Source organism: Amblyomma mixtum, chromosome 2, assembly GCF_055824585.1.
Source record: "Amblyomma mixtum isolate Tamu chromosome 2, ASM5582458v1, whole genome shotgun sequence".
Taxonomy (NCBI): Eukaryota; Metazoa; Arthropoda; class Arachnida; order Ixodida; family Ixodidae; genus Amblyomma; species Amblyomma mixtum.
This window is the reverse complement of record NC_143013.1, coordinates 111,652,630-111,724,718: the sequence shown is the minus strand read 5'-3', so window position 1 is coordinate 111,724,718 and position 72,089 is coordinate 111,652,630. Positions and strand designations below refer to the sequence as shown.

Sequence of the window (72,089 nt, the reverse complement as noted above, 5' to 3'; positions counted from 1 at the left end):
CTGTCAGCGTTCACATCATCGCAGCTTTCCCGAAGCCGACAGCTGCAAAATAAGTTCGCAGTTTCATTCGGCTGTGTTTTTAATTCCTTCGCTTCACACGGAATTTCACGTCCATCTCTGAGCCTTGAGCAGATTTCTGAACACTATTACCGCGATTTTTGATCGTAGTTTCATGTGCGACAAAGCCTTCGCCACCCTTCGAGCTATAATTTTGTTTTTTCGTCAAAGGCTGAGGGTATGGGCATTATATGAGGGATGGGCATGACAGTTATAAGTTGATGGCTTCGATCTTCTTTTTTAATTAAATGAAGTTGATAAGGTGCAGGGCTTCCAATGGTAGACCACGAAAGCCGCGAAGTCATTTGACAAAAAAAAATGGAAATTAGCTGTGATGAGTAGAAGGTGGAGAGCTGAAGGTCTTGTCGTCAATTCGGCTTCAAAGGCGATGTACTGATGATATGATTTATGCTAATAAAGATGAATGAAAAATATTACGGAAGAGGCATAATCCGATTAATTTTCTTCGCGCTTAACGAACAGGTAAGGAGGTTCTGAATTTTAAAGAAGGCATCTCTCATCCCATACTGCGCTAATTTAACTACAATGCTCCGACTGAGTTGGACAGATACGGCATGTGGTATCGGCCTCGGCGCAGTGCTCGCCCAACGTAAGGCCGGTGTTGATTAATACGTCGTTGCATACACCAGTCGAACCCTCACACCAGCGGTGACCACCTACACAGTCACCGAAAAAGAGTCCCTATCGTCTGGGCACTTTAGAGCTGCCGGCCTCCGCGGCTCGTGAAGTGGCGCCATTCATTATGCGCTACCTCGTCTTACGTCAACGCGCGCTACGGGAACTTCGGGGCTGCAGAGGGCAAGTCTTCCCTTTCGGACGTGTTGAATCACTGCTCAAAAGCTGTCAGATCATCCTCTGCGGCACCACTGCATTCCGTCCGCTATCTACCGAACGTCTCAAGCGCACGCTTGAAGACGTGTTAGCTAAGTTAATTGCATCTGACACCCAAAGTGGGACGGTGTCCTTCTCTTCGTTACTTCGCCTACAACACAGCCACGCATGCCATGTACGGCATTTTCTCTGTTTTTTTTTCTGTTACGTGCACGTCAGCGTCGTCTACATTGGATACATGGCTTCCATACCGCCCTGATTGTTCTAAATATGCCCAAGGCTCACAAGCCACCAAACACGCTGAAGAATGCCGCCATATTGTTCGATTGCTCACAATGGAACACTCATTTCGTCACGCCCTTTCAACCCAGCTCACTCGATTGGCTGTGGGTTCCTGCAACGCATCCTGCAACGCATACGCATTTGTCCCAGAAGCTGCTAAGTAGGTACCAAAGCCCGTACCCTGTGATCGAGCAAACGTCTCCTGTTAAATACCTCGTCGTCATGCCTTCTACCGATCTTCGCAGAGGGGGCGTGAGCCTGTTCATGTTCAGCGCCTGAAGTCGCATTCCATCTGGTCCTCCGCTTGAGTCGCCAGAATAGCTTCTTCTTTGCTCTGGGGAGATCGTAGTAATGGAAACGATTTCGTCGCAGCCTTAAGGGACAAGTAGCCAAAGACTAGGATGAGGCAGAAAATGCGGGCCTTGGTTCGGGGCACAGAGCGCAGGTTACGTGCCCATATTTGTTCCCCGGCCCTGGAAATAAACCGCTTGTTATGTACTCTTAGAAGCAGCATCGCAACAAGCATTAGTTAACCTTCCGATATGCACCTGACCGTTTTGCGAGGACTTTATACCAGTACATTTTCAAATAATTATTTCATCTGGCCGCAATAAGGTACGAGCGTTTCTCTGAACCACGGCACCAGAAATACCCTTCTTTTTCCAAAGCCCCACATACATACTGGTGAATTTTTTCTCTTGACAGTTTTACTTTCTATGAGAAGATTACATTCTTTCTGTTTAATACTGCTGTGACTCCATATACATTGCATACGTGTGGGCGGTGCCAGTTATATAAGTAATAACATGAACGAACTGAAAGCATTAATAATAATAATAATAATAATATCTTTTATTCACTTCAATTCGCAAGTACATGCTCCAGCCCGCGTAAGCGTTATCGCTTGTGTGCGTGGCTGGGCAGCCGGAGTGTGAAGTACATGATCAGCGGTGAATAAAACACACACACACACAAAAAAAAAAAAAAGAGCTCGAACAAGACAGACTCAGAAATTGCTTCCGCAATGCAATAAAACATAAAAACACTAAAGAGCTGAAACCAGACAGACTCAGATACTGCTCCCGCGGTGCAAGGCGAATACATGAACAAAAAACATCGAATACAAGAAAGCATCCACCGTTTTCATGCACGAAATGACAACGCTGAGAACATGGAAAGAAAAAAAAAAAATAGATTAAAAATTTATCACTCAGTATTACTATTCAACCACGATCGAAGAAACTTATTAAGTTGTTTTAATCCATTAATGCTCGGGGTTGTTTGTATCTTATTGAAGTAATAAGGAACATAATGACTGCGGGTTTTTTTCCCATAGTTGGTGTAAATCCGTGGTATGACGTATTTTTCCGACTGACGGAGAGGCCGTGCTTTAATGTTGTCGGTTTTAAAGACGCTGTGGAAGAAATTTTTGCGCAATATTTCAAAGATAAATTGCTTGTGTACAGGTAGCATCTCAAAATGTTCCATACTAGCTTTTACCGCTTTATCATGACAGCTAGTTCCGTAGGCGAGATTAGATGCAATTCTGTACAGTATGCGGCTTAGTATGTTTAGTTTATACAGTGATGCAGTTCCGTAAATGGTTATTCCATATCGCAATATGGATTCTCCTAAACCTTTATAAACCATTTTTCTAACCGACACATCGCAAATAGATCGCAGGGCATACATATAAACACACACCAAGCGCAAACGTTTGGCTAGCTCCTGAATATGAATGTTCCATGACAGAGTTTCGTCAAATGTCATGCCAAGATACTTGAAACTAGATTTAAGTTCCAACGGCGTGCATGAACAGCTTGTACAATTCTTATCATGAAGATATATATTAGAGCATGTACGAAGTTGTTTGTATGGACTATGAAAACAAAGAAGGCAGGTTTTTGAGATATTAGTATAAATCTGATTAGCGTTGAGCCATTCTATCAAAAAATGAACATCCTGTTGCATCCTGCCGCATGCTTCTTCATAAGTTTCACTTGGTACCACCAGAGCAGTGTCATCGGCATATAAAAAAATCTGAGAGCTTAACGGAAGATTGGTCACGTCATTGACGTAAATATTGAATAATAAGGGTCCTAACACAGAGCCCTGAGGAACACCAGTGTGAACATGTAACATTGTGCTGAACGATTCGCCTATTCGAACACATTGTTCTCGATCAGCAAAATAGCTCTTAAAAAACGACATGTAAGGACCTCTGAAACCAAAATGGTCGAGTTTAGCTAATAGTAAATTGTGATTAATAGTATCAAACGCTTTTTGTAAATCAATAAAAAGTGTAAGGACAATGTTATTTTTATCTATTTCTTTACATATTAAATCATGAAAATCTTCCAGTAGGCTTAAGGTACTTTTACCTTTGCGGAACCCATACTGGGCGGCATTTAATAGATGGTACTTATCACAAAAGGACGTCATATAGGCATGTACAATTTTCTCCATGATACAAGCGATGGCGGACAAGATTGCAATTGGCCTGTAATTATTAAAATCTCTTTTAGAGCCTTTTTTGTGCAAAGGTCTTATTAAACTTATTTTCATGTACCTATGAATATGTCCGGTTGTGAAAGTTCCATTAATAATACAAAGTAATATGGTTTTAAATCTGTCAAAATGCACTATGAGATCCCTCATCCTAACACCATCATACCCTGGCGATTTTGTGATTGACATTGTTTTCAATACATCCCGTAGTTCTAGCTCAGTAACAGTAGGCATGTAAGCTGAATGGATGTTCGAAATAGCAGCAGTAGTTTTCCTTATCGACGTTCCCGGTTTACACAAGGCGGAAACAGAATCTACAAAACGCTTATTGAATTCGGTAGCCAAGTCTTCACTGTTTTCGTCTGGAAATGCTTGTTCGAAGACGTTATCAATGCTTTTCTTGTGTGGTTTTCCTATAGTGCTCTGTACTAAGTTCCAAGTTTTTTTTACATCCTTGCTGCATGCCGAAAATTGATTTAGTTGGTACAGTTTTTTCGCCAGTCGTATTTTCGCTGTGATTTTGTTCCTCAGCTGCCTGAATTCTTCTCTTAGTCCCATGTCATGTGGGTGGTCATTGCACCTTCTTAAAAGTTTACTTTTAATATAGGATAATTCAATGATTTCTTTGTTTACCCAAGGACTTGCCTTATTTCTACGTGTCATCCGGACCTTCGTTTTTGAGGCGTTGTAAATTGATTTTAAACGTTCAACAAGGAGTTCGTAAGCATCTAAGTGATTGTGCTGTAAGAGCGAATTCCAGTCGAACGACTTGATTAGTTTATCTACTTTGCCATTATTAATTACAAGCCTTTCCGCAGGTTGCTCCTGTGCCTCTATTTTACTCTCTTTTAGCACCGTAAGAGAAACAAAATAATGATCAGCAACTTTTTCTTTGATAATACAGCCCCACGTCTCCTGTTCCATCACGGTTGTACTGATATGGTCAATGCACGTCTGTGTTAATCTGTTGCCAAGGAATTCTTCTCGCGTGTAGCCTTGAATTTTATTTTCCAAACCAAAACTAGCCAACAACGTTAGGTATTCGCTTACGCCTGCTTTGTCAGTTATTGAAATGTCAATATTGAAATCTCCAGTAAGAATCACACGTTTGTTTACTCCATATCTTTTAAGGAAACTACCCAGCTCCTCTAAAAAAACTATAATATTTTTGTTAGGAGGTCTGTAGATAGCACAAACTAACAATTCCTCATCACCGTTTGTGAGATTAAGAGCTATAACTTCTGCTTCATCGAAATCAACTTTCAAGCGTTCACAAAACCAAGAGTTTTTAACAAAAACTAACACTCCACCACCACGTTTGTCCTCCCTGCACAATGCACATGATTGATAGTTCGGTATATTGTAAAGAGATGATTCAAAATCCCTGATATTGATCTCAGTAAATGCTATGACATCCAGAACAGCTAAATAATTCTCAAGGTACATTTGTAACATGTTCCAATGTTTGCGAAGGCTTCTCACATTTGCATGGATGACATCAAAACTTATGCAGGGTTGAGCCGATACAAATTCCCGGCGCATCTCCATCCATTCACAAAATGAACGTACACTCGCAGTCATCACGTTATCTTGCACAAATCCGCTTCGTTTTCAACAGTAATAACAGGGGAACCTTCAATTTTCCTTACAAATATACGACCGTTTCGCACCCAAACATATTTGTACAGTTTATCAGTCGCAAGACGCTTTGCCATCCATCGAAGCTTCTTAGTTAGCATTGTTAGATTTTCATTAATGTAAATGTTCTCATCCTTGAGTGTGGTTCGTTTCGCAAGCCACTTTTCTCTTGTTTCCCTCCTGGAGAAACGTACTAATATGGGAGTTTCAGCATCGGCTTTGCCTTTCATCCTGTGCACTGTTTCGATTTCCTCATTGCTGGGAATGGGGAGTTCAAGTCTACCTGCAATTGAACTTATTATTGCCTTCAAGTCTTCGTTCTTGTTGTACTTGACACCGTGTATCTCCAAATTATTAAGCCTTGAATAGGATTCCAATCTATTCACCTCCATTTCCAGCTGAGAAAGCCTAGTGTCCTTTACAAGCAGTTGCGCCTCCAGATCAGTAGTTTTTTTCTTTAGCTCTTTTACGTCTTGCTTCTGTGATTCAAAATTTTCAAGCACTTCATCGTACTTAGCAGACAGTAAATCGAGCGATTCTTCCATGCACTGTATCGTTACTGCTTGCTTTTGCAGGCTTTCATTGGTGGTATCATGTTTAGCCAGTTGTTCCTCCTGTTTTTTTTCAAGTTCATCTAAACGGCGTAGGACAATGTCTAACTTTGACATGACGTCATTCAAAGAAGGTTGATCACAATCTGCCGTCGAGCTCCCACGGTTAGAGCCAGGCTCGCTTTCAGTGTTCGTCACACGTGTTTCACGTTTAGCGCACGTGGGACACAGCCAACTACATATGGCTTCTGCTGACATGCTTTTCAAGATAGTCTTTGTGACACCTGAACAGTTGTGACACCTGAACAGTTAACAGTTGCTCTTAGAGAAGTGTGAAGTGATACTAAAAGGAAGTTTTGTGCTGTCGAGCAAGGTTACCTCGCCGAGTCGGCCCCTATTTATACCGGATGTTTCATCTATGATGATCTGCAATTTTTATAGAATATGGTTTTTGAGCTAAATGAGCGCTTTTTAAGCGTTGTCAGCTGTGTGCAGCATAATAATGCGGCTAATATGTGCAAACCAATAGGCTGCTTAACTAATACTGAGCGGTTAACTTTTTAACTCTCATTGTTTGTCTCCTTATTTATTGAGAGAAGTATAGCCGACCGTCAGTAATATCCCTATCAGCTTTAGAATTTCGAGAACGCAGTTCGCGCGGTGCTGTGATCCAACAAATTTCGGCATGTCGAGGCAAGCCAGGAACGCTTTCGACAAGCTGGCACAGAAAGATGCGGACAAACTAGTGGAAATAGCGATATTTTGGGGGGGCACAGAGCCAAAGGTAACTGCGTTTTTGAAACATCAAAAGTTAATACGAAGCTAAGCATTCCCTATGGTGGGCTACACACTCCTTGAATAATAAGGACACTAACAGTAAGAGCTAACAGTTAAGAAGTTGAATATTCATCATTAGAAGCCAGCCTAGTAGGTAGCAAGTCTTAGCTTAGCTCTGATGCACTACTCCACTGACCGCGCTATGCCCGGCAAGCGCTCTTGTAACTTAAAAGTCTATTTTTATAAACTGCAGAACGTCTTAGGTGAAACACCCGGTATTTTGCTGCTGTGCCTGGCTCCTAAAAGGGAAATCCTGTTCGAGCACTAAAGAAATCTATAAAAAAATGCGTGAAAACTTCGGAGGCATTTGAGTTACCAGGGGCAGTGAGTTCAAGCAAACGCCAAGCAGCGTATGCAGCCCTTTGCAGCAAACAGGCGCTGAGAGCAGAGATGCCTGTCTAATCTGAGGGGCTGGTGAGATGGACAGCCGCTAAGAGCTTTGATTATCGATTAACTCCGCTGGTATCTTTGTTTTTACTGGTCAAATGTGACGTGAGCCTTTTCGCCAGCTTTGTACTTCTGTGCAAGGTACGCGTCAAAGAGCTTTCATCGATCAATCTGTGCTTTTCCTAACGGTGCTTTAAAAGCACTTTCCTGTTCTGCCCTCGCAATATATGTGGTAATGCAACAGTTCAGTAATTTTTTTGCTTTGTTTTTTCTTTAAAATCACCGAGGAGGTGAACTTTTCAGGACCATGCCCTTATTATATGCATAAAACAAGTCGCAATTGCTGAAAGGAAACATTAATTGTATTATCCCTGAAGTTACCATTTGCACCTGAGAACACACTGCACCGCGAGAGAAGTGTAACTCTAAAAAATCTTTTCTCAGTTGGCATCCCTTTGACACCTATCAGCCATGTAGGTAGTGAAGAAAAAAAATGATGATAGTATTCTGCGCTTCGTGAGTCGTTCGGGTTTCGTGAGCGCTTTTTTTCTTTTAGTTCCTATAGTTTGAATTTTCAAGAACATAAATACCAGTTGAATTTCATGAAAGGAAAGTTACACAAAATACCGGCTGAGGCAAGTTAAGGTCTTCGTACAAAAGCTTGGAAAGCGGGATGATAATAGATAAACTGCTCGCTCTAAGTGCTTTTTCGTTCTTTTGGAAGTAACGGTAGCCACTAGTCACCGGAGAGGAAGTCTGGTCAATGAAGAGAGTACCTGCCCGAATAACAAAGCTGGTGGGCACAACATTGGAAATATAATGGCAAAGGACGTTACTACAAAGAATCGGGGTGAAACCATCCGTTTCGAAAATTCCAACCATGTGCATAATTTAAGGACTTCAAGGGAGCAAAGTTGTGAATAAAGGGAAAAAAACACCATTTTTAGTCACTGCTCTCCTGCTCTGCTGAGCCGCAAGTCACAAACATGAATGGCAAGTTCGCTGCTTATGACATTGTCGCCTGTTGCAAGCTATGTCCGAAAGATTACTAAAAAGTGAAGAAAAGGAATGCAGTAAGGTTGTTTATGAGCAGCGGCACTGCAGCTATTCTTGCCATTCTCAAGACTGCTTCTAGAAAGATATAGTGGTACTGGAGTTCTCGGCAAAGGAAAATGAGGCGATATGTATACAATTCCTTTCGAAGCGTGTGTGGCGGTGAGTTACGTGATGGCTGCAAATGATGTACGAAATTCCATTTATTTGGCACACGTATAATGTTTAAAGATGTCGGCAAGCGAAACACTGCTCTAATGGGGCAAACCGCTGAAGGTTATCGCTGCAACGTGTTCCGGAACGCTGCCAAGCGCAGTATGGCCGCACTCGGCATAAACAAGCTCGAGACCATATACTAGCAGCGCGGCAAGCAATGGCCACGTTCTGGTGTCCATGTGGTGGTTCTCGGACAATAGCTGAGGGAACTGGGCTTTCCGTGCGCTGTTCAAGCCTTGAGGCAAGACAGTCAGTTTTCTCAAGCTATCTCCGTTTGTTTCAGAAGCAGAAGTGATTTTTCGTAACAGGCTTCATAGCCCCTTTAGAGGAAGAGAGGAAGATGAGAAGAGGATCAGCATGAACATACGTTCTCATGTAAAGTAAGAACTGAACATCAGCACGGCTGCTTGCAAAGGGTCTGACGTAGTCATCCTTTAAACTAGACTGTTGGCGACAGTAGCGCCATAGAACTAACACTGGAGTTTCCAGGGAGCATAATGATCCTCAGGCTTCAAGATCGGCGCGGATGCGCTTTTTTATCATCATCATGCAGGGCGAATTCCACTAACATGTCTGTACACTTAACCCCGTCTTATTCAAGCTGCGGCCACCGCATCTCCACAAACTACTTGATCTGATCCGCCCACCTAAATTTCGTCCGCCTCCTGCTCCGCTTGCCTTCTCTTCGAATCCACTCAGTTGCACTTAAGGACAACCGGTTATCCTGCCTTTGCAGAAGACCGCTTCTTCGTCTTGATTTTGACTAGGAGGTCATTAACCCGTATTTGTTTCCTCATCCATGATGCCCGCTTCCGAACTCTTAACGTTACACCTATCATTTTTCTTTCCATAGCTCACTCCGTTGTCCTTAACTTAAGCTGAACCCTCCTTGTTAGCTCCACGTTTCTGGCCCATGGGTGAGTACCGGTAAGATACAGCTGCTGCATACATATCTCTTGAGGGATATAGGTAAGTTCCCATTCATAACCCCAGAGAACCTGCCAAATGCGGTCCATCCCATTCTTATTCTAGTTATTTCGCTCTCATGATTCTGATCTGCAGTCACTAGCTGTACTAAGTAGGTGAAGTTCCCCACCAATTCTAGCATTTCTATTGTTTGTAAACTGCTATTCTCTTCCGAGAGTGTCGAAGATTGATTTCGTTTTCTTCATATTAATTTTCAAACCCTCAGTACTACTATGCCTGTCTAACTGATTCATCATGCATTGCAGTACATCTCCTGACTAACCTAACAATGCAATGTTATCAACAAATCGCAGATTACCAAGGTATTCTTCATTAACTCTTATCCCGAACTGTCTTCCAATCTAGGCCTCGGAATACCTCCTCTGAACAAGCAATGAATAGCATTGGCAAGATCACAGATCTTTGCCAGACTCTCACTTATTGGACTTTTATTGCTGACTTTATGGAGGACTGCGGTAGGTGTGGAGCTGGTATAGATATCTTCCTGTATGTTCTCGTAAGAGTGTTCCACGCCCTGATTCCGCATTGCCTGCATGACTGCGGAGGTTTCAACTTAGTCAAAGTTTTGTCGTAGCCAATGATGACTATCTATAGGCGTTGATTATATTCTGCGTCTTTCTCTATCACCAGATTGATAGCGTGGTAAAGGTTTATCGTCGAGTATCCTTTACGAAAGCTTCCTTATCACTTGGTTGCTTAAAGTGTACGCTTCTCTTTACTCTATTAGCAATTACGTCAGTAAATAGCTTATAAGAAACGGACAGTAAGCTGATCGGCCTGTGGTTTTTCAATTCCTTGACGTGTCATTCCTTATGAATTAACATAATTGTTAGCGCTGTTTATTGTTAGCTGTGAAAACGGATTCGTGGCGGGCATGCACGGCAGGCGTAATTCTTACGCGCTCACTTCTGCCCTGTGGGACATCTCGGTTCGCTAGTGCGCACCACGGGAAAGGCCGCACTTAACTGACTTGCCCCTCCGCCCTCTGGTAGCAGCGTACGAGCTTCCTTCAAATCCGGAGAAGGTGTCCCGACCGTAACAACGCAGGTACTGCGACTGCAGGCACCGAGTGAACAATGCCATCAAGGGCACGTTCAGCTCATTTTTTGCATGAAGGCCACCCTTATAAGCACCTCGTTTTGTCTGAAGGATTATTGAAGACTACTTCTGGTATCTATGACAAAGGCCACATTGCAATACTGCTAGCAATAAGTCTGATAAATGGTGACTGGGCCACACTTACCTCTTCTATGCTTCTTATAAACTTTGAAATGAGAACAATACGCAGAAAAAAAAAGTACAGGTGATATGGTGGTCAGCGCCCGGCTCCCAACCATCGACAGAACGGTTCGGCTTCCATTGCGGTAGCGCAATTGTTTTCTTCTTTTATCGTTGCTCTCTTTAGATGAATGGTTGCACCCCTGCGTTGCTCGCGTCGGATGAGCAGTTGCGCCGGAAGGGGTGATTCCTTGCGGGTTATGGGTTATCCTCGCCCCGTTTAGCATCGGTAATGACTAATCATTTCGGCAATGCGGTGTGTCTTCTAAAGAACCATTTCTCGTCCAAAAGAACGAAAACTTGGTTACAGTGTTGGTTCGGTGTCGCCAGAGAAGCCATCAGATGGCGTCTAGTTCGCCCTGCTTGGCTCCCACTTCACGCATTAGCCCAAAACCTTAACACCAATGGAAATTCTCATGATTTCCCAATAATAAAAGAAGGCGCTTTATGTAGATGATCAATGAATTTTGAAAATGTTATGTGCTCGGTGAGGGATGGTGTTTAAGCCGGAGAGATTGTCAAGTAGCGAAGAACATAGGCCCACAACACTGAGGGAAAAGAGGAAAAAAAGCGTTGCTCGCATTGCAGACGACAAGCTAGTTCTGGCCAAACAAGAAAGCCGTTATTTCGATTTCCAACAGCCACCTGCACCATTGTAAACGCTGCATCGCCAGCTCCTGAGCTGCCAGATAGGGCGTTGTTGCCGCCAAAGGTTGCGTTAAAAGGGGAATGATGGTTGCAATGTTCGGAATAAAACACTGAAATTAGAAATAAAACCAATAAAACAGTCAGTTTGGGGAACGAAGTAACAGCCCTGAGCTTAGCAGGGTCTGAAAGGGCGCCACCATCTGAAGCAGAGTGGCCAACAGTAGTGAACTGGCGGGAGGTGAATTCACCCTTTTGTGACTGAGCGGCAGGTACGCGTCGGTGAACTATTGTAAGACTGTCTCAACACGACAAGCCGCGAAATCGGAGAAGCACACCCCGATGTCAGTTACATAGTTACTTGCTCGGAAGGTTTCAGTACAAGCCGACAGCTATCTAAAGAATGAGTACGGAGTGAGGAGTCCCTGAATTTATCTGTGACAATAATTAGCCCTGTCCTCATACCTGGAGCGCTTAGCTCATTTATTCAGCAATACATGGCCATCGCTTCGCCTGATTGAAAATTGCAGCCTTTTCCGCCTTTGCACGCAGTGTCTCATCGAAACTGCAACAGCGCGTCACAAAGGCACCATTTCTAGTTCTACTTCTGTAAGATAAATGATTATAGAAATGTTCTTCCTGCTTTCTGCTGCGTTCGTTTTTGTAACGCGAGCTACATTGACCGTATTCTCGCCGTTTCGCTGTAGCTGGTGGCCACACCGCGAGCTGAGCCGTTGCCTAGCAACAGCCGAGGCTGGCAGCACCGCTCGCCGCGCCATCTGGCATGACGTGAGAGGAGGAGCTGGTGAAACCGCATTGGAACAACAGAGGAGGAGCCGGCGTTGCATCGTATATATGAAAGGGGCGGCTCGGTGGGATTCGTCGGCAGGTATGGAAAGTTGGTCGGAGAGACTGAAAAAAGCCAGGCATCGTCGTCGGAACGAAACCAAGAGGAGGCAGTGAGCCGAGGAGACCGAGGAAGAACGAGCAAACAAACGTAAACAAGAACAAGAACAAACAAGAACAAACAAAGGAAACAAGTACCAACCTTGGCCTCAAAGTGCTATGTCGGAGCCATTGAGACGGCTGCTTGCTACTTCACCGACCATCGGGCCGTCTTTTTGGGAATTGATAAACAAGATGAAGGCTTTGACAATAAATGCGTTACACTTTAAAAATGTATAGTTTTAATGTAACCATAACTTAACGATAGGTAACAACAAAACCTAAACACTGAGACGTACCAAGCTAAACGATAAAGATGTAACTGCAGAAAAAACCAAGATAAGCAATAAGATTAACCGTAGCTCTTGCTACGCGCATCCAGGCATAACTGAGTAAAGCCACAGCCATTTTTTTTCTCCGGGTATTCGCGCCACGCCCGCCAGTGGTTTCTTCTTTGTGGCAGTTACTCCATATCGTTGTAAGCAGTGGTCGCCCTCCATTTCTTAACCTGTTTCAGCCTGTTTGTCAGCTACCCAAAGGAGGGCAGGCCTGCGATTCTATGATTGTACCTGAAAGTACCAACCTGATTCTCTCGCAATGTGCTCAACTGAGAGCAGAGCATCAACGGGTAGCTGGGAAAATAGGTTCAGGAAATAGGGGCTGTTAACAATAATTTAAATTGCGATATAGTCCAATTAAAGGACCAATGTCTTCACTCCTTTCTCGTGTGCTTCATTAGGTAAAAGAGTTTGCAGCAGATTCCACGTGCTTAAGTGATGATGTCATACATAATTCGGTCGAAAATTGCGCAGTTTACGGATAGGCAAGTCTCCTTCGCGAGTGTTTGCAGCTTTTAGGAAGGCACGGCAAGCTTGAGGCACCCATGTTTACATCGAGAAAGCGCTGAAAAAGACAAGGACACGCAGTGCATTTAGTTCCCCCTGATTTAATTTTTTTTTTCAGTCGAAAGAAGCGCACTGCTCGCCCGTCTCTTTCTTTGTCCTTGTTGTTTGAGCGCTTTCACCATGGTTAACCAAATTTGTCACACGCTTTCGCTTGTGAAGAATTGGGTTAAAATACGACGAGTGTGGTTTATAATGCACAGTTGTAGTCATAAACATACCGATCTTTATAAGTGGCCTTCAGTGGCTCATAAGTCTGAAGAGGCAATTCCTGTATTTAGCAGTGGTTGCTCGAAAAATGGATGTTGCAGAAAATACAACGGGCATCCAGAGCTCTTAGATAGTGGGTGTTCTGGCTCGTTGCCAACCCCCCCCCCCCCCCCCCCCGCTGTTTTTTTTTGTTTGCATACAACAGCGACGCACGTAAGCCGCTAGGAATTCTCGATATCAATTTCAGTCGTAGGCATTATAAACTAACGCCATTTTGCTTCCCAGGATCATTTTTAGCCGCAGAGTATCCTTCTGAAAATTGCATATTCGGGCGTCTAGACCCCGAGATCGTCCAACACTGCTACGAGGCATAAGAGCCGCAGTTGCCATATTGCTTTACAAGTTCTTTGTCTGTACGGCACACGCAAGTCACTTTCTTGAAATAAAATGAGTTCTCTGAAATGAACAACGCTTCTAATGAAGCCACCTGAACCAACGGCCTCCTGGTAGTCGCCAGACAAGCCCAGCTGTCGCTTTGCAAACCACGGTGCGCAGCAAAGTGCGTGTCCCATACATTTCAACTTTGGCAAACAACTCTGAAAAAGCTGTCATAAAAAAAATTACCAGACTCATACTTCCAGCAGGTGCGCAAAGTACGTCTTAATCGAAACGTTTTTGCGCTACAACGTCGGCTCTGCTTGGTGTGCACAGATGTAATCGCATAAGCAGCGCTCCATACATGTTTCTAAAAACTGTTCTGCCTTTATTCGAGTGGAAAATTTCACCCGCTTTGCTGCCTCTCGCCGACGCTTTCTGCTTCAGATGGAAAAAAGGAAGTCATTATTTTATGTTTATAAACTTAAAAACACCGCGTAGAACTCGTTGAATATGTCTTCAAGCCAGAATGAAACCGGATAACGCATATGTGAAACTAAAATTTTTTGTTTATTTCGTGTTTATTTATTTCGTGTACCCTCAGGGCCAGAGGCATTATAGAGGGGAGTGGTTACACAAATTTCAGAAAAAAAATGTACACTGCAGCAAACTAATTAGTAATACAAAAATGATTGCTCCTAGTTATACATTATTAGCTGTTGGGTTCTTGGTGTGCTGGTTAATAGTATATAATACACAAAATACAGCGCAGCAATACAGTGAAAAACAAACAAACAAAACGCTCGTACAAAAAACAACAAGAATATAGAATTAAAAAAAAAGATGATGCTCCTACCTATACAAAGTTTTCTAATGCTGTTTTGAAGCGTTGGTTGTCAGTAATGGTAGCGGCAGATGCAGGAAGGTGATTCCACTCAGCAGCTGTGCGCGGAAGAAATGACTGAAACATGGCATTGGTTTTGCAAAATGGAATTCCGACTTTGTTATTGTGATCTAGCCTTGATGAAATGTATTGGGGAGGGGAGATCAGTTCGTGGCGAAGTGAAGGATGATAAAATATCTTGTGAAAAAGTGAGAGTCTAAGGGCTTTACGGCGAGATGCTAAAGATGGCAGGCTGAGATTTAATTTCATTGCAGAGATGCTGGCAGTTCGGTTATAATTACATACAATAAAACGAGCAGAATTACTCTGGACCATTTCTAATGAGTGAATTAGGTTTTGTTGAAAGGGATCCCACACTGCTGCAGCATACTCTAGCTTTGAGCGGACCAGTGTCTTATATAGAAGTAGTTTTAGGGAAGAAGGTGCCTTAGAGAAATTACGTTTTAGATATCCCAGCATGCGATTAGCATTATTAATTACGCAAGAAGTGTGAATGGACCAAGTGAGGTTGCTAGTAATATGGATACCAAGATATTTGTAAGAAGAAACAGGATCTAGAGCGACATTATTAAGGTGATAGGAAGGTAGCTGGCCGGAAGTTCTTGACACACGCAGAAATTTACATTTTTTGATGTTTAATTCCATTGACCATGATTGGCACCAAATACAGATAGCGTTAAGGTCTGCTTGAAGAGAAGATATGTCATCGTCGCAAATTATTTCCCTGTAGATGACGCAATCATCTGCGAATAAATGAATGTTAGAGGAAACACAAGAGGGTAGATCATTAATGTAAATTAAAAAAAGTAGAGGACCAAGTACTGGTACTTTACAGTTAAATATTCCTTTATCACCAATTTTAATAAAATATGCGCAGTTTTACATGCGCATATTTCAGAACACGCGGTTATAGGATATATACAAGCAGTTTCTGAGCCGTTGGTCCAGTAGAGGACGAACGATTGCTCCAAACTTGTTCATGCCTAAAGGATATAACCTCTCATTCCCTTTTAGTCCTTTTTACTATAAAGTGTGAACTCTGCCTTAGTCATGTTTTTCCGCGGCAATACAAATTGTACATCCGGACTTATACGTGCATTCTGCTCCTCGAGTTATGGTCCTGAGAATGCTCGTACTGAGAATTGAAAACTAGGGAGAATACCTACAACATACGAGTCAGTGCGAAAGCGCTGATCTGTGCTGCGTAGAAGACGACGATGAGCAGGCACTGCCGCAGGACGGAGTGCTCGCGCTAGGCCAGCTACGAACAGACAAGGGAACAGAGAACGGGTGATTTCGGTCTGGGTTGGTGCCCATCAGATTAGTACTTACGCAATAATATCAAGATGCCTAAAATAATGTTGAGCACTCTGACCACCAGAATGGCACCGAAGCGCTCGAGTTCGTATGAGAATACACTTAGGGCAGGTAGCGGCCGCTGATCCTGACCAGGAGAATGAAATCATTAAGACAATAAAAACGAAGTAGAGTGCCCTTGGCAGGCTCGCTCAGGTTATCAATAGCACTTCACTAGTTTTCGTGAAAAGGAAATTATACGATCGCTTTATCATAGCGGTACTAATTCTACGCAGAAAAATGTTGTGGCTAACGGTGGGGGTTGAACTTAAAGTAAGGACAGCACAACGAGCTGTGGAAAGGAAAATGATGGGCACAACTTTAAGATACAGAGGCGGAGCAGACTAGGTCAGGAAACAAATGTGAAAATTAAGGATACCCTAGAAGAAATCAAGACGCAGAAATCGCTTGGGCAGGGAGTGTAATTGGAAGGCGATGCAACCGATGGTGTCTTAATGTGGCGAAGCACATTCCAAGAAAGAGCAAGCGTAGCAGGGCTACCAAAGGGTTAGGTGGGCGGATGAGATTAATAAGTTTGCGCGGATAACTTGGCCTAACAGGTAAAGCACAGGGTTAATTGGAGGGAACTGGGGAAGAATTTGTAGGGCAGGGGAAGCATTAAGGCTTATGATGATGATTAGGAGGAGTATAGAGAAGACTGTTGAAGAAATCTTTATTCCGCATAGCATATTATGACCAAGTATTGCTGATCACTAAGAGCTTGTCCCAGTTTTCTTCCATGATATAACTCTTGAAAGAAACGCTTTGGGAATGAAGATAGTGCTTCTTCAGTACTGTCCAACACGAAGAGTAGGAGAGGCCAGAAATCTCGTCGGTGCATCTGGGTCGGTGCGTCGGAAGGATTCTTGAAACTATGATCTTGAAGATTTGAGTGAAGTGTATCTACCTGTTTGTGCCTTTTTTCGAATACCTAAGAGAACATGTGATCGTACACACCTCACAAAGGTTTGTGTGGGAACCGCGCGCCGGAATTTAGTAAATAGGGTGCCTAGAGGCGTTGAGTCGGGAGCCAAAAAAGCGTCGCCTTGAGTTTATCATTCAGGGAAAACTTTTCTCGCTTTAGATTGTGGGGTCACCCTTCGCAACTATCTGGCCATTTCAGTGCAACGTGAGGAATCAGTTCGAGCACATTTCTCTTATCCATCGTTTGTCGCGATAGACGCATTGAAGTCACGAACAAGAAGCGGTTTTCTTTTTTCGCAGCTGACTAACTTCTTCACGGCAAGCACTGAGCTTTTCTCAAGCCACACCTTGAGTTACAATCAGCTGTTCACTGGCTTCAGTACCGGGCTTGTCTGCTCTGATGGCATATTAAGCTTTCTTGCGAGCGCCTTTCTTCCCTCACGTTCATTCGCGTGCAGCGCATCTCAGAGAAGCGCCCGAATACGGCCCGTATCTCGCAGTAACAGGCGTTTTGAGAAGCGCTGGATACAATTCCTAGTTCCTAGGTGGTGCTGAATAACATAAATAAGCAATCCCTTACCGCAACGCATCAAGCTCATTTTCGGCGAATACTGCTGAGCATGTGAACATATGTAGAAACTAAAGGTATCTACTAAATCGCCCAAACATTGCAAGGCATCTAAGGAAGCAAGGTTCTTGCGCCCGCTCCGAACATCCATGCAAAATTCCACCATGAGAAAGCAATATAACGTTATTCCAGCGGTTACAACTAAGTGTTCAACAGAGGAACGCATTCACCACACTGGCGACCATACTGAGCGCTGCCTTTTTTGGTGCGTGAGGCGTCTAGTTCAATTTTTTTTTAATGTAAGCTCTTTGCATTGGAAAAATGTGAAAGAAACAGTATCCTCTTTACTCCGAGTCTCCGAGCACCTTCCATTTTATGTGAAACTAAGGTGGAGGAAAGGGTTCCGATCGAAATTGCCTATCTCGAGAAGGCAGCGAAGGAAATAAAATAAAAGACTTTTGACCCACCCTGGCCAGGAATGGGACGGCAAAGCAGAACACAAGACAGTTTGGGGGTGGGGAGGGGGCCAGTGGCAAATTTCTAGCCCCAGAAACGCCAAAGAAATTACAATAATACTTCGCTGCCCCTGCCTTGCTAATCGCCCTTGTCCTGCCTGTGACCTGTACGCAGAATGACGACATCGTCAAAATACGCAGCTGTGGGTTCTGCCAGCAAGAAAATTGCATGCAAGCTCCAACTGGGTTAGTGCAAAGCGCGATCCTTTGTTTGCATGCTCCGAGTTCAATGATTACTTTTTTATTTGGTGTCACGAATGCGTCAGGAACCTTCTGACCACTGCACAAAAAATTTATGCCGTAATGACCCTCCCCGTACAGGAAAGCAGCCAAAGGCAATGAGAATGCGCCAGTGCCTCAGTAAGACCTTTTTATTTTTGCAATTTTATGTTTTACAGGGAAAATGTTCCTGATAGACGTTACTTCTCATTGGCCCCCTTGCATTAACGACCACGAAAGCGACTCTCTCTGCAACTGTTACCAGCCTGAAAACCACGTTCAGCCGCAGTCAGCCGACAGCGTAGAGATATGTACTAGCTAGTCAATTAGGTACGTGGTACTACTAGTTAATATTTTACCATGAAAAACGTTTATACTTAAACAATGCCCGTTTCATGGAAAAATGCTCTTTGAGTTGCTTGTATAAACTTTACTCGAACTGCACTTGAAGGTCGTCATATACTTCAAGCTATAAGGCGTAATTACTTTGATGCGTTCATGTTTTCTTTCAGAAGGAGCCTCCTATGACAACGCACCATGTAACCAGCGATAGAAAAACGTGTTTGTATGTTGAAAGCAAAGCTTTCCAAGGTGCCCTTCTGGCTTGCAAGGGTGGTGCCTGTATTTTAATTCCTTTGAGCATTTTGAAATCGAATAACCAATCAAGGCACTCCTATTTTCGACAGATGCCAAGGCGTTGGTCCCCTGAAAAACTCGAAGGCTAGCTGCCACATATTTGGCTCGAATGTTTTGTATCTTATAAAAACACTGTTTGAAATCAGTCACTGTCTTTTAATTGACGCATTCATTCTTGGACACAAAACGCTAAAATGAGGCTTCCAAAGGAGTACTTTTATTTCCAAAGGGCTCTCTCATGAAGTGAAATAATATCTTCTACGCATGCGAAGTGCCGTTTTTTGTGAAGCAAATAGCCTCAAACATTTCTTGTAAAATTTTCTTAAAAGCAACAGACACATATTCCTGAAACGTACTAAAAATTATACGATTTCCACTGTTTGCTCTGCTAGCTGCAGTGTGATGTGCAGCACATTCTACTAAACAAACTTTTATGTAGACGGTGGCCACACTTTACTCCTTAGTAAGGTGCGTTTGCGGGCTAGTTTGTGATCCATAGTACACGTAATGTGCGGTAAACACACGGACGTAACAAAAATGAGCGCTTGTCCGTCCTCTTCCTTTCGTCCCTGTGTTTGCTCCTGCTAACACTCTTTGAATAGCACTTCAAAGATTAGACGAGGTACTCTTTTCTGAAAAATATCTGACCTCTTATCCGGGTGTTTTTCTGTTTACCGTGCAGCGAGGCCGCGCGGTAACTGGTGTCAGAAAGAACACGCAGACTAGGGAACCAGCGCCAATTGCAAATCATTTTATTACGGAAACAGCATGCTTTTTGTCCGACAACACATCTGTATGACATATACAACAAAACTAAAAAAATAATATACCGAAACCTTTTGCAATCACTACTGACGCAGTAAATCGCATCAGCAAGCTGAATACCACAAGCGATGTACAGGAAGGATTTCACTGAACACTTTTTTAACCTGGCCATCCAGGAGCAACGAAAACAAAACAGGGCAAAGAGATTACGCTACACGAGCAGAAAAAAATGTACATGCTCGAGGTACACCAAAAAGAAACCTTCAGAGCCAGTCACTTATAACAGGAAACACCGTGAAAAGTCACAGCCGGAGACGAACGATGATCCGAAAAATTCCAGCGGAGCAGGTAAGTAAGCTCAGGTAATGTGAAATCATCTGTTTTACTCCTGCCGATTATTTAGCTGCATGCTCGTTTTTTAGGCATTTGGCGTTTCTTTGCTGTTTCTAAGTCGTGTTCTGCTGTAACTTCGGTTCTACCACATCTGACGACGTGGGTCCTTTTGCTAAAGCGTATAGTAAGCACAGTAAAGTGCTAATTATTTAGAAAAGTTAATTGTTAACAATTTAATAGTAAAAAGAATCAATTAAATAATTAAACTAAGCATTAACTGATTCGGTAGCTAAGTAATCACTAAGTTATTTATTTAGCAAATTGATGAATAATTTTGACGAACTAATTCAATGTTCAAATAAATTACCAATTAATTTGTGAAGTAACTGACCAATTCACTAAATGTTACTTCGTGGAACTAATTATTTAACCATGTAATTAATCATTTTGGTGACTTATAAGTTCACTCATGATAATTACATTACTATTTATTCAACTACTCTATTAATTTCCCTTATAATGGATGACTAGCAGATCGTGTGACACTGTCGTCCTGTACACGCCACTCATAAGACAAAAAATATTTCCGATTTAAGAAGACAAAAGATTAAGTCTGATTACCGGGTCTTGCGTAAAAGAGCTTAACAAGGCAAAAACAACAAAAGGTAACCACGTGTAAAAAATGAAGACTATGAGCAACAAGAACGAAGAAAAAGTGAGAAAGGAGTCCAGGTAATGGTGTTTAGTGCAAAAGGGCAAAAAACGCGAAAATAATTTCTGTAAGAACAACCTCCACAGTGCGTAAAAATTAAAGAATTGCCACTAAAACAACTAAAGCCAGACCAAAAAAATTAATACGAAACCAAGAACTACGGGAACCCTTCTAAAAGCGGTCTCCGCGTTACTACGCGTAATGGATGCCATACAAACGCATTTTCTGCCTGCTTTCTTCAGAAAATAGGCTTCAACAATCCCACCCTAAATTCTTTCTTCTACTCTTTTCGAAAATTTGGCCTTTTCGAGTTCCATGCTCAAATTAGTGCAATTTTTTCACTGACCAACTAGGAAGCTCCCTTCATTGTTGCGTTTATTTGGGCAATGTTCGCTTTCGCGCTCTTTGAAACACCGACCTGTTTCCAGAATGTAATTGAGACCACTGCTTAGGATAATCTGATAAACAACCTGCGTCCTACAATTACTCCTTGGGTTTTATTGCACAAGCCGGTCATTTACCTATGTTGCTTATAACACAATGTTTCGACAGCTTTCAAGGCACCGAGAATACGACTTGAACTTCTTGTCTGCTCGCTGCTTTCTTAGTTTTATGTGACACCTTGTGAATATACGCTACTGCCACCACAAAGTTGTGCGATATGGGTTCCCATTGGGCAAAAGGAAGATATCGCAAAAGGCAGGCTACAGATGAGCCGATGCAGAACCCTTTCTGTTGAACTATGTGGTAGAGAGCCAGCTTCCTAGAACACTACGTCAGCCTCTACCACTGTCTTACAGATCACCATTAGAGACGCATTCACACGCATTTCGGCACCTCACTTCTTACTCTGCAGAGATTTCGGCTCTCTTTGGACCACCAGCAGGGCCAGGTGGTCCTCGTGCGGCAAGCCCACTAGCAGCTCAGCGGCTAATAAACAAGCCTAGCAATAAATGGTATTCACTCTCTATGCAGTCAGTACACTGTGCGTCGGATGAACCTCAGCTTTGTCTCTGAGAGTTCCACAGATGGTCCCAGTGGCGCAATGTGGATCGTCTCGCCTTCCTGAGGAAGTATGCGAAACCGATGAAGAAGCGTCGTCAAGAACAAAAACATCTGGACCATCGCCATTCCTCCTTCCGGACACATCCTTTTTCCTGCAACATGAAATAATTACAACCTGCTTAGGTATTTTATGTAGTATGAAAGATTATGAGTACCTGACGTTGCATCGATATTGATAAGAACTGACTAACAGAAGCTCTCATGATGCAGTAGCGCAAACGTCGTTTTTTAACTCTAGAATGCCGTGCGGACAGTGCTGACTGTAAACTATTCATCGCCATTGGCACCAGTGATGTCTATTCAAGGAAAGAGGCCAGGGCTTGAAACTCGCTGCCTTCGCTACCGAGGACATCAATTCGCAGCAGATTTCATAATCACCTCACCCCATCTTCTCCCTGCTACCTTCCGTGGAGTTTCGCTTGCTTTGGAATGCATTCTAGTGCTCAAAACGCATCTATTCTCTTTCATCAATCCTGTACAGAAAAGTCCTAGTGTTGGCATTCTTGTCTTGCTGATTTTTCATGAATGTTTCTATACCTGCTGCTTATGTGACGAGGAAGGGAGTCACACCTTTGCCATGCGTACTTAAATTATGATCAGGTATTTTGATCCTTACAAGCAGCGCTGTTATAATTGAACAGGTACAAAGTTATATCGAGATTCTTAAAATTTGGTTTTCTGGTTTGTCATTACGAAAGTTACAAAGCAGGAAAAGGCGGATCCGTAATTTATGTGCAGCTTGCATGAATAAAGTTGTACTCCCCACATTTTGCTGAAAAGTGGAGTCCTTCAAATCAGTTCTCAGAACTGCAATTTGTAGTATGTAATGTATTAGCGAGTAGATGATGTATTTCTAAGAAAACTGTCATATTCTGTGCTACTAATTGCGATGTATCGTGATACAAAAAGACATTACCATTCAATATATTCAAGGTACACAGCGTGAGCTGTGCACTGTGATTCAGGCAGCATAGCGCAAGCGATGTGCATTTTTATGCATGGATCTCTTTCAACTCTTTTTCTCGGAAAAAGCTGCCTAATCTGATCGACACACTGCTGGAAACCAGGGGCCGAACTTGATGGAAACTTACTAAACAATGCCGCGAATGATTTATTTATTTATTCACGTTGCCTCACAGGCTCCAAGCGTGGAGTATTGTGTGAGGGAGGATTACATAAATAGGGGTAACAACAGGAGCATGAATGACATGATTATACAATGCTGATTGACTGTTAGTACTCATTAAACAGTAAGAAGAACATTAAACAGTAAGTAAGAACATCATTACACAATGCCAACTGACTGTTAGTACTCACCATAAAACAATAAGAACATCATTGTACCATAGTTATTGCCGCGTCAGTAATTAGAAAACATGGCTGTTATTTCGGTCCTAAAAGAAGCTGGATCACGAATATTGACAATGTGTTACGGAAGACCATTCCAGTGAACAATAGCCTGCGGCAAAGCGGATGAATTGAATGCAACGGTTTTACCTGAGAGACGTTGGAAGCTGAGATGGTTGTTTAAACGGCGCGAGGTGTGGTGGGGTTGCGCAAGAGGGAGAGTCGAATGATTAGTGCTATAGACTATCTTGTGTGTGGGGACGCTTTCGTCCCCTGCGTTCGCTTTCCCTCAGCGCACTAGTTTCCTGTAGTTAGCTCCTCCGCAACGCACCCTTCTCTGTTTGGTTACTCTAGCTAACAGGGGAGGGCGCTCGCGTCGCAGCGACAGCAGCGCCACGGATGGCGTGTTTTGCCGCTCGCGCGTGGGGGAAAGGCTAGGTCTCTTCTCCCTGGGACAGGGAAGCACGCGGACGTTTCCGCGCGCCGGTCCGCTCTTCGCCGCGGGCGTCTTGTGGTTGGAACTTGCTCCCGCCACCCCGTCCCGTCGGGCCTAGGATCTTCCCTTTGCCCTAAAGTGGGCGAACGTTCGCTCGTAGCCGTGCTGGTGAGTCGGACATCCTAGATTCCTCAGTGTATTTTGTTGCTAGCTGGCGTTATTGTTGTTATAGCAATAAATGCCTTGTTTGTGTCAGCCAGTGTGTCGTTCCTTTGTTCCCGTAGAGCACGTCCCGCCGTGGTCGGCGTGCGCTCAGTAGCGTACGCGACCACGGGGTGGGGTCCGCGCGGTTTTGAACTGGCTCAGCCGCGGTTAAACGGGGAGAACGTGTTTATCTCCCCCTTTTAAACCCCACATGTGAAATAAGCAGACTAGGGCAATTAATCTTCGTGATTGCAAGGTACAAAGAGAGAGCGATAATTTAATGTTTGTGAAGCTTGAGTGACGGATTGGAATGCTATCTAAGAGAATCAGACCATTTCCAAGCGCGACTGTTAACAAAGCTGGCGTGAAAAGGACACCTTGGATTTTTGAAGCGAAAGCTTCACTATGCTATGTAAAGCTAACGTCGCGAACCGGAGGACTATGACCTTCAAGTGAGCCACAGATCAAACCATGTAGCCGTGGTAAAAGTATGGTGTTCTACCACGTAGTACCAAGGTCAAGGTTAAAGGTCAAGGTCAAAGAAAAGGAACGAAAAAGGAAAGAAAAGGAAAAGGAAGAAGACGAGGGGATGATTGTGTGTCGATTCGAATGATGACGTAGCCGATGACGTGTCGACAAACCCCCTGGTGACAGAGCTGAAACTAACACGTGGCTTGTGACGTCAACAGCTGTAAAAATAAAAGTGGACGCTGCCGCGTCTAGAGGAGCGCGGCTGCTTCGAAAGCAAAGGAAAAGCAAAGCGCATGACTGGCCCACTGGAACAGTGGGCAATATAGTCGCGCTTTAAGCTACAAAACCAGCGAAGAGCGGGGGCTTCGAAAGGAAAGGAAAGGCGCATAACTGGCCCCCTGGGTCAGTGCAAACCTCAGTCGTGCTTTATGCTACGTGGTGGTAGTGACAGATCTGCGCTGCACGTGTTGTCATTGACAACGTTGTGGAAGAAACGCGGCACTGAAGCCACGTGCTGTCAGCGTTTATTGCGGTCTTTAGAGATGACAATGTTTTAGACTCCGAAGATTTTATAGAAAAAAAGTGCCCATAACCGGCTCCCTGGGTGAGTGGACGCTTGAATAGCTCTTTGAGGCTAGGGGGGGGGGGAGGTTGAGATAGAGGTGTGGGTTGCGTGTGTTAGTGCTGACAACGTTGTGGTGGTGGTGAAAAACTCGAAAAGACTTTGGTGGTCAAAATACCTCGCTAAATGGTCGGTATCCTTAGTCCGGGACACCGCACGACGAAGCTCCGTCTCGCGCCCGGTTTACTGGTGGCTTTTGGGACTCCAGTTTAGAGCTGTTCAGGAGGGCAGTCTCCAATGCTCCTTGGAGTGGGGGGGAGAGATTCTGAGTACATGCCAACACCATGGGAAAGATGTCGCAGAACTCTCCACCGCAGTTCCTGTCTGCAGGCGTCGCACAGTTCGCTCCTCCGCATTACTCAGCCCCTTGGCAGACGCCGGTAGAGGCAGTGGCTGTCGCAGTAATGAATTAAGACTTCGCGGAACAGCAGAAGCGGTTTATCAGCCTCTGTGCTAGGAGAGGTCGGAGGAGGAGGCCGGCGTAAGCGCTTGGGCGGCCGCATCAGCAGACTTATTGCCTCGTAGACCCTGTTGGCCTGGAGCGCAGATTACCTTTGCGCGAGTTGGATCGGCGGAAGCCCGTCTTAGAATTTGGGAGGCAAGAGGTAATATTTCACAGGAAAGATAGTGTTCACAAGCCCAGTGAGAGTCTGTGACAACCGTTCTTGATTTTGGATAGGCGGCAGCGAGAGCTATTGCAACTCCCTCCGCTCGCGTTGAATTTGGGGCCCGAAAAGATAGCCCATCGACATCCATTCCTCGGTGGACTACGGCAGCCGTGTGGAATCGCGCGGGCGACGGTCCTGATATGTTCACGTAGTAGATGCCCTGTTTAGATCCATATTGCCTCTCAAGCGTGCGAACCCGCGCTTGTCGTCTGCCTTCATGTAAAGTCACGTACATGTTACACGGGAGCGGAGCGACCCAGAGCATATGGCGCCAGAGCACCGGATTGTTTTCCGTCCCCTCTGGTATGCATATGTGTTGGATGTGTAAGCGAATTAGCAGGCGGCGCCCACCAGCCGTTTGCGAGAGCCGCGTATATTTTTTGACGAGGGGAGCCTCCCGCCACTCCTGATAGGAGTTTACCACCCCCAAGCCTTCAATTTGGCGTTGGAGGTAGCCACCGAGGGGTCCAGTGCTCGCTTTGTTGCCTTCCTGATGATGGCGTCAATGCGCTCGTCTTGTTGTTTGGTGGTGCGTTGGTACGGCGTTGCTTAGAGGATCCGGCTGGTCATGAAGGCATAGGCGACAGGGCGAGCCGTAACGCGTCCGTGCCCCGCAGAGCACCCCGCTTGTTGGCAATGCGGTGTAACATGCGCCCTACCTGTTCGCCTGTGCGCTTGAGTTTCGCAATAGAGTCCGGCCTAAGCCTGTTATTGATGAACAGACCCAGGATCCGGAGCTCTGCCTCTTCTCTGAGGGGACCGCCCGACACAGATATGTGCACAGACGTGTTGTCCTTGTGTTTTGCTCTAACATGTGGAATCCCTGATGGGACGGGAGCACATTGGAGACCACGGCAGGGAGCATATTCATCGACTATGGAGGCGGCCTGCTGAAAGCGGTCCTCCATATCCCCAAGGCCCCCCTTGGTTGTCCAGATTGTAATATCGTCTCCGTAGAGCGCGTGTTTTATGCCATCCACCTGAGCTAGTTGGCCGTGGAGATGCATCATGGTGATGTTGAAAACGAGCGGCGATAGCACCGCCCCTGTCGTGCACCCCGTGTACCCACAGCGTACGGGCCGAATTCCTCGTTCTCTATCCGGAGGAGTTCCTGGCGCGCAGAGATAAAGCCAGAGAGAGAGAGAAGGGCAGAGAAACATTTGGCGAAGACCTCCGCCTCGCAATTAGTGGTGTTCAAGTTAGACAGTATGCTAGAATGTTTTACGTTATCAAACGCCCTCTTAAGATCGAGGGCGAGAATGGCCTTGTTGTTTTGTTGCATCGCTGTGGCTCGTATTATGTCCCTGTGTAGTTGGAGTACGACATCCTGTGCAGACGTGTGAGTGCGGAACCCGAACATAGTGTCTGCAAAGAGGCCCTTACCCTCAATGTATGGAGAGAGGCGATCCCGTACCACCGTCTTCATGAGCTTCCCCATACGCGAGATCAATGAGATGGGTCTCAAGTTGTCCGTGGTCACAGCTTTACTGGCTTTGGGGCGTTGTGGTGTAGTGGTTGTGGTGAATTTATTTTTATTGCCCAATGAGAGCTCCTGGGTCAGAAGACCCCGCTGCATGGTCGGTATCCTTGGATATGCGGCACTGCTGTAACAGGCCACAGCGTTCATTGGGTGAGCAAACTCTCACGATCAACTATTCACTGCCTCCTATCAGGCTGGTAGTGTGGGCGCGCTGCCTGTCCAGTGTCCGGAAGGCACTCAACGTTACAGACGTACAGACGCGTATGGTTGCCAGATATGCCATAACCGCCTTTAACCGCCTCTAAACAAGGATCAGCAGTGGTTAAGTCGCTACTAATTTTTCTTCGCTTTAGACAGGTGAGCCATTGCACAGCCGCACACGCCACAGGTTCTAATTAGTACCAGTTCTTCTTACTTCGTAAAAATACATAACAGTTTGTCTAATTGGTTGTCAGACATTAAAAACCTATTTTAGGGCCGAGGCTAAAGATAAAAAAAAAAGACAACACGGGCGCTTGCATGTTTTGTCTTTCTTTTATGTATTCCTAACACTAATATCCATTTATAATGTTCTCATTTCGTTTTCCTGGAGTTTTGATCTTTCATAAATTTGGCGGCAGTAGAATACCGGCAGAGAGAACACAATAGATTCGATAAGTCAGAAGATCGAAAGACTTTCTTACGTCGTCAGTGGCAGCTTTATGTAGCTTATCACGACAATGAGAAGATGGCTCTGGTGTCCTAAAATGTCGCTAAGCCTGAAGAGGAATGGGCGATAGTTAGTAGCATCAAGGCGCTGAAACTGCGAGGAGCGCTGAGCGAGCTTCCTAGCACACACAATGGTCGTTTTATATGCGCTGTTCCTGGTGATTGGCGTGTCGTCGTGTTGAGCGCTGGCACAAGCATTTTTTTTTGTACACCAGAGGGCGAGGCTGTGCACACTCAGACTAATCATATTCTTGGAAAGCCCGCTGTGTATGGCAGGTACCTTTTCGAGCGCTCTACATTTAAATGAGGCAGCCGAGCAAATAGTGGAGTCTCCTGAATCATTGTGCTGTTGTGGTTTATTGCCATTTCACAGCAAAGCGTCATCAATCAATATCCAAATAATGAGGCTAGTCTCATAATCAATATTTTAACGACAATCAACATGAAATAGGGTATATTAGTGGCTACGTGGTCGATTATGGGGCGGAAATTGGGCACTGTATTGATGAGTATTCATCAAACAATTGATATCTCAACGCTGTGTAATACGAAAGCCTCCTATTAACAGTCCCCTCCAGAAAAGAAAAGGAGAAATGTTTGTTCTTCAGTACTCTCCCGGGATCTATGTCTACTCACATTTTGTGGGGGCACAGTTTTATCGTGAAGAACTGCATTCGTTTTGAAGCTGTTGATTTTGGTTATTGAACGTTTTTTTCTGCGCGTAAAAGAGGAAATGGCTCTTCCATAGAAAAATTATGACATTTTCTGAAGTGTATTCGAAGGCACATGCGATAGTGTCGGCTATCTTCGTGTTTCCTTCTTTTCTTGCCTCACACGCAAACGATTCGTTCAGCTAGGATTGTCTTTAACTTGATTTAGGTTTCGGTCCTATTTTTCTTTTCTTTCAATGTATTCTTGCTTTAGGTTCGCAGATTATCTTTGCGACTTTCACAAGCCTACCGATTCGAGCAATCAACTAATATACAATGCCTTTGGCTCATAAAAAAATGGTTCGTTGTTTGTATCTTGGGGCTGATGCTCTCACGAGCAGCGTCACTCAGTAAAATATTCCGCTTCACCTACAGAAAGCAATTTCTTATCGATTTTTTGACCAATTTTTAGTCACAAATGCATTGGATGAAGAGAAATTGCTTTCGCTTCAGGCTCCAAGATGCATTTCCAAATCATCAATGTTTGAGGGTGATAGCCTGCAGCACTTAGCTGAGTGGAAAACAGGCTGTATGCTAACAAGATCTTTTATAAAAATGCATATCTGGCCTTCCCACACATGTCAGCCAGCTTTCCCTGAGCGCTACAAGTGTGGAAAAGAAGTCGAAGGTTAAAAAAAGGTACTTCCTTTCATTGATACGGCTTGCGCTTAAACCCTACCTCATATCATTCCGGAACACAAGGTGCCAGGACAGGTTCCCAATTGAGGCGAACGGACCCTCATCAAGCCATCAAACTGAAAACGACCAGCAGCGTCACCATCTCGCGAGATGCCGATGAAAGTTCACCTTATTTTTAAAGCTATCTAGCACTGATTTCGAAGCTCCACAACAATAGAAGTTTATCAAGAAGAAAAATCGGGGAATCTCGCCTTTATGCTTCGGATAGATCAAAGCACCCACCATATTTTACACTCATTTGACAGTTAAAAGAATATACAGGCGATAAGCCAGGCCACTCGAACAAAAATTAGCTGCCGTTCAACTACTGCTGAATGTGGTTAGAGAGCGAAAGCTATCGGGTATCGGGCTGCTATAATAGGCAGTGCAACAGCACTAGCAGGTGGCAGTTAATGGTTGATCCCGACAGTTTTCTCACGGAATGAACGCTGCGGCCTATTGCAGCAGTGCCGTGTGTATGCCTCAACGTTGTCAGCGCTAACGCGTGGAGCCCACATCTCTCTCATCACGCCACTTAACTATAAGCACAATACAGGCGTCCACTGACCCAGGGAGCCAGTTGTGCGCACTTCTTTCCTTAATATCATCGGAGTGTAAAACGTTGTCAATGCCAACGCCAATTAACACAATGAACGCCGATGGTCTATGGCTTCAGTGCCGCATTTGTGTCACAACGTTGTGCATACCAATGCATGCAGAGCACATCTGTCACGACCGCCACGTAACCTAAATCACTGCTGAGGTGTCCACTGTTCCAAGAGGGCAGTTATGCGCCTTTCCTTTGCTTTCCAAGCTCCCGCGCTCTATTGGCTTCGTAGCTTAAAGCGCCACTAAGGTGTCCAAGGTCCCAGGAGGTCAGTTTGTGCCTTTCCTTTCCTTTCGAACATCAAGGTCATTTAAAGGTACAAACTAGGCACACGGCGATCGAAGCATGAGGTCCTGTAGTGAAGCTTTTGATGGAAATGTTCTGAGAGTGCTGTGGATCCGTCGGAAGCGATGAGTTCACGCTGATCTCTCCGAGCGAGTGAAGTAAGGCTGCTTGAAGTGAAAAAATGATTTGCGTCACCATCTCGCAAGATTCCGATGAAAGTTCAGCTTATTTTTAAAGCTCTCTAGCTCTAATTCCGAAGCTGTATAACAATAGAACTTTCTCAAGAATAGAAATCGGCTAGACCACGTTAAACGCCTTATGACTGAGCTTGGTTAAGAAAAATAGCTCACCAACTGAGAAAGTAAGCATGCCCTCTGGTTTCGTCGTCTGGGCTTTCCCATCAGGCTTCAAGAAGCGCGAAGGATCGAATGTGTCCGGATCCTTCCAGAACTTCGGGTCCCTGTGCAGTGCGAGTAGGTTCGGGAGTACCATGGTGCCTTCGACAACCAGGTACTCTCCGATCTTGGTGTCTCGTTGAACTCTGAAAATAACATATCAAAGTTTCAGCTGTTCCCACTAGTCATACGCTTTGCTCGTCAATCCATTTAAGGCCATGGTATGGAAAATCTGTTAGTGGAAATGGCGGCGTCGCTTGGATGAAAGATAGGAGTGCGAACTGCTTCCGAGCTGGTCACGGTTGAGCGTGTGAGAGCAGTCAAGACGAATTTCTGCTCATGGTGCGGTCACTAACAAAACAGGATGAGATTTTTGATGACTGATTTTCAACTGTGAATTAATGTTTTCACTTTCTCCAGTGCCTAGACATTTTAATGGCACAAGAAAGTCTTTCGGCAGAACAAAGTTTTTTGCTGCTGTTGTCGTTGTCTTTTCATTAGCAAGGTTTCAAATCTTGGATTTCGCAGCTTCTTCCACTTGATTACAATTTTTTCAAAAGATAGGCCTCAGTGTGAATTAATTGCCAACTTGCACAATGATTCATCGGTAACATTAGCAGTAACCCTCCAAGCTGCTCTATTAAGCCCTTTGTTATTCGGCATACATGTTAACGGCCTTGGGATGCGGCCCTGCTGTTCCGCCTCTCTGCATACAAATCCTACATCCTTCGCAAATTTGAATTTAATGTTCCTTCCCCATTCCTCTTACACGAATTACCCGTCCCTTTATACAAACTTAGAGCACTTTTTTTCTATCCGGTCCCTGTTCAATCCCTTTATTACTTCAACTTTATCGGCGCGCGACGTGAATCAGTGGTTATGATGCTCGACTGCTGACCCGAAAGACGCGGGTTTGATCTCGGCCACGGCGGTCGAATCTCAATGCAGGCGAAATTCAAGAAGCCTCTGTACTGTGGGATATCAGTGCATGTTAAGAACCTCAAGGGGCTGAATTTTCCGGAGCACTTCACTACGGCCTCCCTCATAATCTGAGTCGCTTTGTGAGGCTAAACCCTGATAAACTCTAAACCAAACATCCAGTTTAACTCTGCTTCTGCAGTGCCTGGCTGAAGTTATGCGCACCGGATGATGAACTTCCCCGTCTCCGTCAAGCCGCGGATAAGCGGGGCGCTTAATTAGCTGGCTAAATTAAGTGCAGTACTGCGACAATAGACCTTATTCACGCTATCAATTAGGCGATCGAGAAATGCGCAGAATGTAACCAGCCTCCACATGTAGCCTTCATTTTACGAGAAAGCATTGGACTCAGCGGAAACCTCAGCTGTCATGCAGGCATTGCATAATCAAGGTGTTGAAGTGTGTTATGTGAAAATATTCGAAGATATTTATAACGGTTGCACAGCTACCGTAGTCCTCCATAAAGTCAGCAATAAAATTCCAATAACGAAAGGTGTCAGGCAGGGAGACACGATCTCGCCAATACTATTCACCGCCTGCTTACAGGAGGTATTCCGGGGCCTAAAATGACAGCAGTTGTGGATAAGAGTTAATGTTAAATACCTAAGTAAGTTGCGATTTGCTGATGACATTGCCTTGCTAAGTAATTGAGGACATGAACTGCAAAGCATGATCAATGAGCTAGGCAGGCAGACCGGAACGGTGGGGTCAGAAATTAACATGCAGAAAACCAAAGTAATGTTCAACAGTCTAGCAAGGGAACAGCAGTTCGCAATTGGTAGCGAGTTGCTTCAATTACTAAAAGAAAATGTCTACTTAGGGCAGGTAGAGACCGCTGATCCGGATCATGAGAGGGAAATAATTAGAAGAATAAGAATGGATTGGAGCGCATATGGAAGGTTCTCTCACATGATGAATGGCAGTTTGCCAATATCCCCCAAGAGAAAAGTCTACAGCAGCTGTATCTTACCAGTACTCACCTGTGGGGCGGAAACGTGCAGGCTAACAAAGAAGGTTCAGCTTAAGTTAAGGACAATGCGGCGAGCTAGCTATGGAAAGAAAAATGATAGGTGTTGCGTTAAGAGATCGGAAGCGGGCGGGGTGTGTCAGGGAACAAACGCGGGTTAATGACATCCTAGTCAAAATCTAGAGTAAGAAATAGGCTTGGGCACGGCATGTAATGCGAAGACACGACAACCGGTTGTCCTCAAGGGTAACGGAGTGGGTTTCAAGAAAAGGCAAACGTAGCAGGAGGCGGCAGAAAGGTAGGCGGGCGGATGAGATTAAGAAGTTTGCAGGCATATGGTTGCTGCAACTGGTAAAGGACAGAGTTAATTGGAAAAACAAGCGAGAGGACTTTGCCCTGCAGTGTGAGCAGTTAGGCTGATGATGATTATGATGATGATGCTATAACCCCCACAAAATGTGCGCGTGTCAATTTTCAGTTTGCTCAAGCATAATGACAAAGCATAATGGCAACCATACCCCAGTACATACTGCAGCGATTAAACCTTCATACTTCTATTGACCGAACCTAAGGACTGTTAGCACATCTGAAACACATTGTCTTCGTACAGTTCTGAAAGAATGCAGCTTGAATGCAGTTCTGAAAGAATGCAGTTGTCTTTTGCATTTTATACATCATAGCAATATACGCCAGGAATAAAATATATTGGCAAATGTATAGCCTGCGAAATTTCTCGAAATTCGCAGCTTGCTTTTGTACGTCAAGACGTCGCACTATGTGATGTGTACAAAAAAATACCAGATATCCTACGCACTTTTCCAATCGTAAGTACGTCCATTGTCATCAGCGTGACTACGACCACTGCAGGGCAAAGGCTTACAAACTTCTTAATCTTTTCCGCCCCCCTAACTTTCTATTGTAAACTAACATTGATGACCCCAAACAACCTGCCTACAGAGGGCGCTATCAGAACTTTAAAGGTTACTAGGTTGCGCTTGTCATCTTGTGGCAGTCCTTGTGTAATATAGTCAGCGCCCCCCTGCGCTAAGCAGTACGTTATACGTGTTTTATCCGCGTAAGAGAACTTCTTGCGGGGCTAGTTGGTAATGCATTGTAAAGACGCCAAAACCACACACACACAAGGTGCTCTGTCCCGTTCTCCTCTCTTGTGTGTGTGTGGTTTTTGGCGCGTTTACTTTACAGTGTTTTATCCGGTAGTGTGCTTCGATAAGGCAGTAGAATATATGCTTACTGTACAGTGCGTTGACAGCACAGAATGAATTCACTTCTGCGATCATTTTTGAAATCATGGACATACAATTTGCTTGCCCTGCCCTGACCTGCCCTGCATTGCCTTGCCCTGCCCTGCCATGCCCTGCACTGCCCTGCCTGCCCTGCCCTTCTGCCCTGCCCTGCCCTGCCTTGCCCTGCCTTGCCCTGCCCTGCCCTGCCCTTCTGCCCTTCTGCCCTTCTGCCCTTCTGCCCTTCTGCCCTTCTGCCCTTCTGCCCTTCTGCCCTGCCCTGCCCTGCCCTGCCCTGCCTTGCCCTGCCTTGCCCTGCCTTACCCTGCCTGCCCTGCCCTTCTGCCCTGCCCTGCCCTGTCCTGCCCTGCCTTGCCCTGCCCTGCCCTGCCCTGCCTTGCCTTGCCCTGCCTGCCCTGCCTGCCCTGCCCTGCCCTGCCCTGCCTTGCCCTGCCCTGCCCTGCCTTGCCCTGCCTGCCCTGCCTGCCCTGACCTTCTGCCCTGCCCTGCCCTGCCTTGCCCTGCCCTGCCCTGCCCTGCCTGCCCTTCTGCCCTGCCCTGCCCTGCCCTGCCTGCCCTGCCTGCCCTGCCCTTCTGCCCTGCCCTGCCCTGCCTGCCCTGCCCTTCTGCCCTGCCCTGCCCTGCCTGCCCTGCCCTTCTGCCCTGCCCTGCCCTGCCTTGCCTTGCCCTGCCTGCCCTGCCTGCTGATGTGGAGCTCCTATTCGCTGTATGTTTTATCGAAAAACTGAAAATCGATTTACCTTCGACTCAAGAACGGAGTACAAGTCCGTCGGATAAAGGGCGATAATACGAAACGACTAGAGCTTGTTATTTTATAATTAGCGTCATGTAGGCCTATGCAGTGCAGGGTATACTCTGTGAGCCCTTCCTAAAGTTATGGCTAAGAGGAGGAAGTGGGTGTTGGCAGAAGAACTATTGCCCCACTTTCCACGTATCGCGGGTGTGCTAAATGTGGAACTTTTTTAGCTCTTCCGCCTCGTAAGCAGACACGTTTAGCGAATTTGGCTTATTTTTCCGCAATTTCTACTTCAACCATGCTTATTAAAGTGGTTTTATTATTTTCCTCTCTTATTTGGATGGCTCTTTTCGTGATTTCTGGAGAGACCTCTAAAACAACATTATTTTCCTCTCAAGCCCTCAAAATTCGGTTTACTATCACCACTGTTTTAACGCTGAAGTATCATCAGTACCACCAGGCCAACTGTCTATACTATTATGCTCCAACAACCCTGTTCTGCATAAGCTGCAACTAGCCTATGGCTGAAAACTTTCCCACCTCAGGTCGCTGCCTTATTCTCCTCTTTCTCCTATGTTTACATCAGGTTCGAATCTACTGCATTATTCCATGTGGCCACTGATTTTGCGCAAAGAGCCTATCAGCTACTTCTAAAAGAACACAAGTATGCATGTATAGCTAAAGTGTGTTCGCATGAACGCATATGTTTGCAGGACATTTGTGTTTGCATATATTCACAGTTCGTTTCCACATATTCTCAACCTTCCTCAATGTCTGAAATAGCGCTGAAGAACCCACCCTCGCGGTATATTGAAAGGCGTGGCCACTTTCCAGCGGAACATTTCCCATATCGTCGCCATGGTGAGCGGCATACGCGTGTGGTCCTCCCATATGGGCGATCGGTCGAAGCCCACAACAGCGTCAATCTCCTGATGTAGCTCTGCTTGCAGTGTGTCCGAACGGGTCGCTAGATTGAGGAGGTTCCAGTGGAGATAGAGGGGGCCAAGCACGGCTGTTCCTGTGAGTATATCCACCATGTTCCCTACCATGGCGTCAACTGAAAAACATTTCAAAGACAGGCAAGCTGTGGCGAATGCAGAGCAACAGCCATTTCTTAAAGCAAGCACCTGGATCATTTAACGCGGTCGATGGAGATTATATTGTTTTACTGTGTCAACCTCTTAAGAGTAAATGCGTTATAGATTTAGAATGAAGTAGTCAGCTCGTATATGTTATTTACTTTTATTTGGGTCGCATATTTTGAAATGTTCGCCAAAAATTTTCCAGTTGCTTCTACTGTGGTCTTTACTTCAAGTTGGGCTTTTTTCTGGGCAGAACAAATGCTGCTACTCTGGCTGGGCTAACACTTGTACAAAATACACAATATCTCTTGTGGGAAAATTCTGCTCGCGCAAGAATTCTCGCGCATCGCAACGCACTCAGCTGAGCACATGAGGAAGACCTCAATGTACAAAGTGTTCGGTACTCACATCTGAAGTAAGGGTCGCATTGTTTCTCGGCTTCACGTATTTTTTCCATATAGAGGTCGATGTAGCTCCGTTCACGTTGATCCCTTTTCGTGTCGCGGTTAATCTCTATTAAACGCCTGAGAATAAAAAGCATAAATTCTGTGTAATTTTTCTCTTAGTCGTGGACAATAGTAGGGCAGCTTTATTTTGCATCTGTTTACAATGAGATGAAAATTATACGACACTTGTAATAGCACACAAAGAGCCGTTGAAGGTGCTGAGTAGCACTCGGTTATACTAAACATAATGATCAACTCTGAAATCTTTCAGTAATAACCATTCTTTCCCTGCACTAAGGAAAAAAAATGAAAAATGAACTCTTCTGCCTCAAGTCTGTAGGTACTGTGTGGGGGGAGATATCGAATTTAAACACCTACTAATTAATCAGGGTTAGTGAGGATAAGTGAAGACAGCTTGAGAGCGACTCCAGATCTCGCGCAAGGTCATGTAATGTCAATCTCTCGCATGAACTTTTCTCTCTCGACGCCACTGCAATAAAACGATTTGACATAAGGCGATACAGAACACAATCGGGCAAAGGTGTCATATAAGGTAACAAGAGCTTTAAAGGCAGCGTCTTCCCAAAGCTATCAAATCACATACGGGACGGTAACGTGATTTCAGTAGTACGACGAAGATGACTTTCAGGCCCATGGCACTACGGGATGAGAACATGAATGTAGTAGATACCAGGAAGAAGACTCATATTTATGCATAGGCAGTATTTTCTTGCAAGCTCAGTTTGCAGATTATAATGGGTCAGTACACCTCAGTATAGGAAAGTAGGTAGTGTCACAGATGGAGCACGTCAGTGCATATTTGTTTTGAGCTTCAGAAGAGTTTGTGATACTTAAAGCTAAATAAATAAGCCTGCATGCTCAGAGAAGCACTCCGTGGCGCCAACCAGAACGGCTTTTTTCAACAATGTCTGCTCAAGGTCTGGTGTTCACAAACGTTGTCTGCCCAGAGCAGATGATGCAGGTGCAAATTGTGTTTTTTTTTTCGATAAGACTCCTGCTGCGATGGTTAATGCTCAAGGTTTTATATTTTGTATAGAGACCAAGTTCTTTCTGGAGATGTTTTGGTGGGCTGTTCTCCGAATTCTTCTCCCAAATGAAACACGTAATGTAGGAGCAAGGAGTTAGATTTCAGAAAGGGAGAGAAACAATGTACGGTTTTTATTATGTCAGCAACAAAAGAGAACAGGACAAGTATATGTAAGCAAGAAGCCAAGGATATGGTAGATTTAGCTCCTCAATTTATTTTCATGTTGTCATCACCACCTTTCAGGCTGACACGTTCCTGGCGTTTGCTTATTAACTGTTATTAAAAAGTATTAGTATTATTTCCTTATTACACAGCCACCTTCAGATCGAGCTGCGGAATTGAATGATTAAAAAAGGTTCGGATGCCTATTTACGTTTACACCTGGAAAGAAGTCGACAGCGTCGAATAGCAGCTAATGCGAGTGGAGAGTACAAACCAGGAAGATTGCTTCTCAGACACCTCAGCTAAAGAGTGCACATATTGTTACTCGCTTTCCGTTTTCGTCATGTATTCCTCATCCAATTAACTAAAAATGTCCTTAGGTATAAAAACGATAAAGTTCTGAACCCACGAGATGCGTCGTCGACTCTTGCCCTTATTTTTTTGTGATTCCTCTCGTTGTCCTTTTCTGTCTGGTGGTTCTTGCGAAGCAACAGGCGTTAGACGTTTTACTTCGACGATCGTTTGCACACATCTTCAAAGTAAAGCTCTTTCTCGATCACACACACACATGCTACCCTGCCCAAAGGTTTATACCTTCTCCTAGCAAACTCTGCTCGCAATCACTGAAGTTCAATTAACAAACGCAAATACTTACAATTACGCTGGCTATTTTTCGCAGGACATCCAGTATTAAGTAGCACATCCCCTATCACTACCAAAATGAACAAGAGAGGCGTGATGTGTTGAATGAGCATAATGGCAACCCAGACCTGGATACGGCGTTGAGCGTGGTAGTCATGGAACGCCGTTTAGCGCTTGTGGATCTTGGCCACAGGCGGTCGAGCAGGGCCCGACGCAGCCACGCAGCGCGGGGTTCTGCTGGTGCTGTGGCGCTTTGCAGCCGGTACTCGGACACCGCGTCGTCCAGCGCTTTACGCCGGGGGTCTTCCAGGTCGTACCGGTAGCCGAGAAGATATCGACAGATGGAATTCATGTAACTTTTTTGCAAGTACGAGCGAGCAGCCACGGGGCAGTCAGGTCGAGATGCAAGGGTATCCGCCAGATGGGAGGCTTCTTCCTGTTCATGGGCAGAGGCCAGAGTCACATGAATGACGAGCGCTAGATTTTAATTTTACTTTTACCCCTTTCGCCAAGCGTGAGATATTTGAAAAATAAATTTAAAAAATTCATTTTCCTGGAGCACTTTTACCAACAAGACATGGGGGACTAACAAGACGAACTTACAATGCATCCTTCACCTCGACATCGCAGTGTTCAAGCCGCCAAAAGTAGTATTTTTGTTATGACAAAATTAAGTACTAAATTTCTGAAACAAATTGGGCACCTGAAATGGGTCAAGCGCGAAGGCATGAAATATCCAGAGAGAACGGTTGGAGAGAAAGATTCGCGACAAAATCTAAGCATAAGTTTAGCTTTCTGCTAACGCGAAGTAGAGTGAAATGCCGTTACGGCAGTGCAGTGGAAGCTGATTTGGTGGGGATGCTGAGGCGAAATGACGTTTGCAAGTCGTAGCCTAACAGTCCCAGTTGATGTGTCTATTAGATCCTTAAGTAGCTTCTACAGCACCTTTGTGTATAGAAGCGGGAGCGTTTGCCGTTTGCCGAAGCCCTTCAACTGCGCACATTTGAAGGACAGGGACTGTGAAGCGGTGCTCTGTGGGATTGCGAAGTAACCCTGCTTCAGAAGAAAACACCCCTTGCGTCCCCGCTCACGTGCAAGGCGCAATACTGGCATGATCGAAGACGCATCTTTCCCCATACTTTCCGTCTTCCACTATGAACGGGCAGGCTACTGGCCAGCTGTATACATGCATACGGTCACAGACGGGCCGGTTACCCGCCTCTCCGTCCATTGCTGCTACCGACCAATCAAGCGCCTCGTTTATGAGACAGGCAGTGCTCGCACTCTCCTCCGTGCCTGTTTTGTTGGTGACGATTGATGTTTTCTAGCTGTTACCCGCCATGCTTGCAGACGCCGTATTAAGCCGTGAAACCCGGGGATGAGAGATTTGCTGCTATCTCTGTAAAAATCGTCCTGCTATTTCAATAGCCGAAGCTCATCACTGATCACTCTTTACATGGCTAAAAATAGCCTACACTGCATAGGTCGGCATGTAATTGGAGTACAAGGTGTTTTGTTACACAGGTAAGCTTTCGAGATTAAGATTAAAGAGGAATCGCCGCGGACAAATAAAGCCACCTCGAAAAAATACAATACCTCTGCAGCAGTTCCTCCAGCATACGCTGCATGTACCTGAAACGTTTTTTTTTAATTCATTTTTGTTTCAGTCTTTTATAAATACGAGGCCCATGCTCTGTCAGCAGAACATCGTCGGCTTTACGCGGGGGCCATCCTTTCCAAGTTTAACGGCCATGCTCTGTGCAGGCGGCTGTGCCTTCAGGGCTGCTAGCAATGACCAAAATATCAGAATATGCTGAGACAGAAACAAGCGGTAACTATTAGGCGAGAAAGTGTTTTCAAAGGATGTTCATAATCAGATGTAACCCACTAAAACCAGGTATAGTGGGTGCGAAATAAAACGTGAACAACGGGGTTAAAACTAGAGAAGAAAAGTGAGATCTTAGTTCAGAGACTTTGAATACTAGCGCCCTTGGCTGACATTTCAATGCCACCAACACCGATGAGTGAAAGTATAAATCTAGCTTTATTTTATTCCTTCTTCAGAAATATATATTGTTGATATCTTCGCGTTATATTTGTCCTGTTTGCGTTTCATTTGACATCTTCATTGTGAGCCGCATAATGCGAACTGTGATATGCATGTTCAAATCCTCTTTGTCAGAGCCGCATAATGAGCATTAAGAGCAAATTGATCAACTCGAGAATACGCTAAACTAATGACAAAAAAGAGGATATACGATCAAACACTATTGAACACTGCATCTATTGCCATACATTTTCCATACGCGCAAAGCAAACACACTATATGACTTCGATCCTTCAATCCTTTTGGGAAAAATAAATGCCAGTAATTAAGCCCAGATTTAAGAAGGTGATATGAGCGACATACTTGTCGAAGCTGATTCTTGGCTGCGTCACTGATAGCAAGGAATGAATTTTTGTCCCTCCAAATGCAGATCTGCGACATGTAGCATCACCTGTACGATTTAAGTTTCAAGGCTTTTCGGTCTATTCACTAGTTACTCCTGGCCCTTCCAGAAAAATTTACGCTCATTAAACACCGCTTGGCTATCTAAAAAAAAGGAAGATGGAAACAACTAAGAATTAGCTGTCTAGAGTATTTCAGGGCCCCGTCAAGTGTGGTGACCTCGTCCGTTTTTTTTTATTTTTGGCGCGCTGGTGCGGTGACCTATTAAGTAGGCTCTTCAGTTAGCTTGAAGTGAAAACTCTAGAGCCCAAATACATATCGCCCTAGTATTAATGTAGAACCGTAATAATCCTGGTAGGGGAGGAACGAAGGGTCTGTAAGAAAGACGATACTGTCCTTAAAACTGAAAACATTACTGCGTATGCTTTCCTACAAGCTTTGTTTATATGCTGCTTAAGAGCGTACTTTGTGGGGTAGTCGGTCAGTCATGGTAAATACAAGGAGGGGTACTGCGCACAAAAACACATGGACAAGAAGATACACAACAAGCACAGACTCGCGACTAACTTTATTTGAAAAAATGACACTCCTTTTATAGTTTCAAACTGTCACATCGCACATATGTGGAAGCCAAAAACCTGTCTTCATTCTGATACAGTTTGATAGAAGGGTCACTTACGCAATCTTTACCCTTCTATTCGATGTAAAACGCCTCCGCCAACTCGCGCGCCACCTGGTCACGGCTCCTCCTCAAAACTTTGGTATCTATCAGCAAAGGCAGGCATGGCAAATTGCGCATTTGAAACTATAAAAGTTTGACAGTTTGAAACTATAAAAGGAGTGTCATTTTTTCAAATAAAGTTAGCCGCGAGTCTGCGCTTGTTGTGTTATCTTCTTGTCCATGTCTTTTTGTGCACAGTACCCCCCCCCCCCCCCCCCTTGTATTTATATGCTGCTGTTTGCTACCTTGCAGTGTCTCCGTAATACAAGGCTACTGAAAGCACAATTGTATATCATCCGCCATTAGTGTCAATTTTTTTTTATTTTGTGCCCATCAATTATGATTTTGCGTTTCCACTGGTCAAGGTTACTTCCAGTAACTACAAGGGAGGCGGCCATGTCGCCATCCCAGAATTTCGAACCATGCGTAATTCTATAGTGACAGTATCAGGGCACTCAGACACTGTGTTCGCCCCTACCTGTATGTGCTGACACATAAGCGAGCTTCCCATTCCAAGCTTGGCGAGTGCCCGCATGGAAAACTGACGGTTCTGCTTCCATTCTTCCCCATTGAAAACTGTGATGCCTGAAAAAAGCAAGCAAAAGGTGAACGTCGCGTAAGGCCCGGCGGAAGCGAAGAGCACATAGCCACAAATCATCTTTTTCCAATGGACATTAGTTAGCTTGGTCAGGTTGGAAAAGTAGGAACACATCACGAAAAAGGGAACATGCTGTTCCTCATTGCTGCCGAACACCAGCCCCGGATTTTGTTTTTGTTTTTGGTAGAGACTGTCCAAAACATATTGCATGCAGAAATGCAAAAGCTGAGTCATAATCAATAAACAACAGAATTCTTTGAGTGCGATACTATGGCAGTTGTTTTAGTGATCCCTCATAGCAAGAAGGAATGCAGAAGAAATTAGGAGTCGAAATAGCAACGTTACGCAGACGTTCCCGACGGCATAACCTCATGCATATTCAGTACTAGCAATCAAAGTTGAAAGCAAAGTACATTTCTAAAAGATAATGCGGTAGCGTATTCCTGTACCTCTTTGAATGCAAAAGAAATGGTTTGGTACTTTGTTTTTCTGTGGCAGGCGAAGTGCTATTCCCAGAGTCATTGCACGTGTAAATGTGGATGTGGAAATATGGTATAAAGGAGAGTATCAAAGGCTAATGCAAGTTGCATAAGCTTTATTCTCTCATTGGCAACTTGTTCGATCCCAGCACGATGTGCAATAGCGCATACTATTCATTAGCACAAAGGACAAAGGCGCAGCGTATGTCTACTACCGTGTTACAGAGGTGAAAATAATGAGAGGAAAAGTTAGTGGTAATATAAGAGACCACAAAAAAAATTGGAGTGGACACTTAAGCTCCGCAAGAGCAGAACGCGATAGCGCAATTGAGTAATTCCGATGTATGCAGACGGTCATTCTCTACATTACATTCATAGATGCCTGAGAGTACTCGTACCCCTACTGGCGCAGTGCTAACGTGATGCGACAATGCCCTGCGATGGCAGGTGCTGCCTATTGCGGCCTTGTGCGACCAAGGTTGCTTTTTCCGCGGGAACGATCATTAATTTAGCTCCCACCTGCCACGGTGGGCAGTTTGTCCACTGTCTGGTGGGCACGTTTGATGACCCCGCAATGTCACGTGACCTAGGTGGGCCACCTTTCTTCTAGGTTGCTTTCTGGGGACCACCAGCCAGCGCGTGACTTCTCGCTCAAAACGCCGACTCCGGATTTCCTGGAGAACGGGGCCTTTGATGCCACGGCGTTAAACCTTTCTGGATTATTCATCTGTAAATGCATTGGGAGACTTCTTGCACTGTAGAGGTTTAGACAATTGAGCTAGTAAGTTACACAGTTCCCTAAGAGCTTAGGACGAACACAGGGCAAAGACAATTAGCAAAACAATCCGGAGTGCTTGAGTAGGGCTCGTGGCATCTTCTTCTCCGTCTTTGGATAGTGTTCGCATCAAGCTTTCTTTCCATTGCACTGGGAACTTTAAACAACTTGCAAATGCTTTTAACACGCTAGCTTTGGCCGTGACCGAAATTCCACGTGAAATCTCCAGAGGAGCAAGCTACGGTGCACGTGAGCCACCTTGTTCACGTGATCTAGTGATCTCAGTTTAACCTTCCCATCGGATTGTGACTAAACTGCGCACCGTGGCAGCTCACTCTTAAATGATAATTGGTTGCGAGAAGCTGGTCTAGAAGAGCAACCTGGGCCGCAAAAGGCCCACACGGGAAGCACCTGCCGCCGCAGGGCAGTGGCGCATCACTTAACCGCTGTGCCACTGAGACAGGAGGTGCATCAGGACATCTAGTGGTCTATTACTCTAAAGTACAGAGCGACCAGTGTCACATATATGCCCATGAACACATATACGCATATCTTTAAGGCCGAGCTTAAGCACCCCATCAACATTTTTTATTCTATTATTCACAAAGTGACAACGGTCGTTGAAGGCACTGAAGGTGAGCTTTTCGATAGATTGAGGCAAAGAATTCGATCAAGACATGTGTCTACAATTGCAGACAACTTGTTATTTTTCACACATATTCCTTTTTCAAGAAACACTATACTAACAGTTCTTGATTCTCATGAACGAAGCTTTGTGGTCGGAGAAAGAGATAAATATATGCTCGACTTGCTGCAGCAATGCCTGGTTCTCAAAGAAAAGGTCTATGCAAGTATTCCGCGAGGTTGTCAAGGACGTAGGAGGCGTTACGAGCGAGAAAGCTGCATAGAATTATGTGCCTTGAGGAATAAAAAATTTTGTCCGCTTCACACACGATAGATGACATTTTTCTGGTGGTTTGCGCAGACCTTTTCTTGGCGACGCTCCGCGAACAGCTTGGCCCCCTACGGCCCATCTCGTGACTGACCTTTCTCAGCAATATGCAGACCCCACGTAGTCGGCCGGTACTGTAGTTCTGGTCTGCTAAAGATCTCCTTTATTTCCTCATAGTCGCTCAGAATCACCACGTTCACGGAACCCTGCTTCAGGCTTCGCATCGTAGGTGAGGCACCAAGAAAGAGGAGAAGCGAAAGCATCAGTGTAGCAAAAATCTCTGCCTCTCCCGTAACCGAGACTAGAGCAAGCATGAAATGTTTACGGGCATTGGTTGTAGATGGTGCTAGTCAAAATCTTGAAATGGGTCTAGTGTTCAACACACCACACCACACCCCACTCTTCTTGTTGCGTCGAAGCGATCGCCTGCTATAGGGCGGGCTTAGGTAGGCAGCCGCGAACCGTGGCCGCCTTGTAGCTTTCGGGAGCGGCCGCATAATCATGGAGTTGTCGGCAGGGGCGATCAGTCTTCTGCTGTGGTGTATCACTCGCAAAGCGATCGCTTTCATCAAGACGCTTCCTATCTCCTTTCATCAGGCTCCATTGATCGGCTTAAGCAGCTGTGACGGTGGCGGCAATGAAATGCAGGACGGTGCAGAAGCGTACGCGGACACGACGAGACGCAGGCCTGACAAGAATGTATCTGCAGCGCGTTCAAATACTCCGCGAGCATGTATACATCTGCCTGCCAAAGGGGGAACCTTCATGAGCTGAAGGCTCAGCGGCCGGTCTTTAACATGCGTGAGTGTGGGACCGCAGTGCCATCCTTGGGGACGGCGCGGAAGCGCGGCTCTATCTCTTACAGAGACTCGTTAAATCTCGTACGGTGCCCGGATGCTCTCGTTTCAGTGCCCGGATGTTGGCTCTCGGTCTCGGCGTGACGTCACCACACTGCCGACAACGGGAGCTAAAAGCATTTCACGCTTAAAAACAATTGTGTTTTAGGAGATACCGCCAGCACTGCGACTTCAGAGTGTATTTTCTTTCTGGAGCAATTGCTGATGAAAACTACAACCGGAAACCGCTCTATTTCATGTCATCATTTCTCACTGCACTTGACTCCTAATCCTTTTAAGAAGCGGGAAGTAAAATGTAAACATTCAGATGTTTTTCTTTTTTTGCATAAACATCTGAACACACTGTACGTACTAACACACCTCATTTATAACTTTTTGCCACGATGTCGAATTTTAACCCGATAGCCATCCGTTCGGCGGCCGTAGCTGGCATGCTCGCCGCTTTTGGGCGGAAAAGTCGCATTGGTAGAGACGCTCAATGTCACACATTTAGCTGTGCAATAAAAAGTGATTAAACCATTACAAAGCTGGTGCTTACAAGTGCGGAACTTGAGCACAACGTCAATAGGACACGTACGCATGTAAAGTGAATGAACTGCGATTAAAAGAACATTCGGGCAATTGGTCAGCAATCTAGCCTCTGACCTTTGGGGTTGGAGTCATACACGCTACTGATAGTGGACGCTGGCATGATGCAATTTCCTGTGTGCATGGACTATGTTCAAACCACTGTCAAAAAGTGGCAAATCAAATCAACCAAGTGCATAATGTTACACACCTCAGCTATCAAGCGCGAGAAAATAGGCAATGCCGAGCACACCTCCATTAGATCAAAATAGAGGCACGATCATAAGACTAGGTTAAAGCAAGGCGTTAAATTTACGTCGTGTTTTTTTTTACAAAATATTTAAAGTGCTTTCGTCTCTGCGTGTGCAAGATAAACCGGTGATGGGACCTTTTAAAGGTTATTGCGTCATACCCTTAAAGGTGGAGCTTAAGTGTATCCCAGAAGTTCAGGTATGGTTGCCTCAATCCCAGCGCTGAATTTTTATTTATTTATTTACCGCGCCCATGAAGAGGTACTCGCCTTGTTAAGGTACACAACATACTAACTTAAACTCCCAGCGCACTGACTATTAGGCATTAGAAGCAAGCTAACATTAAGAAGTGTTATTAAGCGGGTGCGATGCTCACTTCGCTAGCCTATTACAAAAATCTTTGCAGTACCCGCCCTAGTTTTGTCCTGGAGTGTGATGGTGTGTGGTTGTAGCGACAGCACTAGCCACCGCGGCCGCCCTGTCTCATTCGGTGCTTCCTGTATGTCTTTCGGTGGGTCTTTTTTCCTCGGCTAGTGTCGTTTTTTTAGTGAATGCGGCTGCTTGCAGTGTATGTCGTGGGCAAACGCGAATACGGGATGCTCATATTCTATAATTATAACATAGCTTATAGTATGCTTTATTGCTTTGCGGTCCGCACTGCGTGAATGTCCTCACCCGGGGGCCAGGAACTGGTAAATGACAGAGAGCCGGGCCACTCACAGTTTTTAAAATAAAATAAACAACGAATATATCTGTACGTATGAAAGCAGCTCTTATTTTTTTTATTAAGAGTTATTCATCTTTCGTTCTCAGTCTGCTGCTGGCACAATGTTTGACAACGCTTTGCAGGGTCAACGGAAGCAGCATACGGTGTTAAGTCTTGTCCCAAGATGATTAGCATGGGGCCCCTGAGGTGGCCATTTGTCATCCTTGAACAAAGAGCAGACTTGTGAACTTTAATTTAGTACAATGGGTGCTCTCTGAAGTGCTGCAATCCTACGTCGTAATGATCCTTGATGCTTGATGCCGCATTGTTGGAAATGTTGCATTAATCAAAAACTGCAAAATTCCGTGGCGCCTACGTCTTCAAACTTCTGTCGTAATGTATTGCTTGAGGTTTATTAAGTACCATCTGCGACCTAGGCACCTGCATCGTGGATTAGTACAGCGAATTGTAAAGTGATAATTTCGAATTAATCGAAGAGCTCCGAGCGTCTTCAATCCGCATTAAAATTTCATGGAAATTATGGGCATTCGTTGTCCCCCTTTTAGTAATAGAAAAAAAAAACTGGGATGGGCTGCAATCGTCGATTCCTTCGTCACCCACCCCCCTTCCCCCAGCTCTACTTCCTTGCTCACATAGGCGTGCTTTATGCAATGTGAGGTATTCCCTCGGCGTCTTCTGATGCTTCGTTAGTTGCCCGTTCCGTCTTTAGAAAGCACTTACACGGCATCAAAGAAATGGCAATTGCTTCACGAGCGAGCCGTGAGGAGGGTAATCGGTCCATTTGTAGATCAGCTATGCCCCAGGATACTGGGAAGTACTTCTTGCTCTCCTTTTATTATCACATCAGCACTTTCCCCTCCTTCGGGACAAAATTACTTAGTGACTTAGAGATAGGAATAAAGGCAAGGTAAAAGGTTACTACACTTAAATCTTCAAACCAATTTATAATTAGAGCTGAAGCGCAGGAACTGCCTGTTCTGATATCTACAACGAATGGAATGACATAGAACAAAATGAAAATAACAATCAAGCTCTTTACGCATAATTTGCAGAACTGGCCTCGTAACACTCCTTGTGTGACCAAACTATCCATTAGGTCTGCACCCAAAACTGAAATCTTCCACTCTCCGTGAAAAAAAAAAGCGACACGTACACTTTCTGCGCAAACTCCGGAGGTCGCGAGTTCCAGATTGATCGTAGAGAGATATTGAATTAAACAATGTTTAAGACAATGTTTAAGACAATTAAACAATGTTTAAGACAATTAAACAATGTTTTCAGACAATACGTCTGTCATCCATATTCCAAGAAAAAAATGGCGACGAATATAGCATGGTTAGGCCGAATGCAAATTAGGTGCGGTAGCACATCGATTTTATCTTCGATTTTGGTTCGGTTATGGTTCGAAGGTCAAGAAGGCTTCTGAGATAGGCGAAATCGGACTTCAGCAATTCGACTTCAGCTCAAGGGTATGACGCGATAGCCCGAATGGCTTAGTGCCCATAAATGCGGAATTGGTCATTTTATAATTTACATCCATAGATTGCTGGAAGTCCGCACACCAGTCCTGGAGCATTGGTACAACAGTTAAGTGATGCGCCACTGCCCTGCGATGACAAATTCTGTCATCGGTGGGACTTGTGAGACACAGGTTTCTCTCCCGGAGCAACCTTTCGCGACTAATTATTAATTGAACTGCCATCTTCACCGGTGGGCATGGTGGGCATTATTCACTGTGGGACAGGACAGACAAACATCAGCTAAATCGCTGAGTTGGGGCCATGGAGTTAGTGCACCAAACACATTACTCAAGTCGGCCACAACCGGGCCCGAGATGGTTTAGTATTGCTAAACACGGAATGTCGTGTTGTCGCGCTGGTTACGGAGAACTCTTAAAGGGTTCCTAGAAGGGCGTTTGAGGTTGGTTATAATACGCTTGCATTGTGTAGAGTATAGTCCGCCGAGCATTCGTACCGCTTACAAGACCTCAAAAGCGAGCCGATCATTACGAATTTATTTTTAACAATTGGTGCTTCTGCACATCGGGGCCACCAGCGGTGATGGGCTTCCGCCCGAATCCGCGCGCAAGTCGTCATGCAGGGCTTGTTACGTCAGCAGCGGAGAGCTGTCATTGGTTCGCCGTGCCAGCCCTTGCTGACGTCACGCAGATACCATGGCCTCGGCCGGAACCTTCGCCCCAGTGGAACCCCCGCTCATTGGTAGCCGGCGTAAGGGCCGAGTGGGCGCGGCCGGCGGAGGAGTGCCAACGTTTCGGTGTGCAAAAGTGAGGAGAGGAGAGAGAAGGGCACGAAAACTGGGAAAATCAAATTTTAACTGCATATAAGGGAGCTTCCGCGAAATGGGTTAAAAAAATTTTGCTCGGGGATATTTATGAAGACGCGTCCTTTAGCATCATAGGAATACCACAACAATATTGAGAGCCCCCCTTCAGAGCCCCTCTAAAGCCCTTACGGGCTAAAGGCATTTCACCTAAAGGCCTTTACCCTGAAGATCTTCACCCAGGTGTATCATTCACCCATTCCTTCACCCAGAAAAAGCCCTGCCAGGTGTATGCATCTGGCACGTTCCTCACAACCCGGTACGAAGGTATTTAGCTTTCCACGAAGCAGGCTTCAGAGACATATATACGTACCCCCTTTGCCAAAAGTAACCGAGCAGCAGGTTTTTGCTTCTCGGCCGTACAACTGAGCCTTTACGGCATCCCTAAGGACCGAAAGGTGTGAAAACGTGAGGACAAGGGTTCATCGTACTTTGCACAGATTCAGAGCTTAAGGGCTGCTGTAAGTCCATAGTTACGCGGCTAAGAAAGGAACCACCGTTGCCCGGTTACTTTTGGCAAGAACTGCACGTATTCCCTAAATTGTAAAATGCGCCGGATATCGTACCGGTCTACCGGTGGCTCGTTCCTTGTGTGATGTTGAAGGCTGCTGACGTCCGTCCGAAGTTCACGCATATTAACAGGCGCCTTGCTCTTTTCGTTTCTACAATGAATGTGTACTGTCTGGTAGCGATACTCTTTATGGTGTATAAGAACACGATGATGTTATCCAATTTTGGCGCACATCGCTTGCGCTTTCCTAGCCGGTCACATGCTCGGCAGTAGTCAGATAGAATTTTTGTCTACATATTGTTTTTTTCCAATAAACGTTCAGTTGCGAGTGAGCGTTTGGGTCGTGTTGTAGTCTTCTTCTCTTCGTCTTTTTACGCTTATTAACCATGAATGCGTAACAACTAGTCCGATGCTTTTTCGTTGTTTTTGCAAGAAAAACAAGTGTGGCCGTGAAGCTGACATATGCTTTGGAAGCAAATACTGTAATTTTGGTGCCAGGCGGGACGCATACGGCAAGCCACCAGCGTGTTTCAAACCTTTGACTCCAGGCATGGGCTTTTATTTTCTACAGCATTTATTTTTCTTCAAATACACCTAAAAGCTCTATTGAAGAGGGTATTACACAACCGGTGTAGGTGGCACAGTGGTGGGAAGGCGCAAGAAACACAACGTAAAGCAACACCTCAAGAAAGTTTGAAGATGAAAAATAGTGTGTAAACGTCACTTTGCTTTCCAGTGGCACACGTTATTCCCCGTTCAGCGAAGTCATATCAAAAATTAAAATGAAAATTGTATTGCAGGAAATGAAATGGCGCAGAATCTGTAACGTATCAATAGATACCTCAACCTTGCCCTGAGGGAAGGGATGAAAAATGAATATTTAAAAAAATAACACTGTGAAAAACGGGGACGGAGGGTAGGAACACACAGGCCAAGCGCTGTCCTGGCTCGGCTTTGTCACTTTCTTCGCAGAAAGAACAGAAATGTAAAAAGCGCGCAGACCTTCCCTATGTATACAGCCTGTCACAGGGTCTTAAAGATGTGGCCCATAGGTATGAAGTTGATGTGGTTTTTTCGGCACCAAATAACCTCAATAAAATTTGTTCAATCGTTGTAAATAAGGGTTGCCATCCTAATAAATCTGTAGCGTCTTGTGGCATTAAGCATGATAAGAACTTTTTCCGTGCTCTAAATGCGTCATTTATAAAATGCCTCTATCCTTTTCTCAAATTTAAATAGGTCAAATGGGACGTTGTATTAATTACATACGGCTCAGAGAACATCTTAACTCATTAGATTCTACCCGCTCCAGTAATTTAATTGATCATTGCCGAGATTGTAAATCTTGTTTTCCTTCCTTATACTATACTGACGTATTGTACAAAAATCTCGCCGAATTGACCAGGAAAATCGTAGAAGCCTACTAAATGAGAAACAAACCAAGGTTGTGCGTCAGCAAACCATCCCTCCTCCTGCGTGACATTGAGGTTGCCTATCTTCACCCAACATAGTAGGACGTGCCTTTTAGTTTTATTGTTCGGTTGTTGCCTGTTGTCTTATATTTACCTGTTTCTTGTGATTAATTTTGGTTGAGAGTCAGCGCTAGTCCTGTGTTTTTCGAACCTACGTCCCCGTCGGTTTTTCGCGCTGTTATTTTCGGAAAATGTATCTCCAACTCACCCGCCTAGCTATCGTGCTGAAAAATGAATGTAAGCAGAAAAAGTCGCGGCAGTGCAAGGGTCAAGAATAACTTTCACCGCTTGAGGATCTGGTGGTCTTTAATGTATACTCATATCGCGCAGCATACGATCGCACTGCGTTTTTACTCCATCGAAACTCCGCCGCCGCGGCCAAGTTTTAACTCGGATCATTCGGCTCAGTAGCCTGGCTTTCTAGCACATTCGACCGCGCGGTAGGCCTAGAACACAATTTTACCCCTCTTTCCGCATAATTAGCTACTTGCAAGAGCAGAGGGGAGAAGCAACGATAATATGTGAAAAGTCTTAAGTATGTAATGTGAAGGAGTGGGAGGAAGAAGTGTAGAATAAAGGCGCGCCAAGGTGTCAGAGGAAGGATGGTGAGGCCAGAATTAGTGGTATTTGAGGAACAGAAAGGGCGCAGTAACCGTCTCACTTCTCGGTGGACCCTTCTACCGCGCCGTGATGGAACGGAGGAAGGTAGGAGTGAAAGACGAAATAGAAAAATTCAGGGGGCACTTGGTTGACCTAAAGTTCGGTGGGGCGATAGCCTTAAGTGCAATGTTGCTGCTTGTGTCACTGATGTGGGTTTAAGATGTTAAGCTTAGCCTCTAAAGGCTGTTTCACAAGGTGCGACGCGAACGAAAAAATACGGCCCGGTCACACTGTCGTTGCGACGGTAATCGCAGCCCCCGTTTCACATGATAACGATTTCAGTCGCTGCCGTCGGCACCCTACCGTCGGTGCGGCCTTTCAGTGGCCAAAAATTCTTTGGCAGCAATAAATGTGAAACGTCGTGGTAGGCGTTGATTTCGTAATCACGGGTAATTATATTGAGCCGTGGTGTATTATAATGTTCAATAAAGCGCTTTCGAGATTTTTTTTTTGCCTTTGCTACCAGCTACGCAACTACGCGCATCTCGCCGCAAAGTCAGCAAAGTGTTGCGCGGGGGTCGGCCTCCGGCGCGTGATCTTTGACACTGAGCATTCAACCGTGGCACCCTAGAGCGACCGTTCTAGCCTCCGTTTCTTTCGCTAAGGACCTGTCAGTAGCGCAAAGTAGTCAAAACAATGCCGACGCCAGATTTCGACGGTTTCCCTTCCGTCATTTCCTTTCATGTCGCTGAGCTGCTATTGGTTGACTACTGTGACCATCACTGCGATCGCACCGACGCTGCGGCAGTGGCAAGGCAGTGCGACCAACTTGTTGAAACTCTGTCGCAGTGGCCCTGCGACGAGAACGACGCGCATTTCTGTCGCACACCGGCAGAAATCGCACTGCGCTGCGGCAACAATCGCACCATGTGAAACAGCCATAAGAGTAGAACGCGACAGCGTCTTGCAACCGTGCCAGGGAGTCCACAGAACGCCATCACCCATTCGGCTCTACGCCTTGCTCAACGGTAAATTGGTTTTTGAGAAAATGAAATGTATCTCTCTCGCATATCTCGGTGGACACCTGAACCTCGCCGTAAGGGAAAGGAGGAAGATGGAAGTGAACGAATACGCCGTGTTAGCTAGAAGCGTCTTTGTTTATTTCAAACCACCGAGCTAGCATGGCGGAGTGGTTAGCGTGCTCATCTCGCACTCCGGAGACCATGGTTGTGTTCTCAACTTGACCAATTTCCTACTCGGTTTTATTTATTTATGTGGTCTGACTAGAAAGGTTAATTAGGCTAATTGGTCTTTACTATTGTTCTAATGCCATCCATCATGTCCTGTCACTCACCTGCCAAGTGAGGGAACTCTTTAGAATGTTCGACACAATGTCTATGAAACGTCGAGAAACATCTAACTCATAATGACGGAATGAACAAAAGGCAGTGTCGACCCATTTTAATCAACGCCATCACAAATTCGACGAACTCAAATTGTTCATTCTTCAGTCAGGCTTCAAATCGACTAGGGACAGAAAATACAGAGAAGCATTCCTAATCCACAAATTTAAAACACTGCAACCAACAGGGATTAACATGTCCAGAGGAAACCTGGAATCTCTCAGGTACATTTCAGGGTTAGCATCATTTTAAATTAACAAATGTCTTGCACGTGGTCAGACCATTTCCTAGAACCTCGCATAAGTATATTATCTTTTTAGGAGGACACAGGGGCGCGATGGGGGGCGCGGGCGTGGAGGTAGACAGGGACAAGCTCTTGTCCGTGTCTGCTTCTATGTCCGTGTCTTTTGTTGCGCCCCTGTGTCCTCCTGAAAAGTTATGAACCAACACGCCCAAATACAAGTACTTCTGAGTATACTATCGCTCTTTGCACCCTTCCCACGTCATATCTCCCACCACATTTCCGGCCTTCTCACCCTCTCCCTTTGTTCACCCTTTTTTTTTTCTCCTAAACCCCTACTATCAATTCTCGGAAACCATGACATTACTGTTAGCCCCTCTGCCCCCACCTTTTGGCTTTCTCTGAACTCGAGCCATTCCCCCCCCCTGCTTGTCCTTCCTTGGAAATGTCCCCCCTTTCGTACTCCTTCCGGTGCCAGCCTACTTTGTTTGCCTTGTTCTCATTTCCCTGTACCACGCTGACTAATCCTCTTATCTGAGTTTTTCAGGTCAACCCAGCGCCAACCCCCCGTCGCAGCCCCTTCAAAGACTTTGTTCATTACACACCCTCGGGATATAAGTTTTTCCACTATTGCAGCTGAACGAATCAAGATTTACCTCCCTCCTCTTCCTGACACGCATCCCCTCTCACACCTCTTTCCTTCCCCACCCCGGGGCCTTCCTCCTCGGAGCGAAGGCCCTATTTAATCCCTGCCAATGATGAACGCTTTGCCCAGACGAAGACCAGTCCCCTTGTCGAAACGTTGGCTCAAGCAACCTGAGGTTTTCCCCTCCCTTGTTCATTTTGTGATCCCCAAGGACCATCTACCACACCCTCTCTCTACCAATGATGGTTAATGATAGTCAAGCATGACTTGACTATCAAGCATTTCTTCTCAAGCAGTTCTCAAGCAGTCAAGCAGTTCTTGATGCTAGTTAATGTATGGTTAAGGATAGTTAACGTGACCTTAAGTAGTACACTGATTAATTAGTGTTAGTTAAGGTACAGGCGCAGTGCACAGCCCCATATGTCACTTCTTAACTACTACTAATTACCAATTAGTCATTTAGGCATTAAGTACAATGATACAATCATGAAATCCCTTTATATCATGTTCCGATGTCTTTCGATTGCACTCGATTAAGTATCGATTGGCTATTGATTGGCATATGCCCATATAAGGCATGCATCCGAAACGCGGACACATTTGCTAACACGTCTTGGTAACGACAGTATGAGGCATTAAAGGCTCTCGCCGTAATAGTTGCCGTAGTTGCGGGCTACGGAATAACTTCGACCACCTGATGATCTTCAATGTGCACTGACATCGCACATCAAACGGGCACCTATAAAGTTTCGCCTGCATCGAAACAAGGTCGCTGCGGCCGGAACCGAAGCCGTGTTCTCCGGCTTATTAGCCGAGCGCCCTAACAACTGAGCCACCGCGGTGGTTAGGATTCAAGCGAGTGGGATCAGAGTGCTCGCCATCGCCTCGTGTCGACAGGCCATGGCGTGTTGTGAGCCGGCGGGCGACGCAGCTGCGGCGTTGTTTCGTGCGTCATCGAATGGGGAATCGAGGCGAGCTGATCTTTTTTCGGAGCACTGATGGGGTTAAAATGCGGTTATGACTCTGTAAAACGCTCCTCAGTAACAGGAAAAAATATGAGGTCAGCCGGATATGTACTTGCGGTGAATATCAGGTGCGTGTGACCCCTAATGATTTGACATTAAGAGCTCGCATTGGACAGAAAATGGGGTCCGCGTAGTTCCTTCACACTTCGGGACCACGTCGTTTTGTTGCCGTCCAATCTTTACCAATCGTTAAAACTTCCACCGCGGAGTGGTTACCAGTACATAAGAAAAGAAATTGCCGGCCTAAAATTCCTTTCATAGTTTTATATTAAATCATGAAATCGAATCCAAAATTCAGGCTACAGAGTTCTGGACGAATATCAGGCCGTACAAATCATCCTCATGCAATTCTGCCTGATGCACCATGAGCGGATGCATTCAAAATTTCTGCTCGCATTAGAATTACTGTTGAATAGAGCAATCTCTGCAGGTCACCTAGGTTAATGAGAAGTGTACAAGAAGCGCCAAGTCACAATAAAAAACCTTCATGTCTTTCGGCGCATATATCTTAATATCGAATGTGGAAGATTTATTGATTCACTAAAGTAGCAGTCATGCAGGCATTGTGTTAAAGTGCGTGCAGGAGGAGGAGGAAGAGGAGGAATACGAAAAAAGGCAGAGTGGTTAACCGGAAGAATAATCGGTTTGCTACCCTACACGGGGGAAAGGGGTAAGGGGATAAAAAGAAATGAAAGGGAGAGTAGCAGAAAATTGAAGTCGCTATGAAAAAGTCAGCGTCGTTAAAGTCACAGCCTATCATGTAGGTCAGAAGTTCGCAAGAAGCAGAATAGGGCTTTGGAGGCCTTCACAGCCGACGACCGCCGCGGCCAGTGGCCTAGAATCTTCATTTCCGTCAGTGGGCGTGGATATGCACGCTACAGCGCATGCCTCAGAGACTGCTTTTCGGCGCTGTAGGCAAGGCAGTCGCAAAGAATGTAGGATATAGTCTCGTCATACCCGCAGATGCCACATGCAGGGCTATCAGCCATACCGATTAAAAAAGAGTAATGGTTGGCGAAAGCTACACCAAGCCACGTTTGCCTACATTTATCTTAGTGATGAATTGGCCATCGGTGCGTAGCATGGGAACTAAAATTGCCAAATGTCCTCTAAAGGTAAACTGTAGTTCCTTTCAATAGCCCAGTAAGGAATTTTAGCTAATGCTTTCAACATCTTTCAAAAAGATTGTCTCCTGGCCATCCACCACTCTTATTCTATTAACCCTCTAGCTATCGCTGCACGCCTGTGACGTCGAGAATTACAATTGCATTGTTTGGATGGCGACCAAAAGACCTGGAATTATTTTTAGTAGAGTGCAGCGGAGCATGGAAAAAAAGTGATAGGGCAAGGTTAAACGAGTATACGGAAAGAAAACTTGGGAAATAGTGGCAGAACCCCAAGTGCGATGGTAAGTTCGGAAAATTTGCTGCAATAGGGTGGCAGCATTTCGCGCAAGCAAGGCTAAGATGAAGCCATTGGGAGCGATATCTGTCCTGTAGAGGACGCAACGTGTCTCGTGGTGATCGTAATGGCGGCACACCTCGGATATGGAACCCCACCTAGAACTCGTCACTTACCCGACAATGGAACCATATTTTTTAGCCCATTCGATGGCTTTCCTTGGATCAATGTGGGATGTTGAGAAGTTGAGACTGCGCAGCAGTGGATAGGAGCGGGGTCCAGGCGGTGTCTTCTTAACGCAGCCTGTGTTCCGTAACCGTAGCAGCGTTGCCAAAATCGCTGCTACCAGTGACGTCAGAGCTGCAGCATACAGTGCTGCTGCGGAGGCAGGCACCATTTCCTGCAAAAACGTGAGAAGATTTAAGCGAGCTCATAATGAGCACCTAACTCTCGCTCGTGTACTGCTCATTTTATTTCTCCTCCAGCACCCTTGGACTGGAGCTTGTGCATTGCTAGAAGCCAAGATGCCGCCAAAACGATCGCTACTGCTAACACCCGGGTGTACTGTGCGATGAACCGGATATTAAGCATTCGAGTACAAAGTATTTTTTGTCGGATATGAAATTAATATAGCATCCTGTTTCTTCAAGACGAGTGCTCAGATTGCTGCAAAGAAAGTTCTGAAGATCTTAATTTTCAGGGATCGCATTTGCGAACTAATATTTAAAGCTAAATAGCAGAATGCAATGCGTCAGGGTTTTGAAAAGTTATGTTAACGAACCAGGTAAATCGCTATTCCTCACAGAATTTAAAGTTAAAAAGTTGAGCAATGAAATGGGGTTAATGCATGTAGCCAGGTATTTCAGCACTTTCGATATTACAATAGGGATTCGCATTTTGTTTGTTTAGGTGGATTTCGTCGTTCTACTACGTTAACTTATCAAGAAACAAGGTCAAAATTGTGACTCGAGGTTTGCCAAGCATTTTCGATTAGAAGCATATAGGCACCTGAAGTTTTTACTTCAACTATTTTTTTTTGCTGCATGGCACAAATCAGCTGCACCAAATAAATTCAAGACAAGAAAGTACGCACTTAGACTAAGAATGTAGACGGTGATTGTAGCTAACAGCTGACGCAGCTGAGGTGCTGAACCATAATTTTGTATATATTTTTTTTAATTCCTGACAAGAATATGGTTTCGTACATAAGGCATTATCTTCGGATTTCCCACGCAGTTATTTAGCGGCTCATAGATCACGACCATTCAACAGTCAGCCAAGTTCAGACTTATTTCAAAACTAAATTCTAAATCTGTCAAGATATATCAAGACTTTCGGGAAGACATTCTTTTTCATATGTGCATGCGTAAAGCAGTCCGCGATATGAGCTTGAAAACAGTGTTTAAAAATCAGCGGTGCTCGGGAGTATTCTACTTTTTGACATAAGTTTTTTCTGGCAGCATGGATACGTCTTTCTTAGGTGCGACGGGTGAGGACTACATGCTGAGCTAACAGTGTCCCGTTTGCCTTCACTTCTGTAATATACAATCGCTCCTACCCCGACAAAACTACCGCAGCAGACGCCAGCGATTCACAGATGCTCCCATAGAGAGAGCAGATCGTTGAGTCGCCGATGCGGTGGTTCAATTGATGCTGCCATTGTTGCTTCCGGAAGGAGATTAAATATAGCGCAGAAATCTAGCTGTCATTACCACGCGCCAAAAGATAAGCTCAATTAGCGCTAAAACTACCAGTTAACCTTTTCGCTTATTTTGCGTTTCATTGTCTTTCGTATCTGCATAACAGACGTGGTCCTCCCCACATTTTACTGATCATTATGTTTTCGGACAACTCGACTAGCTCATGAGTGAGATAGCATCTGTTCACCTACACAGTCTGCAGATAACAAACATGCAGCTGCTAACAATATTTTTAGCAAATGCAGTTCTTAAAGGAACGTAAGTGAAGCCATGCTCTGACAGGATAAAAGTTACAAGCCCAGAAGATGGCATTAACATTTAGTTACCACTTTACCAAAAGCAACGTTTCGAATTACACGTTTTTGCATTTAGTATGTATAAATTCCTTCACAGCTAATCTTGCGTCCTGTGAAGATGCCTATCAATCATAATAGAGGAGACAATTTTCGACCCTATGTTGGATTCACACTGCTAATAACCGTATCGATTACTTGAAAACAGAAGCCTATTTATCTGCGACGATGTAATAGGCTCATAAAATTTGCTACTTTGCCCATTGTTAACTACGCCTCATTTACTCCATCCTGTGCTCGAGCGGAGTTGCACAGAAAACAAGTCTTAATCGATGGGACTCAATATTACAAATTCAGGGATAGATGAAACATCAGTCCATTAAGTGCAGGACAATGAGCGTTATGGGAAATAAATTGCTCTTGTTAGTTTTTTGACATTCATACGTGATTAGCCTGCAAGCCACTGCCGCTCCAGCAGGCGTGTTTTAAAACAGTTAATTACTGCGTGCAAAGCAAACGCCAGCCCATATCGTACCTGCCGCGTCGTTTTGATTGTGTAGGAATGCCAAATACACACACTGGTCATTTATCTGTGCCGAGGCACTCGAGAATAAGGTCGGCATATTGAACAAGTAGTCATATTCGCACCACAGAGCGTGTCGGCGCAAACCCTTCACTTACAAAATATGGAGAAATCAAGAAAAAACTCAGTAACGCGACCTTACGGCAGCTAATGAACTCGCATTCAAAAGCACTAGTGCACTATTTTGTTACTGCAACTAAAAGCTCAGAAATCTGTATTTCTAAAATTAGCAATCAGCAACAATGAACATTTTGTCCGTTCTCTACAGCTCGTCCGACCACTGTGAAAGATGAGGTCGGAGAACTCGGATCAGTTCACATGCCAAGAGATGGGAAGCAATTTTTATCCAGCAAATGCCTTCCAATTTTCCCCGCAACATTTGTCACAAAAATGCAAGACAAGGAATGAATGTAATATGGATAGGTTCTCATATTCGCGCCCACTTCTTCCAGAAGCATGGGGTTCACAGTGACGCCCAAGATTCTCAATGGAAAGCGCTGGCTTCAGAGAGCAGGTGACATCAGGCTGCATATTGGAAAGTACTGAGCACATGGCCTACAAACGGGTTACGGTTTGGTCCGAATGTTTGAATCTTACGTGTGTGTAAGCTCGAAATAAAGCTACGGTCGAAATAAGCTCTAAACTCAGAAACGAAGGTGCTAAAACGAAAAGCCACGATAGCGCTGGCTAGAAAATTGAATGGATAGAAGTTACTCGATATACAATCGCGATGACAAATTTTCCTTGCGCTCAGATTCGTCATTATTAAGCGCTTAACTACAATCCCAAATACACAGAGAAAGTTTGTTCTCTAAAATTCTTTTCATAATTATCTATAAAGCCCCTGGATTTCAGTGCCACTCACCACCGCGTCACACCCTAAACACAGGGACCTATTGGCTCTTTCATTGTATATTACCTAGCCTACGCGTAACGGTTGTGTGGATAACCAGTTGCACGTATCAAATCGAGCATGAGTGGAGTGAAGTAGTTTATCAGTTTCATACGACGCTTCAGGAGAAATAAATTGTCGCGTTCAGGTCCTCGCAAAATTGTTTTCAATCAGTAGTCTACTCAGTGTCCTACCTGACATCTATTGGAACTTCGACAGACTGATAACCTGTTTCCTTCACTTCCTTACCCTACTCAAGGGCGAAGAGAACAAATTCTATGATCTTGTACAAATCGCTTTTCATCTTTTTTTTACATAATGAGCATGCCGTGAATTTTAAAACAATACTATCTTAATAGGGGCGGTAGCGTGATATTAGAAAAGATGAAAGTCTCCTTACCATGAGAGGGGTGACAAAAAACATCGGCTCAGCTTGTTCAGTCTGCATCTGTGCTGAATCCATGCTTTGCCGACGATTACCCCGCAGTTATATTTGAGCTCAAATAATTCTTGAACGACTCGATGCTGCAGCAGGTGCAATGAATCCGGACTGAGGGAGAACATTTTATTGTTTATGGGATGCTTTTTATTCTGTTACTGAGCACGGGCTCCACTAACCAGGGCAGCAGTGCAGATTTCCTGACGATTACCCCGCAGTTATATTTGAGCTGAAATAATTCTTGAACGACTCGATGCTGCAGCAGGTGCAATGAATCCGGACTGAGGGAGAATGTTTTAATGTTTATGGGGTGCTTTTTATTCTGTTACTGAGCACGGGCTCCGCTAACCAAGGCAGCAGTGCAGATTTCCAACAACCGTGCTGTGTTTGTCCGGATGTAATTTTCTATATGCTATACTGCCTCTCGCCAGCCAATGTTGCGGCTAAGACCCAGGCCTCTTTTTACTTCAGAATCGAATACCACGTCGGTGGCTTCTGCAAAGGTATCGCCATGCTGAATAAAGTGCGAAGTTAACCTAAAACATTCATCCCAAAATATCATATCCACTTCTATTTACATACGAATCCAGTAAACGGGAATTCCGGCTTACCAATATAGATGCATTTATAAATGGGCCCGAAATGTAATAGGTAATTTTTTAAAATAAAAAAAAACACTCTCCATCACCGTACCAGTCTGCATCCCTCAAATAAGCCAGTCACTTACCCCTGGATGAATTTGATCAAGGTACGTAGAGATTTTTCTTCTTATTCTGTGCTTTGGATTCACCATGACTTCTTTTATACTTAACTCCCCTAATTTATAGGTGATTTTTTGTTTTGCCTGCGCATTGTGGCACTAAAGAGCAAAACAAAGTTTCATTTTGATGCTTTATTGGATTTATTGCTGCTTACGCATACAGGAAAATGCGAAGGGAAAGCTAAAGGTTCCTAGATACAACCAGAGTTTTGTTCGAATAAGGCATGATTCTTTTTGCTGCGAATTGTGAAGCTCAGATACAAATTAACCTGCACTTCGCTGCTGTATTGGATTATTTTCTGCTTACACATAAAGGAGAAAGTGAAGCAAGAACAAAAGCCTTTATGGAAGGTAAAAGCCGCAGAGCAAGCTAACCTATTGTATAGAGGCCTTTAGCTTTTGCTTGGCCTTTTGCTCTTCGCGCAAGCAGAAAAGAGCACAATAAAGCATGAAAGTGTCAGTTATTTTGCTTTTGCTGTAGCCTGACATGGCTTCCCCTCTACTTTTGGATCTGGGTCATCCCACGGTACAATCAGTTGTGCGATCGAGGCATCCAACCGCTGTCGCCAATGTTGCAGTGTTGTAGACGTCACGTTACAGCGGCCGTGTTCCATGGGAGTGGGCGCGGCGTCCACCAAAGGGCAGGCCGGCCAATTAATGTCGACGTCGTACCGTACGAAAAGGGCTTTATATACAGTATCCTGGAGGAAGAAAAGCTCCGGAGAGGCACTGGCTATCCGAGCTTCATGACAAAACATGGACCGGAAGCCACGTGCTTTCGCAAGGACTACAAAAAGTCGTTAGCTGGTGGCGCAGCCAATAGGAACTGTGGGCGCAACGCAGTCGTCTCCATTATCGGTGCGTGTGTCAGACTGCCTGCTACGCATTCGCAAACGCGCTGAGACAGCTGCCATCTAGCAAAGGGTGCCCCTCCTGTCCGGCTTCAGAAAATAGGACGTAGCTAAAATCCCTCAATGAATTACAAGTAAAAACATGTCCTCCCCCCGCCTCTCACACCAGCGCTTCTTTCCGCCCCTCCTGAGGGTCGACGCTTGCGGCCCCTAGGTCGGGTACAGATAGCGCACGCTCCTAACGCTCGCACTTTGGCGCGAAGTGAAACACGCGCTCCAACGAATTGTTCTTTTTTTTTTGCATTTCCTGCCTGCGCTCGGCCGCAGCGCGATCATGGCATGAGAGATTCAAAGATTGGTTACTCGGGTAACTGCCACAACTCACGTTGCAGTGCTGTACCGAAACGTTTTGTACTGAAATCGCTTTGATTGTGGTACACACAGTGGAAGTGGCGTGCGCGAGCGAGCTAGCGGCAATATAATGAATATCTTCGGAGATTTGTTTTGCGACCGACGTCTTTTGTCAAGCTTTATTCAAAATTTTATTCCGTTAGGAGGACGTGGAGCAACTTAAGACTAGACCTCCTGACTGTCAACAAATACGGTCAGCAGTACGCGTAGCATGAAAGCTTCACATGCACCACCAGCAGAATGAACAGAGGGGGCTGGAACAACGATAACTGTCTGTTTCGTATCGATTTCGTGTTCGAAGGGGTCCAACGCAAAGAAACAAATACGTCCAGAAGTGCGCTCATCAAATCTAGACCTGCACTGAGAGCTGCGTAATCGGTGGGGCTCAAACAATATGAAGGGCAGCTTTCAAGTCGAGCCCAAGAATGATGCCGACTGCAACCAAACCAATAAGCCATTCAATGCGGGCGACATCAAAGCTAGACCTGCAGAACCTAGCAGAGACAGCAGCGTGAACGACGGGCTAAGACAACGAGAAGCACGGCTTTCGTATTGCCCACGAGCGAACGAATCCATCTGAAGCCATGCCAAACAGCATTAACTGCGAAGAAAGTTGCAGTCTTGAAGAAGCGTAGCTTGTTGGGCCAGTTCGTGCATGGTAAGTGGAAAACCAGTGGTGGTGGTGGAAAACATTTATGTACAGGTATAATACAGGAGGTTATGCATGAGCTGACCCAGAGGGGGCCAACCCTTACAAATACTAGGTGGAGGTCCCTAGTTCGGGACCCCAGTGGCATCGGCCGCCGCCCAGGCTCGCCCGACCAAGGCCCGTTGGGCCTCCAGGTCAGAGCAGCCGAGCAGGGTCGCCTCCCAGTCCTCCCGGGTTGGGTTGGGGTGAGGGGGATAGCAGGGTTGGAGGGGCAGGCCCACACCATGTGGTAGATGTCCGAAGACTTCTCCGCACAGTGCGGACAGCTGCCCGAGAAAGAAGGGTCGAACTGTTTCAGAGCTGCCGGGCACAGCAAAGTATTAGTATACAGGCGGAGCAGAAGCCGCTCCTCCGCCTTTGACAGACCTTTACACGGGCGGGGATAAAGACCATGGCCAGATTGATAGAGTAAAACGATGTCTTTGAAGGTGTAAGCTGGAATAAATTCGAGTTCCTGATCGTCAGGGTCGGAGGGGAATGTCCGGTGAGAGAGCGCGCGGGCGGCGGCGTCAGCTGCCTCATTTCCCTCAAGGCCCATGTGAGCGGGAGCCCAAACGATACGCCGGTGCGCGGGGTCACCGGTGTAGACGCTGTTTTGAAGAATGCGGTAGGCTAGATACGGTACCCAGCCCTGCTCGACGTTCCGACATGCCCCTCGCGAGTCGGAAAAAAAATTCAGGGGGCACTTTGACTGTCTAAAGTGGGTAGAGGCGGAAGCGTTTTCCGCACCACCTTCGCTGTTTCTGTGGCACCGGTGGCGTCACATATAATTGACTACTAATTACTAAGTGATGACAAATCACTAATTAATGGTTAATCACTGATTAATGCCTGAATACTAATTAACTGCTAATTAATTACGCTTAAGCTTCGCCTTTAGGAGTGGAACGCGACAGCGCGTTGTAGCGCTGCCAGGGAGTCCACGGAACACCACCCGTTCAGCGCGATGCCTTGCCCTTTGAACGCAACGCTTTTTGAGGAAAGGAAATGGCGCAGTAATTCTCTGTCATCTCGGTGGACACCTGAACCGCACCGTAGAGGAAGGGAGGAAGTGGGAGTGAAAGAAGATAGATAAAGAGGAGCCGTAATCAAGAAAATGAAAATTGTATTTGAGGAAAGGAATTTACGCAGTAACTGTCTCACAAAATTCAGGGGGGGGGGGGGGGGGCACTTTTTTGACCTAAAGTGTGGTCACTGATGCCCCTAAGAGTGGAACACGACAGAGTCTTGCAACGCTGCCAAGGAGTCCATAGAACGCCATCGCCCATTCGGTTCTACGCCTCGCTCGTCAGTAAATTGGTTTTTGAGGAAAGGAAATGTATCTGTCTCTTATTTGTCGGTGGACACCTAAACCTCGCGGGAAGGGAATGGAGGAGGATGAGAGGGAGTGAAGACACCGTATTCACTAGACGCGCCTTTGTTCATTCGAAACCATCGAGCTGGCATGGCGGAGTGGATAGCATGCTCGTTTCTCACGCCGAAGACCGGGGTTCGATTCCTGAGCTCGACCAATTTCTTAATCGGTTTTATTTATTTATATGGCCTGACTAGTAAAGATAATTAGGATAATTGGGTAATTAAGCAATTAATAATGTTCAGTCCCACTTAAATGGAGCATCACTATACGATCCCTTCAAGTGGTTCATGGTTACTAGCCAAAGTACAATTGGCCCCGTTTGAAATTCGCGCACTGTGACGTCACGACCGTTTCCACCAATTGAAAAGCGTGACATTTTCTGTCGACAACTGCTGCTTACAACGATGAGACATTAAAGGCTTCCGCCTTAATAATTGTTTTTGAATTGGAATCAGGTGCAGCCAACGCAATGGCGACCTCCTCCGCGTGTGTTATGTCACGGGCTCGTAAAGTAAGGCCGTTCACTGTTTTGGATTGGTGGATGACTGCGGCTGTGTACCATCCCCCATGGTGGGGGCCTGAGGCATCCACGTAGAATACGCCGGGTTTAGATCCATAGTGGCGGGCCAGGGCTTCCGCCCGCGCCAGGCGCCGGCCATTATGGTCCTCACGGTTCATGTTCGCGGGAAGAGGGCGCACGTGGAGGGCGCTTCTCCACTGGGATGGAATACGTACGCGCTCCTCCATGAGAGTGGTATGTTGGATGTGTAGTCGGGCAAGGAGGCGGTGACCCGACGATGTCTTCGAGAGACGTGTGTATTGGTTAGTCTAGTGGGCTTCCCGGAGCTCCCGAAATGTGTTCACCATGCCTAGCCCCAGGAGGCGCTTGTTGGAGGTGGTCACGGGGAGGCCTAGAGCCCGCTTAATAATTTTGCGGAGGATAACTTCGAGTGAATCCTCGTCTTGCTTCCGCAGGTGGAGGTATGGAGTCGAATATAGAATTCGACTGGTTACAAATGCATGCGCCAGCCGCAAGGCGTCCTTACATCGTAACCCCCCGCGCTTGTTAGAAACCCAACGGACCAAGCGGCGCACCTGGTCCCCCACCTGACGGAGTTTGGCCAGTGTTGTTTCTGACCGTCTGTCTTGATGTATAAAGAGCCCCAGTACCCGGACTTCGATATTTTCAGGGATTGGACCTGTCTCGAGAGACAATGAAATTTTGGCTGTGCACTTTGGTGAGGGGCGTATGTGCACAAATTCAGACTTTTGTGCACAAATTCAGACTTTTGGGTGGAGCATTGGAGGCCGCAGCGGCGAGCATAACGGTCCACTATGGTCGCCGCCTCCTGCAGGTTAGCCTCAATGTCTGCAAGGGAACCCTGCGTGGCCCACAGGGTGATGTCATCAGCATACAGCGCATGCTGCACACCGGCGACAGCGTCCAGCTGGGCCGGTAGGCGTATCATAGCCAAATTGAATAAGAGGGGAGAGAGCACCGCGCCCAGGGGTGTACCCCTGGTTCCTAAATGAAAAGGGCCATGTTCTTTATCCTGGATCCGAATGTAAGATTGTCTGTCGGTTAAAAATTGCCGAATGTATTGAAAGGCATTTCTGCCGCAATTAGTTTGAGAGAGGTGGGTGAGAATGATCTCGTGGGTAACGTTGTCGAATGCACCCTTCAAATCCAAGGCGAGTACGACCTTGTCATTGTGAGGGTATTCCACGGGGTCGAGGACAGCCCGATTGAGTTGTAGCAGGACATCTTGTGCAGATCTGTGTGGGCGAAACCCGAACAAACCAGTGGAACGGATTAGTTCACATGCAGGGGAAGTACAGAGGACCACTCTGGAAACACCTGGGTTTCCAGCATTGTCCTGTGTACTTCTCCTGCTTGTGAACGAGTGCTTTCCGCTGGTTTTCCACTTAAAGATGCAGTCGCACTCGTTTCACATTAGATCTTCCGAAAAAAACAAACAAACAGGACTGACAACCGAAGAAAGGCCACTTACATCAGAAAGAAGCGAATCGATCGCATTATGGAAGTTTGCCCGGTAGACCCGGTGCAGCCTAACTTTCGGCGAGCCTCCTTGCTATTCACGGACGGAATCACGAAAACTCTTTTTCCCATAACCTCCTCGACTGTTGAACCCATAAGCTCAACGCTATCTCGGCATCGCCTCGACGCGTAGACGCCGTCAAAAGGGATGACTTGTATGACCAGCACCGCATAGGACCTTAATGCACCACACTACGCCCTCCTGATATCCTACGCAATGATTATGTTTCTTTAGTCAGCTTTCTTGTTGTGATAAGAACCCCCAGACCTAACAAGCTTGTTGTTCTTAGTTTTGCTGCCATGTGCGTCGCTGCGAGGCGACGTCCTTAAACGGGCAATCATCATTGTGTCTCTTGGCTGCAAAAAAGACTGATAAGCCCAGGTCACGGCTGAGGCCAGTTATGTCAAGCCTTTATAATCGCGCAACTTGATGGCATTCTTTTTTATTTTCTCTGGTCCTACACCATATGATCCGAAAGTTGCAAAATTCTTGTTGCGACTTGAGGTGGGTCTTCTGCCGAAATTACTGTAACCTCCAGTCAAACTGCGTTTGGTTCCGATGTTTCATATCTTTGCCTTTTTTCTTATGTGTGTTTGAAACACTTACTTTTGATTGCTTTGCTAGCAGAAGAGGCAGAAGAGGAGGAGGAAAGGCGGGGATGCTAGCCGGCAGATGAAACCAGTTTGCTACCCTGCACTGGGGGAAAAGGAGTAGGGGATATAAAGGTGACGGAGAAAAGGGAGAGATAAGGAAAAGCAAGAGGCGAAAAAACTTAGGCAAAGTTCCAGTTGCAATAAACCTCAAGTTGTTATAAGAGCTCGTGTTGTCTATTCTCTCGCCTCGTTTTATGCGCTAACTCCTGTAAGAGATGCAGCCTGTGCGGCTACAAGCACCCATTACTTCTGTGGTTCCGTATCAGCACGAAGCTGCATGCCATGCAGAAGCATTTCAGGCGTTGAAAATAGCTTCAACAGCTGTGTACATGGGATGCAGCATGTCAGAAAGCGCCCGGGAAATTGGCCGCCACGCTGCGCAATACTCGCCGACCTGGAAGCTTGCGACAAACACTACGTAAATTAAACTTGGGGTGCGCTAGCGGAATTTTCCGCCTCTTGTTAGTGCTTAGCTCATTTATCATAACTTTCACTGTCCGCGGCGGCAAAACTCCCAGCGCACCGCTCGGACGCGTGCAGAACATGGCGGACGACGCGAGTAGCTCTAGAAAGGAGGCTGGGTGAGAAGGAACTTGTCCGTGCTTAGCAAAGCCGATCTAAGGACTTTAGGGGTACATATCACAACACGCTATCACGTGGCGTGGTCACGGTGGGATAGGCTCTCCGCTTTACACTTTAATTCTACGCTTCAAGGCTATGGCCGGACGCCTCCACTTGGCCGTGGGTAAACACGTCACGCTTCGTACCCTGGCCCTCACGCGGTTGCCGTCCGCATTCTATCCCTAGCGCCTCCACGTTCTTCCGGCCGCTGATCTCGCCCTCCTCCCCCACGTCAGCATCGGATTTCTGTTACCCGCCGAGAGGTGGCGTCACCTTCTCGTTGTGCCTAAAGCATGGAGGAAAAAAAACTTTTCTTCCTCCATGGCCTAAAGCCTCTGAAAAAACTAAAGTAGCGACAACACGCCCTCCCTCTTCTCTCCTCCTCCCCCGCACGCCGGGCGAACGACTTGTTTTCTTTGTGATTTCATGTGACTGCGGTGGCGAACTCTAGCCCGCTCCGAAGGAACTAACGCTCCTTTTCAATTCGTTGCGCTGGATTCCCGTACTTGCCGAGTTCTTCTATATGTCTCCGCATTAACCGTGCGTTCCGCTGCATAAATGCATCGGTGACTTAGGAGAAACATTTGCATGCTTCACTGAATCGGCTAAAGGCAAAAATTAGCACGCATAGATGGATTGTTTTGGTAGAGCCGCACGCGCACCGTGTCCGGGTGCGCCGGGCTATTATGCGGCGTGCCAAGCTTGACATCGAGAGTGGGGCATGCATTGAACGTGACCGTGAATCACGAGGCCGTAGAATGAATTTGCGGTAATCTGTTTTGATGAAGAGGAGTATGCAAACAGAACGACCGTCCCCGCCGGAACGCTGGACCTGCTACAACGGATGCACAGGTTTGACATTCTAAAAGGCACCTGCAAGTGAAGTTCATCCGCTCTTCTAGTGGCTTTTGGTTTTGGTCTGCTGCAGTGTATCGCGGACCAGGTAAGACGCTTGAAGGAGCGCTCGAAATACGGTATGAAGGCCGCGCTACGTGTGTACTTATCTGTGCCTCCCCTAATGTTCTTTCGCTTGCATTAACTGTAACGATATAGACTGCCGCATTAAAATTTTCTTTGGAACAGTTACTTCCTAAGGAGAAAACCTACCTCGCAAATATCCTTCGCCTGCCAGCAATGGGATAATAAATTTCTACATAAATGTTTCATCGGTATCAGTCATAGTGAAAAGCAAAACCTACCTCGCTTTTAACACATCTGTCCGATAATCTTCCATATTCGTATAGTCACTATTAGAGCACTGCACGGGCCTTAATTATTCACGCGTCCCAAGCCCGCCAATCTTTTTCGTTACCCGCCCCAGCCCGGCCCGATTTTTTCAATATAGGCCCGAACCCGGCCCGCGAGGCATACACATGCCCGGCTCAGGCTGGGAAACAGCCCGAGTACTAAATGCACATCGGTAAAGCCAAAGCCTTTTGTTATACGGATCTCATTTAAAAAAAAAAGCTGCTACAAAACTTTTAAAGACGGAGATAATGGAGGCCTCACTGTGGGCAACGTTAACAAAAAAAAAAACGTTTTAGCATTAATAAAAGTTATCACAGATTTGCTCGCATTCGTAGCCTCCTCCTAACTAGTTAGGCGTCAAGGAGAAGCGAGAACGCTGAAGTGATGTTACAAAGTGTGACAGGAAACGTGCGACCCACTTACGATGGGCACTATCACGCATACCCACAGCTACTGGTCATATTTCGAGAGTAAACGCAAGCCAGCGCGCGCTAGCTGGTGTTTCCACCAGCGGTTCCTACGGTGCCTTGACGATGCATATCGGCGCGATAATTCTTTTTGTCTTTTTCTTTAATATATATATATATATATATATATATATATATATATATATATATATATATATGCGCTCTAACATGGTGAAGCGCGCGCGTTACATTCTGTAGTCGATATATAATACACGCACGCGCGCACGCGCGCGACTACAGAATGTAACGCGCGCGCTTCACCATGTCAGAGCGCTGTTTGATCTGCGCTTATAGTACGCATGTATGTCTAACTGCGGCATGCGCTCAATTTTAAGGAACGTCACTCTAGAGTTAGACGTGTGCCTCGCGTCACTTACACGCTTGCGTGCGTGCAATCACGATGCGCTCAACGCAAGCGCCCTTATGTCGAGCTTACTGCGGCCATACGCTCGATCGCGAACAAACCACTGCACAGCGTAGCTTGAAAAAAAAAAAAGGAAAACTCAGCAGCTATTGAAAGCACGTTCCTTACGTCGCAAATTCTGGTCGATGGCGTTGCGTTAAAATTCGCCCGGCCAATTCTGTGTAACAAAACCTTCCTCCGGCCCGCGGCGGTTTTCAATTATGGGATCGCGAAGAACCGCTTTCCGCCGTCGTGACGGTTCTTGCACCCGAAGGAGCAGCTGCCCGTCATTTTTTTTTTCTTTTTTGCGCAGCAGCCCGTCATGCGGCACAGATAGACGGCTTGAAGTTACGTGACTGACATGCGTTCCGAGCAAAACAAAAGCCGCTGTTCTTCACAGCAAGCAAAAGCGCAGTGACCGCAACGACGACTGCCGAACCTACGGTGCGCGGTTGGAGCGGACAATATGGCGTCTGCGGCCGCGAAAAGCACGGGTTTAAAGGGCTTTTGCGCGCGAAACCATCGACCAATGGGAAGAGGCGATGGGCGCAGGAGAGGGAGAGGCGGCGTTCTGCAAAGGTTGTCGCTACTTTAAAAATTTCTAGGGGCTTTAGTTGTGCCGAACTCCATGAGTGCGCGCCGAGGAGTCAGCGAAACACGCGAACATGTTAAATGGGCATCAGTCTTGTAAGCGTTACAAAAAATAAGTAACCTATTACAATTAAAGCTACTCCATCTGAAATGTAACTGATTACAGTGGTCAATTACCAGCCCAGAAAAGTAACTGTATAACTACAGAACAGTAATCGATTACTATTGCGTTACTATTATTTCTGCAATTCCATTACTTTTCATCATTTCACCACTTTGTCATCATCCCCGCCGGGGTGGCTCAGTGGTTACGACGCTCGGCTTCGATTCCGGCCGCGGCGGCTAAATTTCGATGAAGGCGAAATTCTAGAGGCCCGGGTACTGTGCAATGTCAGTGCACGTTAAAGAACCCCAGGTGGTCGAAATTTCCGGAACCCTTCACTACGGTGTCTCTGATAGCCTGAGTGTCTTTGGGACGTTAAACCCCACTAAACCAAACCATACCACTTTGTCTTCGAAGTCAAAGCTTCCATGACGAAGTGATTCGCCTAACTAGAGCTGGTTATCTAAGTGCATTTATTTCCAGCAGTTGTGAAAGCCTGCTTACAAAGCAACAAACAGAGACGGAAAAGAAAGAACGAAGCGTGTAGCCGCGGTATTCAGTGTTTTCGCGGGCTGTCGCAGAATATTAAGAAGGTGGCAAATATCACATCAACGTGGTTTTCATTGCCCGGTACAAGTTTGCTAAGGTCTGTGCGATGCTTTGCGATCGAAATCAACAATCATGCTCTGAAAAGCATGTCACCAAGTACACAAAATGCAATAGCAAACTTATCTTTGAGATTAACCTCATCTGCAATAGCCTAAGAGCACTTGCTGCTGGGCTAGTTGGTTTTGGTTGACAATTAAATGAGCATAATTAAATAATTAAATGATAAGGAGCGCGCCTTATGTCGTTCCTGAGCATTAGGTGACCCTCCTGCGCATGTGACGACAAGCTATATAAGTACGTTTCATGCATGCAATAAAATCAGTTGGAAGTTGGCGCTTCGTCCTGTCACCTACCAATGTGTCTTGTCTGTTTTTTGCGCCTCAAAACTCTTTAATTATGAAGGATCTGCAATAGCGTTTACAATGACCAAACGGGAAGACTTGAACATGAAAAAAAATTCTGCCGTTTCATGGCATACCTTTGTGACAGCTGTGACTGTAAACCGCTCTTTGACAAAACCAAGTTTTCTGCATGCGCCAAAGACAAACTGGAGCTGGAGATTATTCTAGCTCTGTATTTCTAAAGCGAGAGAGAAGTGTGTCAGCACGCCCTCTTTTTCACTCCTCGACAAAGAGCTGCGATTTCTCGAAGGACATGTGTAGGCGGTTTCTTTTTGTGAAAAGTGATTCCTGCCGTCTTTTCTGCGATTATCATGTCTTGATTACCCTTTGACGGGGATCGATTTTTCATTTTTGACATTGCTTTGTTACGAACGCTTTTAACTGCCTAGGTTCCGTGGTCTGACGCAACCTGGCTAAGAGATATACGATTCTGCTTTGATGAACACATTCCGCTGTCCTACTTCAGCCCCCTTTACCATTCTCGTCCTCACCGGGTACCCTCCGTTCTCCTATCCTGTAATTCCCCTCCCGGTGCATATTCCAGTTGCGGTGTTCCTGCTTTATGGAGGCAGCTATGGGGCTGTGCAATGCCCTCTTCTTTCATGTACTACTGCTCCTAATTTATGAATAATCGAAACATCATTCGTATATTTTAAGGTCACGCCTTATATAGGATGACTAAGGCGAATAGCTGCCGGTATATAACCTGTTGGCCGCATGGCCAATATCCTTGCGACATTATGCGTAAGTGACCAGATTCGCCTGTTGGATTCTTCTGAGCGGTTGTGTATTATTGAGGTGAGGGTGGTAGGGAACCATCATTTTAAGCTGAACGGCAACCTTGCAAGCGTCTGCAAATATAGTGCCCATGAAATATGTGCCGCTGTCAGCGATGAGCTGCGCTGCGAAAATGAATTTGGTTAATGCTTTTAACAGCGCAGAATTGTACCTATTTTCGGAAATTACATGTGACCGTTTAAAAAGCACAGGTTCTGGGGTAAGGGCACATTACATCATAGCCCACTATTTATTCGTGATAAACGGGCGAGTTGGAAAGGCATCCCTGAAGGTAACAGCTCAAAAGACGGGTACGCAAGAGAGGGGGTAGAAGGACGAGCTACCTGTGAACACAGACAGCACTCGCCTGTGTTCCTCCCACTTTGATCCCCGCCTTTTGCGCTTCTCATACTCGCACTATATCATAGGTAAGGCTAGTCTAAACCTACTTCCAGACATCGCTTCTAATGTCCAGTCATGTAGTGCGCTTTG

The 72,089-nt window shown here is 45.6% G+C and overlaps 1 protein-coding gene across 1 annotated transcript; it reads right to left on the bottom strand.

Moving 5' to 3' along the window:
• Positions 1–19,575: 19,575 nt before the first annotated feature.
• Positions 19,576–59,600, bottom strand: LOC149360581 (cytochrome P450 2J3-like). The gene is made up of 9 exons (XM_089567876.1): positions 59,538–59,600; positions 55,846–56,069; positions 43,723–43,844; positions 41,303–41,409; positions 37,783–38,090; positions 35,765–35,880; positions 35,073–35,331; positions 30,287–30,477; positions 19,576–21,812 (listed from the first exon to the last, which is right to left on the bottom strand). The coding sequence occupies exons 1-9, from the start codon at positions 59,598–59,600 to the stop codon at positions 21,631–21,633; spliced, it is 1,572 nt and encodes a 523-aa protein (XP_089424002.1). The 3' UTR covers positions 19,576–21,630.
• Between the last annotated feature and the right edge of the window lie 12,489 nt (positions 59,601–72,089).

What these genes read in the sequence shown, in the direction of transcription:
- LOC149360581 (XM_089567876.1), bottom strand. Translation starts at nt 59,600, where the DNA reads ATGGATTCAGCACAGATGCAGACTGAACAAGCTGAGCCGATGTTTTTT. An exon ending in TTTTTGTCACCCCTCTCATG is followed by an intron (nt 56,070 to 59,537) that starts GTAAGGAGACTT and finishes ACGTTTTTGCAG; the next exon opens with GAAATGGTGCCTGCCTCCGC. An exon ending in ATGCGACCCTTACTTCAGAT is followed by an intron (nt 35,332 to 35,764) that starts GTGAGTACCGAA and finishes AATGTTTTTCAG; the next exon opens with TTGACGCCATGGTAGGGAAC.